Source organism: Neopsephotus bourkii, unplaced genomic scaffold (genome assembly GCF_033783945.1).
Source record: "Neopsephotus bourkii isolate Nb327-2 ecotype Australia unplaced genomic scaffold, CSIRO-AGI_Nbou_v1 NB_678, whole genome shotgun sequence".
Lineage (NCBI taxonomy): Eukaryota > Metazoa > Chordata > Aves > Psittaciformes > Psittacidae > Neopsephotus > Neopsephotus bourkii.
Window position 1 is genome coordinate 1,477,898 of NW_026901177.1, and position 72,089 is coordinate 1,549,986.

Here is a 72,089-nt window from a genome sequence, read left to right on the forward strand (position 1 = left end):
GGGCAGAAAGCAGGAAAAAGGTCTGCAGAAAAAAAAACCCAAACAACAAGACAGTCTACCTAAGCTTTTTTCTACTATATATATCTTAACACATAAATAAATAATGCACTTAGAATTGCTTATGAAATTCTGTGTCTTAGTGTCCCAAGGTGAATATCCAGCAAGCCTTTAACAGCTTGGTATTCAGCCACTGTACATATAGGAATAAGCAACGTAAGACTTGGCCAGCTGTGCATATGACAACATAACCAACACTTACACGTTCAACAGTCTTATATAGGCATTTAACAGGTACACCACAAACCTTCTGGCACAACTATTTCACCTTCTGTCCAGTTTGTGAAAGATACAGTTACAAGAAAGTAAGATACAGTTAAGAAAAAGTACTTCCATATTTCTGCAGAAATTGTCTGTTTTAACGGAAAAGTTAACTTCTATACTACATACCAGCTGCTTTATCCAATAAAATAAAGATTTCAGAAGAAAAGTAATCTTCCATCATAAGGTATTTTAACCCCAGAGCAGAAAACCTGAAGATAGCAGAAGGATAAAACTCTTGACAGAAGAAAGTACAAAAGCATAGTTTGTAAACACTCAATAATTTTGCCTTCCTCCTGATTTCAAAACCAGACATTCTGCAGAAAGGATAAAAAATGTAGTGCAGCTACTTCACTGCAAGTAAACAGCCTACCATATACCACCAAAAGGCTGACTGATAAAAGATGGAGAGGAAAAAGGTGCTATAAAATGAAGTAATCAGGCAAGTAGAACATAATTTCAACTTCTAAATAAATGCAAACTCTGATGGCAAAACAAGCCACTTCCAAATTTTGTGAGGGGAAAAAAATAATTCTGGTTGCAGGAGGTTTTCTGCATTTTCAGTTTTTGTTTGAGTTTTATATTCCTCATGATGCCCAATTCCTGCTTCCTATAAACAGCAGAAGTACCTATTACTTCAGCATGGTGCCCCCACATCTATATAGCCACCAACATGGCCGTAAAGCTCTAGCTGTACTAGCCTGAAAAACAAGGCTTAAAAATCATGAAGCTACCTGTTGTGTCATGAGCACAAGATTAATATTTATGTACAGAACCTGAACAAAATCAACTTTCAGCATTTGGCAAGAATTAAAACACCATTTGCTAAGAGGGGCATCTAGATTATTAGTTTCTGGAGAACTCCACCTATATATAAGTAATAATTCATAAACCTTACAGTTTCATAAATAACATATCACACCTTGGATCCTTCAAGCACTTGTTATTAAAGCTACTCAGATACATAAATGTTTACTGACTTTGTGTGTTGAAATATGAACTGACATGGACTTAAACACAGCTTTTAAACACCCAGTCCCTTTCTGCACTGCATACAGATTTTCTGAGCAGCAGAGGAGGAAAATGGAATAGATTTAGACAAGCATAGAGTGGCTATTTGCAAATTTATGCACAGAAAACTTACTTTAATACTAATACAGATTTGGAAAGCTTAGTGGCCGTGTTTAGGTATGTGCTACAACAGCTGACATCCACCACCCATGCCAAAGTACTCTAGAAACAGTGCTAGGGAAGGGAAAGCAACTGTTTTTCCCCTGTCATGGTTTAAACCCAGCTGGTAACTCAGCACCACGCAGATGCTCCTTCTCCCCACCTCCTTAGGTGGGTTGGAAAGGAGAATCGAAAGAATTTAAAACCCACAGGTTGAAGTAAGAGCAGTTCAGTAACTAAAGTACAATATACTACTATACTAATTCTACTACTAATGATAAGGAAAATAACAAGGGGAGAGAATATAAAACTAAAAAGGGGAAAGGGGAAAAAAAAAAAATAAACATAAGTGATGCACAATACGTGCAAGCGATGCTCACCAGCTGCTGACTGATACCCAGCCCGACCTGAACAGTGATAAGTCCCTTCTGCATAACACCCCACAGTTTATATACTGGGCATGACATGCTGTGGGATGCTTTGGGGTTTTGGTCAGGTGTCCTGTCTCTGATTCCTCCTGGCTTCTTGTGTCCCTCCTCACTGGCAGAGCATGAAAGTCTGAAAAGTCCTTGGACAGAGTAAACACTTCTCAGCAGCACCTAAAAGCATTGGTGTGTTATGAGCATTATTCTCAGATTAAAGTCAAAACACAGCACTGTACCAGCTACTAGGAAGAAAAATAACCATAAACCAGCTGAAACCAGGACATCCCCTCAGCTAGCAGAAGTTAGAAAAATATTTTATATATCATATACTCTCTAGAAACACGTGGTACTTGAAGAAGCAGCCCTGAAAAAAGACCACACTCAAAACACGTTAGAAGTCTCTCAAATATCCTCTTCCTTAACAAGTGTGGCATTTTGTACCTCTGGCTTTGTCTTCTTTATCTAATATAATGTACCCACAGAGACGTCCAAGTTGGAACAGAGCTAGTTCTCCTTTAGTTCTTATAGGGAAGTGCAATAAAACGTGGTAAGACATGAAGTTTGGACTGTCTTATGAAGTAAAAATAGATACAGCATATTTTATAGAAATTGTGATATTTCATCTTGGAATGCTGTATTATAAATTCTTTAATAATAGTAATAAATTTTATTCAATCTCTAGGCTCAACCAACAGTCTTGTCCAATTGCTGGTATCAAATATACCAATAATGCAAATCCCTCTTGCCAGGCCTTCCCACTTGCAGATAAAAGTTACTTTCTCCTCAGTAAACATGAAATCTCTTGCACAAGCAGAAGCCTCCCAAGATCTCCCCTTCTGGCTTTTCTTTAAAGGGTTGTCAGAGGAGAAGGGTTAGGTATGTTATTAACAAGTTCCCAACCCATGTGGAAGTTGGCACATCTCATAAGGTCTGTCCTTTTTCTCTAAAAAATGAGAAATCCCACAACAGAAAGAATCACTAAGTATAAATCTGCAAAATCCCCTTTGCCAGTAGAGCTACTGGTTCTTCTAAATGGGGACTTGGGAAAGCCAGTAAAAAAAAGAAAATAAATTTCCCTTGCAGGTAAGTTTTCTCCTGAAAGCGACCAGGACCTGGATCTAGTGAAGGGTCTGTCAAGATGGAAAAATCAAACCTCATGTAATTAATTACAGGGAAGGAGTCTCTGTCTCTACTGGTTTAGATGATATGAAAAATTAAACATTAGTCAACTCCCATACAGTCATTACCCCCCTTTGATGCACAGCTCTAACCCCCTTTTTGATAGAAAAGGGACAAAATGGAAACCACCTCAAAACCAAATTCTTTTCTACGTATGAAGAAAATCTAATTTGCTACCATTCCTATACATCTCTATGGATGTTTTTCTCCCCCGCCCCCCCCCAAACAAACACCTAGGTGTTTTTCACTAGCTACCTCCCCTATGTTTGAAATTGTCTTGTAGGCTGTCACAGTTTAGTGCTCTACAATGATTTGGTTTGATTCCTTTATCAAATATGAAAGTTTCCTTTTATTTCTATCTCCACTGTACAAAAGTGGAAACATCTTAACCAAGAATCTTTCTTCTACCCATTTTAAAAGGCGGATTATTTTCTTGTAGTGTTATTTAGATGACAGGGAAAGATGACAGAAAACTACCTCCAAATATTACCTTAAATTGGGCACTTGAAATTTTAGTGAAAAAAAACCCAACAAACCCAAAACAAACCAATTCAAACTCAAACTGAAATTATGACATATTCAAAGTGAACTCAGTACTCACAGAAATCATAGAGCACAAAAGAAAAATTCTACCTTCCAATGCAAAAGCCAGCAAAATTACAAGCTGCTTAGCCAAGAATTAGCCCTCATCCAGAACTACTTCTGCCAGTGCTTGTGAGTCTGAGGCCTCAAGCAACCAAAAGGTAGCTGCCTGCAATCACTTGGCTGTCCAGGAGCCCATGAGGACACAGACATGCTCTACAAGCACAGAGGATGACACTACAGCTTTTCATTCCTGCAGACTAAGATTCAGCCAGACACTAGCACACAGTGCTTTGAGCTGTGACCTCAGGCTAAAGGCTTTTACTCCGTTTGCTACACATTACTTCGTTTCCAGAACTGTGATTTCTTACTAGAACTACAGACAGACAGGACATTCAACTGCTGTGCTGCGTACGACACCGTATGATTAACAGATGACACTGTGTTATTAGTAACACTCAAATACACAGGTCTGTAATTCTCCCTCACTTTGTAATAATCTTCAGGAACGAAGTAACTGAGCTTGTCCATCTGGAACCTACACCTGGCAGGATGTGTCTGCAGGCTGCCTGACAGCTGTGCCCTGTGCCAACAGCACCACAGCTCCAGCCATCCACACAGGGTTTCAGAGCCTGGGTCATGAATGCACCAGGCATGGAGAGTAGGAAGCAAGCACACAACTCATGGAAAAATGGGGTGAACAGAGAAAGAACATAATAAAAGAAAAAAATGGCAAAACCTCTACTTAGATGTAACAAAGAAGCCTCCTGTGTGAAGAGGCTCTAGATCACGAAACAAATCGCTCATTTGCATCAAGACGAAGGACTGTACTACCATTTTCATAACGCTGTAACACTGTGCCCTGTCCCTCTTGCAGCAGTTACGGCCCACGCTCAACGGCAGACCTCTCCCGCAGATGAGCCGCTGCATGACACCCGCCGGTGCCATCTCCACGTCGGACCGCGCCCTGCCGCACAGCACCGGATGTTTCCAGCTGTGCCGCGCCCCGAGCTGTAAACGCTCTCTCTCCCCAAGGAGAGGTCCCTGTACTGGCTGTCCCTGCGTTGCCCCCGGGCTGCTCCGCCGTCCTACCACGCCCCGCCGCACCACAAGCAGCAATACCACAAGCAGCAATACCACAAGCGGCAATACCCCATCCAGCCCCGGCCCCGGCCCCTCACACACCGCCCCGCCCCGCCCCGCCCCCGCCTCTCACACACCCAAGGCCCTGCCCCGGCCGCCTGCCCTGAAACGGTGTCCGCAGCTCCCTCCCCGCCCCGCTTTACGACAGCTGGAGGTGGCTTTGCGGCTTGCGCGGGTGCCGTACGGCGAGCGGGGCCCTCCGTGAACTCGTCCCGGCGATCGCCAGTGCGCGGGGCCGGGGTTGGGGCGGCCATGGTGAGTGCGGGCAGGGCCCGGCGGGGCTCGCTGTAGGAACCGGGCGCTGCTTCTTTATGGGCCGGCAGCGCCTAGGCCCTTCCCCTGGCCGAAGGAGCTCAGTTCGTCCTTGGCTCGGCCCGGCCGTAGTACCGACGGGCCTGGGGCAGCGCGGGAGGGTGCTGACCCGCACAGGCCGCGGCGGAGCCATGGGTTCCTGCATCAGTCCCGGTACTCCGGGGTTAAAGTGGAGCCGCCGAGCGAGGCGGTGCTGCTAGGCTGGGATTCTTTCCTTCCCGCAGCTGGGGAGTTCCCACTGCTCCCGCGCGCGCCTGAGCCCCAGCCCCGCTGCCAGCAGCAGCTACGCCAAATGTCGCCGTGCCCCTACGCTCATCTACAGTAGCAGAGAGCTGTTTACTCCTATACAGCTGGAGTAAATAGTATAATGACCAATTTCCCCTAGTCATGGGGGTTTAAATGTATATACTGACCTGCTGTAGAGATTGCCAGGTGGGCTTTTTGGCTTTTCGGCTTTTCCTTTGGTAAACAGGTGCTTTATGTGTTCCCTGTGCAGGCCAGTACAATGGTGGCGGTTGGCCTGACCATAGCGGCAGCTGGATTTGCAGGTTTGTGGATGATGGAAGAACACAGAACACCCAGTTGTACTTAATCATTGCCTGCTTCTGTATGGATGAATGTTAAGGTAGCTCAGTAGCTGATACAGGATACTCTTTTGGGAGAGCCTGTGTTGAAAAAACACGGCTGTGATTAAACAGAAGATCGAAGTAATTTTTTTTATATCCCCCAAAATTCATTCCTGTTCTAATCCACAAGTTACCAGTTGCCCTGAATTGCTAAATTTTCATGAAGCATTACACTTAGCCATGTTCAACACTGATTTCTTTAAGGTCGCTATGCACTAAAAGCTATGAAACAAATGGAGCCACAAGTAAAACAAGCACTTCAGAACCTACCAAAACCTGTAAGTTTTTTGTTTTATCAGAAACATCTTTCTATTTAAAAGTTTACTTGGTGAAATAGCTACAGACTATTGTCTCTGTAGCATTGGTGTGTTTACTAATGCTAAAGATAATTTTGTCAATAATAGTAGAATTAATCTCAGTTCTGGTGGAGGTTGACTAATAAAGAACTTGTTTTGGTGAGTAAGTACTCATATAAATAATGCTCCTCTATTTCAGCTGTATTTATTACAAGCTCAAAAGAAGCCTTGCAGTATTCTCACAGACTAAAAGCTCAGCAGCTACTAGTGTGATAATGAGCTGTTTTAACTGATTAACTTAAAAATTAGTGTTTTGTAAACTAGCATGTTTTCTCTTTCAGGACTTCAGTGGTTATTACAGAGGTGGATTTGAACCCAAAATGACTAAACGAGAAGCAGCTTTAATACTAGGAGTGAGGTAAAAGGAAATTTATTAGAAATCAAAAGGAGGCCGCAGTGTTACCTGGTTGCTGCCCTAGATTGAATAGGATGTAATTCTTGATGCTGAAGGCTGTCCTATGCCTGTCTTCCTCTGGGAGTGTCACTGCAAGTGAGGAGGCATGAAGTGGCCTTTCAGGATTTTCTGTACTTATTTGAGATTCTTGGTGGCATGTTAGCTTGCTTAAAGCTACCTCTAGTTGGACTTCTGTATGTCTGCAAGTCCCTAGCACATTGCAAAGCCACATATGCCATGTTCAAGAAGCCTCAGGGTTTGCTCAGCTTGGGGCATACATTTGGGCTGGTTGGTTATGGGTTGTGTCACTGTAGTGCATTTCAGATAGATGCAGTGTGAAGGTGCTGCAAACCTACTCCTTGTATGTGGAGTAAATTCATCACTTATTCTGGAATATCTTGGATACAAGTATGGTAGCTGGCCCTGCCCGAATTTAAAGAGACTTAAGACCAGATACACAAGTTTATCTAACGAGAGAGAGAACAAGAACCATTTCTGTTTGAAGGCAACTTCTACCTGAAGTTTGTGTACAGACAGTATGTTGTTGTGTTACGGGTTTTGTTTTTTTTTTTTTTAAATCAAGAGCAAATCTTATTTGTTGTCCTCCAGTTGACACAATAAAATGTTAGAGCATAGTTGTGTTTCTTTTCAACTGTGTGAATGACCCGAACCATATTAGATTGCTCTGGCATGTCCTCTTCAGCATGCAGTGCCTGGAAAAAACTTTAGCAGCCCTCCCCACGGCTTAGATGTTACATGGCAGTAACAGCAAAAGAAACGCATACATGTAAGCCAGAGGATTTCTGGATAAGATGGAGTGCTTGCTTGTTCTAAGACACCTTTTAAAGACTGTGAGTGGGGGTGTCGGTGAGGTTCCCTTAAATTAGTTTTTCTCTCTCTTCTAAAGCCCTACAGCAAACAGAAGTAAAATCAGAGAAGCTCATAGACGAATCATGCTTCTGAATCATCCAGATAAAGGTAAGTAAAGTCACATTGATTAATTAATGTTTTTAACACAGAACTGTGTTGGGAAGAAGTGACAGGTGACTACCTCAGCTACTGGAAAACCCCCCAGAAAATTGGAGTGAAAACGTTTTAGGGTGCTTTAATATGGGAGCATATTTTTGTGTTTGAATGCTCTAAAGCAAGCAGGCAGCTTCAGCGGATCAGCTTCTGTCACTTGCTCTATCTTCTGTGTGCATTGGATTAAAGTATGATTTGTTAAAATGAGACTTAAAATTATCTTAATTTTAGGTGAAATCTCAGAGTATGTTTCCGTGCTTTATGTGCTGTATGAGTTTGAGTTCATGGGCAGTTCACTGTAAATAGCAAGTATTGAGCCTTCTGTGTCTGATGAAGACACTAAACTACAAAATATTTGCATTTGTGGTACTTTGAAGGCTCAGAATCTAGTTATGCTTCAAGTTAGTAACTTGAGGCACCTATATCTGTTCTGCATTGTTTAGTTTGTGTGAGTCAGAATCATGCGATAGTGCTTGGCAGTTAACTTCTTAATCCTCACTTAAAAGGCAAAATTTACTGTAGTGACAGGACAAGGGGTAACGGGTTAAAACTTAAACAGGGGAAGTTTAGATTGGATATAAGGAGGAAATTCTTTCCTGTTAGGGTGGTGAGGCACTGGAATAGGTTGCCCAGGGAGGTTGTGAATGCTCCATCCCTGGCAGTGTTCAGGACCAGGTTGGACAAAGCCTTGGGGTGAGATGGTTTAGTGTGAGGTGTCCCTGCCCGTGGCAGGGGGGTTGGAAGTAGATGATCTTAAGGTCCTTTCCAACCATAACTATTCTGATTCTTTAAAATGCTTCCTTTAAATTGACCATGGAACTTCGTTACTTTACTTAACATGCACCAAAATCCAAACTAATCCTTGAGCTGTGCCTTTCACAGAGAATACCTAGCAAAAGTTAACTTCAAAATTAACTTGATTGAATATATGCATGTAGCCAGTAACTGCTAGGAGCATTTCACCTTTTACATGACCTAAGTAAGTTAACTTCAGATAAAGGGAGTAATTCCAGTACTAGTAAATGGCAGGCATAATACAATCATGCTATAAATCTTTGCATCTCAGGGTCAGGTACAACTTCAAAGCATTTGCATAGTGGATTCTCTTTTCAGTATCATCGTAAGCATGTCATGTTTACGAACTGAACCAGTCCGCTGGTACTGCAGCAGTTCACATGTTGGCCTTGAACTGGGGGGAAACATTTATCTGCAGACTTGGTAGCTTGATGCTGCTGTGTTCACAACAAACTTCCCACTAAGTTGCCAGCAACCAGTGTTCATTTATGACTTGGAAAACCAGAGGAAAAACCCACTCCAATTAACCAAAACCAACCCGATGGGAAGGAGCTGCCTGCCCACCTGCCTACTGCAGGTGTGAACTGGTAGGGCTTTAGCTGTAAAAATTTACTGTGAATAATTCACTTTACTGTGAGTAATTTTCAGACTATCTTCTTGCTTCTTGCTTCTTTTCCTATGTACTGTGGCATTAGTAACAATGCAGGAGAAATTTTTTTCACTTGAGGTGATACAAGGTTATCTTTCTTCTAGGTGGCTCTCCGTATGTAGCAGCCAAAATCAATGAAGCTAAAGATTTATTGGAAGACCAGGCTAAAAAATGAGAAAATCAGAGGGTTTGTCCACACAAATGATTATTTTTGATAGATGGCTCAAGAAAAGTTCTAATGTCAGTCTTTGACTTAATATAAATGAAGCTGGAAATATGAATTCAGGGAGATACTTCCCTCTCCACTCACTTCTTGGTCACTTTTTTGGGGAAGTTTGTGAGCAAGCGAGACTTCAGGTTTTTCTTTTTTTCATAGCTGTTCTTTATTAAGCAGCAAAATCTGCCACTCAGAACTGTTTTCAGTGTAAAAGAGTACTAAGTGGTTTGGTCAGTGCATGTTACCAGACTTCCTTGCTGTTACCTAATTTTTGTTAAAGTAGCTATCTTTAAAGTTCATGGTGCTGTTCTTCCACATGCCAAAGGCAGCACAAGGGACGGGTTTGGGGAGGGGGTGGAAAAAAGCAAGAGGATTTATTTGATGGGAAGGACTGGGCAGATGTGGTTGTCTATGGCTGAAGAAATAAAGTATAGGAAATACACACTAAACTGTCTTCGCCTTGTGAATAACAAGGTTGGTTTAGCTTCTTCAGCGTTGCCGATGGGTCTGGAATGTCCCAGATGTTTTAGTAACTTTCAGTTTTTAATGGATTTTATAGCATTTAATAAATTCAAGATTTGTATTAAGTACTGCAGTTCTATACATTATATTACATTACAAAGTTAGAATTCACATAATAAGGTTTGCATTTATAACTGGGGAACAGGAACTGTTTACATCAACCATGAAAGCTGAATCTGTTGTGCAGCACAGTGCCCAAGTATACAAATTACAGCCAGTGGGTTCAGCTGTACTCCACAAATCCTGCCAGCCTTCAGCAATTATGGTAACCCTGCTCTGCTGTACAGCATCTTCAAGGGTTAACACCCCTCTGTTCATAAATATGGTGGGTTTCTGAGCTTTCAGTTGTCTGGCACAGGCATGCCTCTACTTCAGTGTACAGCTCCTAAGGGCTGTCACATCCTCTTTGCCTGCATTGTTGCTCCTTACAGCCCATTTAGCAAGTATTACAAGAGCAACAGGAAGGAGTTCCAGGCCTTCCAAAGAGGATCAAATCAGTGTCATGAGTATGAAATGGAAAACATTGAGAACCAGGATGGAGGGAGCAGTTACTTAACTTTACTACAGGATTTATTTAAAGTGGAGCAAAAAGCACAGCTAGAACACTGCCATGCAGTAGGCTCCAGAGGAGGTTCATCACAAGTCATATGCAGAAGTTTGTTCCTACCAGGGAATCCTACCTTTTTAAACAGCACCTTTTGCTTCCCTGGTTTTCAAATTCTTTCCACTCCTGTGGCTGCTGAGTTACAGCAATTTAGCTCTACTTGTTTTCCTGGAGGGAACATTGTCAGTGAGTGTCAACACTTAATTCATATTGAAAGCACCGCATGTCCTTACATGAAATACCCTGTTCTAACTGGCACAGCGCTTCTGCAGCTGCATCAGGTGCAGCCACTGGAGTCGCCGGTGGCTCAGAATACTTGTGTTCTTCCTTCCTTCCTTCTAACAAAATCAGGTAAGACATCTTTTTTTTTGTCTCTGAAGTCAGCACAACTTCAGTGGTACTTGTTTGCTCTTTTTGTATCATCTCATTGCTACCCAGATGTTTTTTCACACCTGTGTCCTTTGCTTCACTGCTCATATGCCTGAGAAGATGGGTTAGTGTGTCACACTTCCAACTTAATCACAAACAGCATCTGCATTTATTCCAATATATGCTAGTCAGGTTATGTGATTCTCCAAGACACGAAGTCTGATTTTAGACTTCACTGATGTTTTACATCATCACCATAAAGAATGGAAGATTAGCACATTAAAAACTCTTACAAAATTAAGAATTAAAGGTTCAAGCTGCCTTGCAAGTTAAGTTCCAATTGTGGCAATAGCTTGAAATCCTTATAGTAATCTAACTTGAAGTAATTTAAATTTCTGATAGAAACAGTCAACAGATGGAAGATCAAAGTTTATTTTACTACCAGCATACAAAAAAAACATATTGCACATCAAACAACCAAAACAAAAATAAAAATACTCTACTAAGGACTAACATATGTAGTTTATACAGAATAAACTTTCTGGAAATTGATCTTTTCAGTAGTTCAGGTTATGTCTTAATGGACATGACTAATTCAGCTTAGTGTTAACTAAAGCTATGTTTGATTTTTAAATACTGTACAGTTTAATAAATAAACCAAACAAAGCCTCAATGTAGAACAGTCACTGCCAATGTCACCCAGTATCCCTGCAGATTATGAGAATTTAACAAATGTATTCCAGTGGTCTGCAGATTTTTCCTCTACATACAGCATTTAAAAAACATGTATTAAAACAGACCAGTTTCCAGACTAAACTAATGGAGAAATTACATTTCAGTGCAAAATATTTTAGACTGCATTTCTTTCTAGTATTCCTCAGGTGAAGAAGTGGTTGCATATTATTAAAAATGTAACAAAAGCAGCTAATGCTTTCATAAAGAGTATTATGTTAGGGATCCCCCTCACATCTTTGCCATATTTTGAAAACAAAATAACATTTCCTATAGCCAGCAATTTTGTTTATTTAAATGTTACATATACTATCTCAAGGCACATCTGATGATATATTTATAACACAGTAGGTGTCAAAGTATGTTTAACATATGATTTCTTCAGGATCCCTCCCCTTTCTGTATTCCAAAATGGAGGAACTGAAAGTGCGGTGTCAAGACTGGCGATCCATATTCTATCTTTGGCAAGCTTATACAAGCACTATTTTAAATGTAATGTAGAAGAACTGTAAACTAGGGACTTCAGTTTATGAAACACCATTCAGCACGGCTTCTTCCTGATTGTTTCCATCCTCCTGAACAGTAACTTTCTTCTCATCAGGAGCATGCTGTACTTTAGAAGGCTCATCCCCAGAAGTTGTAGCAGGACCATTCACTGCCTTTTCAGAAGGGCTGTTTTCATCAATAGCATCTTTTGCCTTGAAAAAACAAAACCAGGATATTACAAATACACAGTGTCACCTGAGTTTCCCTCTGGCTCCGCAGTTCTACATTAGGAAACACCTCTTGCCAGCCCGTGCTAGTACCCTGCCATTGACAGCACCCTGTTACTCACCTTGCCCTTTATAGGACACTGCTGTACCAACACTTGCAAGGAAACCATGCCAAGGTAACCCTGAGGCAGCACAGTCCCAGCAGACCCAGAACGCTTCACTTCATTTGTCTAACCCAATGAAGAAGCTACCTGACAAGTGGAGTTTCATACCCCTTTCATTGTCTATTTTAAGAGTAGGTTCTATTAATTATACAGCAGTGGATCTTATTTTGCTAACCTCAGACATAACTTGCATCAGCAAGTTCAGTGTCACTTCAGGAGTAAACAAATCCTGATATGGATATTATTTGTTATGATCTTTAACACCACTCTGATACTTTAAGCAGAACAGGTCTCAAATCTACAGTCTTTCTACATTTCTTTCTGAAATGGTTTGTAGCAGTCACTAAACATGCTTTCTAGCATCTTCTATCCATAATGTGTTCTAGGGATTACTTTTCAGGCCTCAATCCATGGGTAATTTTTACATTTTATCATGTAGTGTTACATTATTAAGCGCAATACTTTAAAACGTTGAAGACTTACTTTGAGTATTACCCTAGACTTAGTTTGAGTGTAAAGTCTGCAATGGCAGTCTGTAAGTCAAAAGCAGTTCTGTTTGCTCTGGGCCATTTTTGCTTTTCATGATTTGAACCCAAACACAGTTCTAGTCAAGTGTGAGCAATCTAAATGAAGCATTCCTTTACTGTTCTGTTACAGGAGATGAGGAAATACATATTAAAAAAAAAAAGGAAGAAAAATAAAAGATCTTACCGTTTCTTTCTTGGTTTTGGCTAGTGTCTCCTTTGGAGGGTTTCTCTGTCTACTCTGAGATTCAGCTCGTGATATATAATCAGCTACTGTTACTGTTCAGGGAAAAAAATTACAGTGATGCTCACATCAGAATTCTCATTAAGCTTCACATCTCTTTTCTGTACAAGCTATGCTGTAACTGGGGACATCTCACAAAAGGCCTTCACACTTACAGGTATCAACTACGTAGCAAGGATCAATTTGGTTCTGTTAAATACAGCTTTCAGTAAAATCTGTGGTAAGGTGATGATCTGGAGGTAGAATCTTAAAGTTACTAAATTAATAATTTTGGCCCAATTGTAAATTTTACTGGGGCTTTCTGGATTGGGCTTGAAGAGATCATACTGCAGGCCCTTTAAACTATTGACTGTGTTTGCCACTGGGGTTTTACCATCTTGAGTAACAAAGAATGTCATACTAATGAAATGAAGTTAAAATATGAAAGGAACTGGGGGAGGGTCAGAGTAATCACTTACGATAAAGCAGCATTCAAATCTTTCTTATTTCATGAAGCGACTGGCAAGAGAACTCACCCTCCTCCTGGCATTCAAAACGCAATCCGCAGAGTTAACTCTGGCTGATGGGTGGGTGGCTGGGGTAATTGTGGTGTGTGTACGGACACTTGGCAGCTCTGCATGAGTGAGCCCATACTCAATGGCAGGACAGCCATGCCTGGGCTGTTATGGGTACACTTAATGAATGCTGGCCAGGGCTTTGCTGACCTCTTTTTTGTCTCACCACCCCAGCACACATTCATGCAGCCTGGGGTTTGTGCTATCCCCCACCCTCTTGCAACCACACCAACTGGGAGTCAGCTGTCTTCAGAATATGTCATACTACTAATTTACATACATGCTTGTACCTTCGATGAGATACAGCACATAGAATTGGCAAGCATTGTCTGCTGAACAGCAGAGTCTGTTGCATGTAGTCTGTATATCATGCACTCAGGTGAACTGTTTTTCTGGCTTTAGGAATGACATGCATGAAACCTACATCAGAACAGGAAGCACAACACAGGAATTTCCCCATTACGTTAAGTGGACTTCTTACAACTGGCTCCTTTTATCATGATCAAGACCAAGCAACTTCCTTCACAAGGAGAGCTTTTTCTTTAAAGTGAGGTTCTGTACCCAGCTCCTGTGATGTAAAGGTGCACCTTTACATCACAGTGCACCTTTTATGCACAGACACCAATTCTTAATAGTCATATACATCATAGGACCTCAAAACATGTAATAACAAAAACCAAATAATGCAACCAAAGGACTGGACTACACTGTTAGCAACAGGGGAGTTCATCCTGGCTTGAAGTCCTCTTACTATATACTTACTAAGTATTTATGAACAGATTAACTTTTTAGAGCATTTTTCACAGAAATAGTATAACTGACTACCACTGCTCTTACTGTTGCATTTAAAAATATTTATTATGCAAATGAAAATGGTATCTGGAACAAGACATCAACAAGGAAAAAAAATAAAAGAGAAATTGTCTTTGGGAAATTCTGTTCTTTGAATACTTGGATTTAAAAGATGAATACCTGGATTTAAAAGATGAATACCACAGCTTTCTAGAGGGATGACAGATATCTCATATTTCTGGCTGAAATTAGCTTCCTAAAGGTAAAAGCTGAAATCCATTTTTACTTTTTCCTGCCCCTTTATGAACTCCTATGACTGTTACAAAACCAGATGTTGAAAAGTAAAGGGTTACTTTTGGTTTGGATGGGCTTTTTTAGTGGGTGATGGAGGGTGGTGGGTGTTTGGGGTTTTTTTTTCTTTTCCATTCACCAAGTTTTGGTTAGTGTAATACAACAACTTTTTTTTCTTCTGAAACAGATGTTGTATGAGCACCACAGATAGAAGGAAGACATATATGGGTGCAATTTTGAACCTGTCAATCTAGAAGACCTTCTGTTACTACCTCACGCCATGGGTATGCAAGCATTTTCTATATGGGGCATTACACTGGGTATTAGCTAGTTTATCATTAACATTTCAAGTGTTAGTACACACAAAAGAAATGCAACAAGCCACAACAACGAAAAACTGGAAACATGCAATTTCATTTAAATTCCTCCTCCCCACCCTCAATTTGCAGATGACTTAAAATACGGACAAAAGCTGAGGACTGATAGCAGCAGTTTGATGCAGGCACAGGGCTGGTGGATCCCACGTGAGTTCCCTCACAGTGCTCCGCCAGGACACCTGCATCCTGCTGTTCCAACCTCCTGCTGCTCAGCCAGCGCTGAAAAGGTTGTGTCACGTTCGGTGCAAGCGCACAGATGCACGTGAGCGCAGGCCACTAGCCTTCACATCTGTCTGGGTCCTGGAGCACTGAACTCAACAGCAGCCTGGCTATTGACCTCAGCCAGAACCAGATCAGAAGCATAACTCTCATGTCCAAGCAAAGAGTTAGACATTGTAAATTAGTTTCATTAGACAGATTAAGAATTTTTTTAAGTTCTCCTAGTAGAAGAAATCTTTTATCTTTATCTAGTAGTCTTATTAGTTATTGAGTAACCTTTTGATATTATGCAGCTCTATGTAAAACAGCAGACACAACATTCTCTCATGCTTTCGACCTGAGATTACCCACAGCTCCACTCGAATTACCTGGCTGTCTATCTTCTGCCTGACCCCTGAAGCGACGCCTGCGGCTACGATTGCGTCGCTGGGGTTTTTTGTCACTATCATCTGCAATTGCAAAGTTGACCATGAACTATTTCTGATGATAAAATAAATAAATAAATTCTTCAGTTGCAGCATGGGGCATTTAAAATAGCTTCTGTTACAGACACAGGCTAAACAAGACAGGCTGAAAGAAAAACATTACTTTATACCAAAAGCATACACAATAACACAAAAGCTAGAGTTTACTTTTTGCTCTTGGCTCATTAAAACATATAGGCATATGCTTAATGACCTCAGATTTCATTTATTAAATAAGTAACCATATGTCAAATTGTACCCACATAACCCATGAAGAGGGTTTCATTTTGTTGGGGTTTTTCCCCCCCCTACAGTATTAACAAACAGATTATAGTCTTGTCCCAGTAAGTATCAAAAGAATTTACCAAGGGAAAGTACTTAAGCAGAAGCTGGGTAGAGACAAACTGACTGCTACTTAAGCAGCTTTCTTACACCAAGACTGAGATTACCCAGAACAAAACAGAACACTGATCCAACAGTACTCTTTGCATGAAAAACAACAGTACTAATGGCAAACAAACAGGGTAGCCTTGGGTGTCTTGTCAGACAGTTTTTACAAAAAACAGGCACATGCAAACACTAGTGGAGCTCAGCGAACAGATTTGTTCCACGGCAGAGTCGTGGAAGAAGTCTTTCTTTAATCAGACAGCAAACTTTAACAGAACAATGACTTGTCACTAACAAAAAATGAATGATTGTTTCACTACACTTACATGGACAACCATTTTTGCTCAGCATGTTCTGGGACTATTATACAACTGTTTACATACCTAAACCATTCTCATTAACAGAAGCTGTATCAGACTCTGTCATCCCATCCATAAGAACAGCATCTTCATCAGTCCTTCGCCGACGCGACCTCCTGCGGCGGTTACTACTGTGGTGAGATTCACTAGCATCAGTGTCCACAGTCTGGTCTGACTCTGTGTTATCAAGCAAGCTGTAAGGGTTGCTGTCCGGATCTTTAAGTACTGAACAAACAAAAAGAAGTTTAGGCCTAAGATACTGCCATTGCATCTAATTTAATTTCCAGGCTGACTCACACCTGCATGTGAAAGTTTCAATACAGAGCAACCTTACAACAGGGTCTAATACACAGAACTACAGTATTTATGATTTCATGCTAGTTCCTCTACTCCAAACCCAGCAGTTAAGGCACCACAACAGCCACCTGTACCACTTCAACCACTTCATCACAAATACTTTGAAGGTAACACTTAAAGACCTTTTACTCAAAGCTGTGAAATGTGTAAAACACACCTTTTGCTTCACAGCAGCACAGGACTTCAGACACTATTGAAGTAGTAGGAATTATCACAGTAAATTCTGATAAAGCATAGGAAAACTTCCATCCTGTGATTTCTTCTCTTCTGTATTTAAGCATAAGCTTAACACAGAACAGCCATAGGTAACATGCCCAAGATTTATAAAATGTGGCAATATGTGATTATTATGTGTGTGTAGTAGGGGAAGGAAAAGAAGATCACTGTGAGCAGAAGATAAAAATCTAATAACATAGCATATGACAGAAAACTATTGTACAGCTCTAGTGAAATCCAATACATTAAGATTATAACGCAAAAATGGAGTATTTTAAAATACTAGTTCTACAGGAAATTGCCAGGCACAAGGACTAAGCTCAAGATACACGTGAAACACAGTACCAGAGCTAATGGATGACTTCCCACCACGAGGTCCACCACGCCCACGCCCTCCAGACACACTACGTCCTCGTCCTCCAGGACGTCGTCTGTTGTCACGCTGGTGTCTGCTTTCTCTGTCATCTTCTCCTGCCAAGGACCAGTCACTAAGTTCATCTTTTCTCTCAGATTCTGTTTCAGAGGGATTAGAGAGCTCAGAGTTTGTACCTTGTACAGGAAGGAAAAGAAAATTGGAAATCAGTATGAAATCTGGCACTGTATTCTAGTTTGATATCCTCATAGAAGTCTTCCAACCAGTATGGCTGGTTACATATATCTACAATACATATGAAATGCATAAATACAGAATAGTAATATAAACTTCTAAAAGCATATAAGGGCATATATAATTTTATACCATATATACTCATATATAAAAATATATGCACATATGAACTATATAGAGCAAACGTTACCCAAGTTTCTAAGATCTGTTTGTAACAACATGCAAAATAAGGGCTCAAAGACTACCAGACTGTAACTGCCATACACAGATAAGCCAAGGATGAAATGGTGTTCCCTCTCTTTGTGTCGCACTGCAGGCATTTGGTTGCTATTTCTAGGCAACTGCTCTGAAATTCCCAGGCACAACTTTGCCACCTTAGAGAGGATGGCTGTTGCTTAGCAACCTCTTCTGCCTGTTGGGATGCTGCCTTGAACAACTGAACCATTTGTATTCAACAGCATGTGGAATATCTTGCCCCCTCTCAGGTAACCAAACCCACACAGCCTAACACTACTTGAAAATTCAACATCTACCATTCATATAAAGCACCCAGGAACACCCAAATAACTGTTCTGGAGTAAAGATACATAGACCCAGATGATCCTAACCTGCAATTATTGCCTTTTGTTTTTTTCTTTGGGGGTGGGGAGAGGGATGGGAGAGTTTTTTCCAAATGGAAGTCTGTGTGTACGTAAACAGCTTTCATTGCAGTTTAATCAAACAATTCTTAGGGAAAGAGGAAAAAAAATGACATTGCAAACATCAGCATTATCATCAGACTAAACCTGACCAGCACGGCACAGTCCTGGAAGCTAGAGCCAGTGACAGATTGTAAATTCCAAAAGGTGGTGGTGTCTGATTTTGTAACAGAACAGAGCTACAGTAGATGATCAAGAGTAATTTACTGTATTAAACAGACAGTTTTTCCTCCCCCTTTGTTTACTGGAACACCTATATTTCTTTCTGAAATGTGTCTATACTGAAATGCAGACTGTCACCATTTGGGGAGCTGCTGGTGTCTGAAAAGGGGACATGTACACCTCTAGGGCACTGAACAGCTGTGCCACCTTAATTTAAAAATCCATCGGAAAATCTCTTGAATAAATAAGTTACTTTGGTTTACTTTTCAAAAACGAATCCATGAGATGGCCATGCTCACAGACAAGATTTTTTTCCTCTTCAATCAAAACAGATAATGCTAATTCCAGATTTTTTACGTTGTGTCTCCTGAGGAGTATCTTTCTCTCCAGCTTTGTATAACTACTACTGTTGAAGGACAAGATCTTACCAGAGTCTGGTTTGCTCAGTTTTTCAATTTAAAACGTAACTTCAACAAGAATGTAAATCTAATTAGGTGGTTTGAGCTTTATGAAAAAATAAAATGGCCACTCTGCATTTTCAACCCTACCTTCACTCAACTGTGCTGAGCACAAAATCTAGAGACAGTCCTAGATTCCAAAGTACTGCCAGGACTCGATCAAGGAAACTCACCGTAACCAGATGTGTAATTGGGGCCTCTGCGGCCTCTCCCCCTTCCACTGTAGGATCTGGAGCCTTGCACAGATGAGAGGGTGCTCTCATCGGTCGTATAACCCTTTTCTTTTTCAGGAACTCTAGCAGAAGAGGGTCTGAAACCCATACCAATCTGACGCAACTGCTCATCAATCTGGAGCCTTTCCAGCCTTAGTTGTTCCACCTCCTACAGGAAAGGAAACAAAATCAATTGCTTATAAAGAAACATTCTTCTCCCTAGCAAAATACCAGTCATCCTGAAAGCCCATGTGCCTGTGGGAAAGTTAACACCACTCTGAAGGTGACTACAAATAGTGGAATTGAGGTATGAGCCCTGCAGCCTCTGAGTTTTGGAAGAACCTAAAACCTTTCTGTTAAACCACAACAAGAAAGACTTTTAAAGACTATTATTACCTTCCTTAACTATACTTCACCACATGTTCATAGAACTGTAGAATGGTTTGGGCTGGAAAGGACCTTAAGATCATCTAGTTCCAACCCACCTGCTATGGGCAGGGATGCCTCACCCTAAACTATGTTACCCAAGGCTCTGGCCACGAACACCACCAGGGATGGAGCATTCAGAACTTTGGGCAATTTTTCCTTATATCTAACCTGAACTTCCTTGTTTAAATTTGAACCCATTACTCCTTGTCCTGTCACTACAATCCCTGACAAAGAGTCTCTCTCCAGCATCCTTGTAGGCCCCATTCAGGCTTAACACTTAATTTAATTACAAAAAAAAAAAAAAACGAAAAAAGGCAAACTGTCAAAGTAACACAATTCAAATTCACTGTTAAGTCACTGCCACACCTCCAACACATCTAAATGTGTAACTGTTCTAAATGGTCCCTAGTATGAGCGTGTCACACTAGAAATTCCATCCTACCCCAACAAAGTGTTAACTTCAGAACAACAGAACACTAGCATAAACAAAAAAAATTGCTTATCACTTCCCCAAACCCACTTCCACTGGTGTTCTTTACAATCCAATCCTTTCAACACCAACAATACTATGTAAACACAATAACGTCCTTACAGGCCTATGTAATACCTGTGAGCATGGGGTGGGTTCCAGGCACTGAACCTTAAATTTCAATATACCAATCGTTTTATCAGTTTATCAGTGGCAAATCCCACTAAAGTCAAAACCGCTGACCTAAAATTCTGTTACTCAACTAAAGTTTCCTCTACAGAAAATTTCTTCTGAAATACACTTACCTTTAGATACGCAATGTGGTATTCTAAGAGAACTTGGACATTTCCAATGCTTTCTTTAGTACCAACAAATACAAATGGTACCATTCCCTACACAAACAAAAAGTCAAATCTTATTTTCAGGAAGAAAGTAATCATCAAAACAATGCTTTCTGCCCAAATTACGGGGAGGGGGGGTGGGGGTGGCGTGATGATTCTGTTTAAATTATGAAAGTGAGCTAAATAAGCCCAGTCAGTAATTGAATCTTGGGCTGCCAATATGCACTAGAAATAGCTCAAACTGAGGTGATGGTAAAGGCTCATACATTAAGGACAAGACTGCTCAGCTTTCTCAAGAACCTATTCTGGCAGCTGAGGTAACTTGACATACAGTGTTTATATTCCCCCAGGTAACACAGCTGCTACATGTGTTTATCCCAGGAGCTGTTAAGAGCTCCCAGAGTTTACCAAGAAGTGTAAAGTTGGTTTAAGCAGCCACTGGATGAGATGAAGCACCTGTAGAAGATTTTATCTTATGTTCTCATAGATTTAAAGTATGTGAACACTACTAACATTATCAAACCCAAATTACATGTGCAGCTGAAGTACATACAGGAGAAAAGAGTCAAAAAAAGTCTTTCTTCAGCAGCAAAAAAACCCTTTCCTATTTCATATGAAATTTACAAGATGCTAGTCTGGGGAAAAAAAATAAATCAAAACTGCTTTATCTATATCCACAGAACGGTTAGAAAACTGTTTTTCTTAAAACAATCTGCCCCTAAAAATACCTAAATCCCCGATATCATGTGTTTCTAACATGGACATCACCACCATTAGAGGCTGGCCACCATGTTTTTATTTTTAATAAAAAGATGGCATGGGTCATGAAGGCTGTACTTATAAACTGCATAATGATGCAGAGATGAAACAGTGACCCCTCTATGAAGCCATAAAGAAGCACTTTAAGTAACATGAGTCACATTCCAGAAACTCTTTCTGCATACATTTTGCTACGTGTTCTTTGTTATAACATTCAGTGTGACTGGCTTTGAAAGTAAAAACCTAATCACAGGAAGAAAGAATAAAGTACTTACATCTTCACGGGGCAGTTTATTTTCATTATCTCCTTCAATTCTCACCCTGACGACTCCAGATTTGTCTACAATCTCCTGAATCACTTTTCCATTTTTTCCAATAACTTTTCCTTCAGAGGGCAAGAATGGTTAATTTTGCATCCATAGGCAAAGTATTTTAATGGATTTCTTGATACTTTAAGTTATGTATATGATAACGGTAACAACCACTTGGCTCTCCTTTACCATTCACTCAGTTTCAAATGTTTGTCCTACTTCACACGCACAAAAAAACTAAAAGAAAACCCCACACTGTGCCAGAAGAAACTTCCCAAATGAACTGTGTATATATACAAGTATATATGCACACACAGTTATACACAGTTATATTCTATGCGTGTATATATATAATGCACAGAATGACAATGGTGAAGACCACCACTACACAAGTTTCAAATAGGACCAGACCAAGAGTAAAAATGACAACAAAGTTTCGCAAATGCATACTTTAATTTATGTATCAAAATTATTTGTCACCCCTGACTCCACATGTACCCTCACTCAATCTTTCCTGACATTTTGACAGGCATATACAACATGTTTGTTGGGAGACTCTTTTTTTATTTTTTTTTTTAAGGAGTAAAAAAGTACGCAATTATTTTCTGAAAGTTTCTTTTGTCTTTACAACAAACAAGTACTGCTCATACTTCCCGTATTACCTTTCAAATATTTATTTTGAGATCATGAGTGTGATCTAAACCAAAAGGTTCTTCAGAACTTTATGTTTAAATCTCAAAAAAAGTTACTCCTTTGCTCCCTTACTAGAAGTTTTTAGCTCTTCCTTAAAGTTATGAGGACATATTTTATTTCTTCATTCCAGCTACAGATATCGGGCACTTAAAAAATATTTATGTTTAACTTAAAAGGAGCTACAACTTCTGAAAAAAGGGTCTAACAGCCAAAAGTGTGTGACAGAATTTGCTGTGAAGAATGTTCTTTACAGCAGATATCAACATGATATAAAATGCAAACAGCATTAAAAAAAAAAAAATCACTTCTTTTCCTCAAAAGTTCTAACAGTTCAGCAGTTTTATCTGTTTTTCTTAAAAAAAGACAACCCAACTAATCATTCTGTGGGCCTGCAATACGGTTTAGCACAGCAGTTCTCTTATTACTACTAAAATAAACCACACTCATGTGCTGAACTTATTTCCAAGGATAATGGTTAGCCAGTATTTTGGAAAAAGTCCCAAAAAGCATCAGTAGCTGAAACTGGCAGTTCGGAGGATGGAACTCCTCTGTCTTGGCACAGGAAGAGCTGCCTTGGGCACAGTGTGGTTATCTTCAATTTGAGTCACTAATGATCACTGTACTTCCTTTAAATTGGTTGTGTTCATAAAATGCAGCTAAATATCTGCCTGCTTACATATATGACCATAGGTGAGATGGGCAAAATGTATGCCTTCATCATAAACTGGTAATTGTTTAAAAGTAGTTCTTTTCAATTAAATCCATTACTACAACTAGTGCCATGATTCTTATACAGATATATTCACCAATTAATGGTTCAACTAGGTCTGCTGGATGAGATTACAGAAAACGTGTTCCTATACAAACTAACAATTAATTTGCTGAACATGAAAACAAGCTTTAGCATTAGGCAGATGAGAGAATCAGAGTTGCATCAGATAAATAATTGGCAGAAGTCCTATTAAAAAGACCCAAACCAACAAATCAACAAAACCCTACACCTTAACTTGCTCAAGCTGTAAAACTTTGAAAGTCTAATTTTTAGGAGTTTGCACATGAATTGTTTAAATTACATAGTATATATAGCATACAAGTTCCAAGTCCAAACCCATAGGAGGTTAAAGCACAGGTTTTAATTTCTCCTTTGGATAAGCCAAGCTGTTGAATCAGGTACAACACCTGTGCTCTTAATACTGCCTTCATGCCTGCATTGCCTGGGAGATGGTAACATCAAGCGGCCAGATCCAATGTAACAACCAGACTAGGAGAAGGAAGGAAATGGAAAATGCATACTGGGAAGACTGGACTAGGGGAGGCATATTTTCTCTTCAAGAGGAATAACACGAACCTCACCTTTAGGCAGCTTATGATACAGAAGATACCATAATATGCACTTACAAGTTTTGGGAAGTTACACCTTCATGAAGCTAAAGCATAGAAAAATGCCCATTTCTAGATTCTGGATAAGGCTGGTAAGCACTGCTGCTTGACACGGCAGCTCGACACCATCCAACCACAACCTCTAACCATCTCAGCCCAGAAGAGAGCAATAACGTGAGGGCTGTCTTGTGTCATTCTTGCACCTCAACTGCAGTACATCCCTATTACATTTTGGAATTTAGTTTCAGCACTTCCAAGTAGTCAATTTAGCAACCCCCATTTTTAATTTTTTTTTACTAGAATGTGAACTTCAAATATTACCATTGAAGTCGATAGTACAAGTCTGTAATCAAACCATCTTAAGTGACAAAATCCCAACAAAGTCTTATCCAGTAACAATATATGTAGTTTCTTAGTAATTCCCTGATACATATTGTTTTAAAAGATCAATCACTTTCTATTTAAAGGAGAAACCAATTTTGATTACGCTCCCTTCCCCCAAGTTTTCAAGTGTTAGCAGCATTACATACCAACAAGATTTCTGGGAACTTGAATAAAATCCTCCACAAATTCCAAGTAACTTCTAGCCTTTTTTACTGCATCAGCAGTCTGGAAATGAATTTAAAAAGTTTATTTGTGAATATAATATGTTAAAAATAAAGCCTTGCTGAACAGCTGCAAGGCTTCAAAACATCAAACTTATTTTCAAAAAGAGAGGAATAGAGACAAGATTAATCCAACTTTGACCCGTTAAAAAATGAGTAAAATGCCCAGAGACAAAATTCATTAGCAAAACATCTGTAATACATAGAACATTTTTTCCATATTATTTCAAGATATTTTAAAATATTGTCTGCAATTTCTCATGAATAAACCCCAGATGGAAAATATCTTATGGATGTATCTTGAAGCAGTTTCTCTAGACATTGATGGGGAAAAAACAGCTAATTTTACTCTTTTTCACCAAAATCAAGACAGTTTTCAAATCCGGAATCCATTTATAAAACCCAGTAATTATTACAAAGATTTTGTACTGAAAAGGAAGAAATTTGTAAGTGGTCCTACCAGTGTTCACAGAAAGTTCAGCTTACAAGAATACTATGTCAAAAGAAACTTTAGATCATGTATCTCATTTCACCTGACTTCACAGTGAATTAGTAGTTACATGGCTATGACAGATGGGGGAAGCCAAACAACTCTAGTTTAATCTCTGCATTTTCCTCAAAACTGCTTTGAAAGCACCCAGTTTTTCCTCCACAGAAACTGTGCTACCATCAATACTGTCTGCAATGTAAATTTGTCTCGCAATTTTTTTAATATGCAATATGCTACTATCCAGAACATGCAGAAAAATGGTGGAGAAGACGAATTTTAGGCTCATTTGTCTCTTGACAGTGTCTGAAGATTATGTCACCTGATAAAGACACTTCCAAGGTTGAAGGACAAGCTCTCCACAGAACTTCACAGGCTCACTATAAGCAGTGACTGACTTTACAGCCTTTTCCATAAGCAAAGTGTACTGATTTTTCAGAATACGCTAAATGAACAGCCATTAGAGGCTCTCTCCTCTATGAAGTTTCTGTCCTCTTCTTCAGTATTGAAGAAGAGGACAGAAAGAAACAATAAAAAAAATAAAATCAGTCACAGAGCCTTTCCTATAGCAGACAGATCCATTTTGCATTCAAGTCTTAATACCAAGAGTACTGCTTGTAAATACACATTAATCCTCAATGAATAAACACTGAGAGAGTGACAAAAGCAATTACTTCTCTAAGTTTGCACACACTTACAAGGCTTGCCCACCTCTATCGTCAGGAAAGATAGAGGAAAGCTACAGAAAGGCTAGGAGGCTATGTTCAGAGTACAGAACTCAACAGGAGAACTTGCCAGCAGTCAGGAAACTGGGGATTCAAAGGAGCAACAGCACTGGTGGAAGTACTGGAGTGTACAGATCGGGCACACCAAGACTGCTTAGGGCTGGCTACAGGTAGGAAGTTTTCCATTTTCTCTACAAAATTTTTCTTCTGTTTCTCTCCCATCTTATATCTGACATAGAACTAAGCCTGAATAACCAGCACCTTCACACAAACACTCTCTTCTAACTGCAGGGAAATGACGCTAGCGCAACCTGAACTGCACAAGGGTTGCCAAAATGGTGTACTGCACTTGGAAATCTGTCCTAATCGTATCACCTCTACATTGCAAGTAATATTACAACCAAGGCACTCGCCTCCCAGAATGCTGGTTTCTGGCCACAGTTCATCTACAGTATTTTCGAAGACAGCATCATTCGTCAGTGGGGAGAACTCCTACAGATGTTCTCTAACAGCTTTATTATTAAATGACAGAAATTAACTGACAGTTAATTGATGCTCTACAGATGCTGAAAGAAGAAACAAAGTTTCAAATTAGCAACAGCGGAACTGCAGAATTAAGGAACAAGTATCAGCATCTGGTCACTAATGAAAGATTTGATCACAGTTTCCATTTTACACTAATGCCTCGGCCCTTTCATCTACCGTTTCTTAGGTAATACATGAAATAAAGAGTACCACCAGCTCTGGCATCTTTCAATCAAATTAGGAAAGTTTCAGAAGAACAAAAAATTTATAAACCTCTACTTCTAGCACAGAAGACAAAAATGACAGCAAGAGAAACACAGTCGAATTAGATTTAAAGATAATGATACAAGCAATCATACATGGAAAACAGATGAACAGGAAGTCGCTGCAGGGAGCAGAGGTTATGCTGAAACTCAAAATAACTGCTAAATGCTACACACTACAATACACATTAGCATTTTTTCACCTTCAATGAACTCTACAAATGGGACACAATTAACTCAAGAGTTCACAATGCCCTGCCTCAGAGGCATGTTCATCAATTCTTTCCCAAATAAAGATGAAGGAACAGTGACCGCTTTCACAAAAGCAGAGTGAGGATGACAAAATAAACAACTGCAAGGAATGAGAGTTCTCCAGAGCACCCATACACATATCTGCACTTTGCCACAAGCACTCTGAGTTTTTGTGCAACCTGTAGGGCTCATTCACACACCAGCATGAGAAGACTGCATACAAAGGTGATTTAGACAACATATTCTTAGTTCCTCCCAGTCAATTCAGAAAAGGTAAAGAAAAATAATTTACCTCTCTCTAAAAATTAGTGTGCACATGGATTAAGACCTCAAGGGATTCCAGTTAGTAGTAGCTACTTTTCTAATTTTGTATTACAGTCCACATGCTTATCCATGCTCTGGTTACTTCATATAGTAGCCCATATAGTCAAGCCATGTCCACATTACTATATTAATCTTTAACAGAAGGATTAAATGCAGGGTATTTTTTCAAACTCAGCATTATACCTACCATTTTTTGTAGCAAGACAGTTCTAAATGAGTGTGAAATGAGAACTGTATGGCTGCAAGTTTTAGTGAAAATGTTTTGTAACAGTCACTAGCATAGATCTAGCAGCTACACACTGGTGGAGGACACTGTATTACAAACTGTGGATCTGTCTCAGGAGTTTCACACCAGTTTCAGAGACAAGGTTTCAAGTCTTCAAAGTCTTGGAAGCTCTTTTAGACCTTCCCAAACAGAAAAATAAAACTACCTGTGGGAATCATCTGATAAAGTTTTATCCCCATGCAGATAAAGACAAAGTCCTCCCAAGTCACAGTAGAGAACATGCCGTTTCCATGGTGATAACAAGTCTTTCTTCAAGAAAACACTTACTAGTCTCCTATGAAACTGACCTAATGAAAGCTCAAAAGGGAAAAAAGTTTTCTTGTTTTCTCCAAAGGGAAAATAAAGAAGTAACAACCTCCTGAAAAAGCCAGGATAGATAGGATCTTGTTCTCCTTCTATCCAAAGGGATGGTTATCATACAGTTAAGTACCTTCAGAATGGTGTAAGAAGCACAAAGTTCAAGTGAAGAACTGCACAAGAAGTAAATGCAATTCAATTTTGCCTGTAACAAAGTTCTAAGAGAAACTTTTCTGTTTCTGATATAACTCTCCCATCTCTGAGGAAGGAGAAGATCTCAGACAGCAATTCACAGTCCAAGCTCTGAGTTTGCAGTACTGTGGTATCAAGCAGCAGTTTAGGCAGAACAGAAGGGTCTTGAAACCAAAGTGGTCTTGACCAGACAGGAGAAAAGCATGAGTAGCATCCTGTACAGTTTAGCTTCCTTCTAATCATACAGACTTCCAATGTTCTTAAAAATGTATACCTTTGTTCCTTCCCCTCAAAGATTCTGGCCCTGAGCCTGAACTTTTATTTGTATAAAAAAATATTAGTTACAGAGTTCCTCAGACCCTGATTACAGTGTCAAGGACACTGGATCACTACTCCCACATACGTCAGCCTAAAATTGTCTACCCATGCATGCAGCCATTAGGGCCTGGCTGCTTGCCAACTTGAAGAGGCAAAAAAGAGTGGACAAGTATACCCAGATTCTGAAGCCCTCATCATATGGAATATTTAGGTTGCCTGGCTTTTTTAGAAGCAGCTATCACTTCTAGGAAGGACAAGGCAGGATGTGTCTAAAGGCATTTTTATTTAGGGGCATCTGCTATTTATAATCACTGGTCTGCACTACTGTAAGAGGCTGGTGACAGTCATAACCTTTCCACAAATTTCAGCATCACATCCTTCATATTAAAGAGGTTAAAACTGGAATACACTGGACATTCTACTGCATTTAAACTTGCCTGAATCCTCTTCAAGAACTATGTGTAATACTAGATCAAAGAATCTGTTGTCACCCTGATACCCTGGAAGTGTTTTAAGGTTTCAAAAAAAAACAAAACACCTCCCCCCAAAAAAAAAAACACACCAACACCAAAACAAAAAAACCCCACAAACCAACTCAAACAAAAAAAAACACCAACCCCCCCAAAAAAAAACAAAAAAAACAGAACTTCCTCTGACCCTTGCATCAAAACCAGGATCTACTACTGACATGCACACAGCATAATTCAAGACCACAGATTCCTGAAATAGAAGACAATCAAGGATTTATAAAAGTGTTAACACCAGAGACTCAGGTGTTAGTGACACCTATGGAGTTGGTAACATGGGATAAAAACCCTCAAAACCTGTTCTGACAATGCCCTGGTGACTTCTGCCTCCTACATGGATCACTGTTTTGGTCTAAACACCAGGAACATTTTAAGGCACTTGGGAGATTTAAAGCACATCAGATAAGAGTCATACAAATGGAATTAACTTTGAGCAAAACAGTAGTATATTGCCAAAGCCAGCACTAAACTGCCAAAATGAAAAGGGTTAGAAGCAGCAGATAGAGGCCTTAACACATTTGTCTAGGTCAGAGGAGCAGACAACACACAGCAATACACACATGAACTAGAAAGGGGGATACGAGAAAACCAACAAGAACAGCATACACATCTGAAGGGGGGCAGAAAAAGGGAATGAAAAAAATATCTACAATCAAGTAAAGTAGCAGCAATACTTCCCCCACGTTGACCGAGATGTACAGTCCAGCTGTTACAGAATTTGTGCAAGAGCACATGGAGCAATTAGGACAGTACACGTCATTGCAGTGGTGACCTGTGTTAAGAAGTCTTGTATTTCAAATACACATAGTACAAGCTGCCATACTGTGACGCTCAGACAACTATCAGCTATTTCCAGTTCTTAATTCATAAATACACCTCTCGCTACATAAAGCAGATATAGAGCAAAATGCTCACCAGATTCATATGAAGTTTCCCCCTTACCTCTCCATAGATTCTGAAAGTACCAGTATTCTCCTCAAGTTCAATGGCAGTAACTCCTGGAACCTTCCTGGCTTGTTGGATGTTACTGCCATGTGTTCCTATAGCAAGTCCCATTAAATCTTCTCTGACTACAAACTCCTCATGAAATGCTGCAGCAAGCTGCTTTGTGCACTGAAGGGAAAACAAAGTAAGATTCATCCACATGCACTCTGTATGACATACAGTTGTGTGCTCAGTTTCAAGTAAAAAGAATTACAAGCTATGGCTTACTTCTAAGTGTTTTGTAGCTTCTTCATTTCTCGACATAAGCATAAGTTTGGTGCGAATGCTGCGCAAATGCATGTCACTCAGTATATTCACTCTCTTCACTGTTGCTTCACTGGCAGACTACAGAAGAGAAATAGTGTGAAGTTCCATTTTTAAACTAAGTTCACATTTAGAGGATAAATCAGGACCCAGTTTAAACTAAATCATACATATGATCTAAATTTCCAGCACTTATATGGACATTATTCTTCCTCAAAACAAAGCACAAGAAACTCAGCACCATCTCCACAAACCAACAATTTCCTTTTCTCACAGCATGCTTTAATCTGAAGATTTTGCTGCTGGATATACATGGTGACTCTTTCTCCTTGATGATCCCCCCCAAAATAAATATTCTACCATATATATGTTACTCGCTGTCTGAATGACACAGCTAAAAAGATAACCAAGGAAAATCTTAAGAGCACAAGGTTCAAATGGATAAGATTGAGTAAACAGAACTCTGAAGAGAAATTAATGCTGGAAAAATTCTACATAGTAAGAGAAAACCATCACAGAAGCATCTAAGTGAACAAATCCTTAAAGGCTATGCTAAACTGGTGCAGTTCTTTACAGGGAAACCCAGTTGTACGTGGAAGTGCACAGGATAATACAGCACAGGGGAAAGCTACTGCTCCAGAGCAAAGGAATGTAGAGTTAGCTTTGAGCTACCTCCACAGATCAGTGAAATGTCACTCAGTAGTAGAAACGAGACTGAAAGCTGCTTCTAAGTTTAGACTGTATGCAATGCAGTATTTGTAGCCCTTCCAAAAGGCCTACCCCCAAAGATTAAATGTAGACATAACTACTTATATTAGATTTCTCACTATTTACATAACTTGACAAGCTAAACCTTTTTCCATATGGACGCACAGCTGGCTATATACATCCCATAAATGAAAATTCATGCAACATTTACACATAAATAATAACTTACCAGTATTATTAGTTGAGCAGTTTCAGCATGATAAAAAATTCTACATGCTCCCACAGCTTTCTTGAAATCTTTATGGGCATTTTCATTCGCACACCTAAGGGGACAAAATGATTGCTATTTCGATAAGCTGCATCTAAACAGAAGGTGTACCATTAAAAATGTTTCAGCAGACTTCAGAAACTGGAAAATTCCCATTCTCCTTAGCATGGTTGCAGAGAGTATTTCTCTGTGAACTGTATGCCAGTGTGGTTATTTGGCAAGTGTCAGTATGAGAGGCTCCCTGTGACAGTATCCCCTGTAAAAGCCTGAAGCAAGACCTGAAGCTGTCTCATAACTTGCTTTTTGTCCTCACCCCAAAGGCTCAGATTCCAGTCAGTAGTTTCTAAGCCAGCTACTGCAGTGTCACACCCATCCTCAAGTTTCTCATGGACCTGTACACTGGTCTCAAATATAAGCCAAGCAGGGTTCCTCCTCCGCAAATACAGTAAAAGCCTTATTAAAGGGTGCAGAGCTACTCACGCATCCCGCAGATCTTCAGGAACATCCACTGTGCACTTGAAAAACGTGTTCTTTTTGACAGTTTTATTTTGATTCACAGGTCGGAGTCGTTCGTAAGTGACAATTTCATTGTAAGTGGCATCACAAGCAGCATATTCAATGACATAAAACTGTGGAAGAATATAATTTTTATTTTAACTTAAATAAGGAGCAATGAAGACACAGTAACAATACCAGCATCGCCAAGAAAGTACAAGACAAATACATAGACTAAAACATAAATCTGAGTTGATGTAATCCTACAGTTCTACACAAATGAACCTGGATATACTTCAGTACCCATTTGATACCTCCGTGCAAGCAGGGCACCATATGAATGTAATTTCAGTCCCCAACAAAAGCATCTTTGATTGATTTGCTTCATGCCCATTCCTCTTCAAATTCATAATTTAGTCCAGTTCAAGTTCCAAATTTCAAAGTATTTGCTAGAGTATTAATTCTAAAAAAAATACCTAACAGAAAAGCAAATTTACCTTGTTCTTCACAGAAATATCTGCTCTGCCAACAGTTCAAATAGAACCCCCCCAAAAAAACACAACCCCCCCAAAACAAAACAAAAAAAACAAACCACAACCCCCAAAAGCACCATGAAAAACTCCAATACACTGATACAATGGATACCTGTTAATCATGTAAGATCAAAGAAAAATAAAAACTCAATGTCTTTGATACACACTATCCCAAACTGAGGAAGGCAAGAAAATTAAGATTTAACAGGCACCAATAACCTACTCCTACACTTCCACTTAACATACACAAGCATGAAAAAGCTTGTGTGCACAGTATCCCCAAAGCCCAGCTTTGTATTAGGGATGCAGCCTTGTCCTATTCCCCCTTCCAGCTATATGCAATTTAGGAGTGCAGCAGTACTTTCTTCTCTTTCTCCCTGAAAATTGGGATCTGGTTTTGTTAGCACACTTAATTTACTCAAGTACCAGGAAAAAGTAAATCACTAAGGTCATGACATACCTTCCCACCTGCTATTTTCCAATGTTAAGTTCAAGTTTAGTTTAGGTATAGAATCACAGAACCACAATGGTTTGGATTAGGAAAAGACCTTAAGATCATCCAGTTCTAACACCCCTGCCATGGGAAGGGACACCTCACAGTAGACTATGTCACCCAAATCTCTGTCCATCCTGGCCTTGAACACTGCCAGGGATGAAGCATTTACCACTTACTTCTCTGGACAAGCTGTTCCAGTGAATCATCACCCTCACATTAAAGAACTTATATCTATTCCTTACATCTAATCTGAACTTTTGCTGTTTAAACCCATTACCCCTTGTCCTATCACTACAGTCCCTAATGAAGAGTCCCTCCCCAGCATCCTTATAGGCTCCCTTCAGATACCGGAAGGCTGCTATGAGGTCTCCATGCAGCCTTCTGTTCTCCAGGCTGAAGAGCCCCAGTTATCATCCTAATCATATAAAGCTGCTTTGAAACCTACCACAAAACAAGTAATAATAATGAAAAATAAATATTAAATAGACTAAATTTAAGAGAACTACCAATATATGCTTAAAAAGATTAGCTGCTATAGTTAAAGACAATTCTGATTATCAGAACAATCACAAAGCTAACAATCATTAGATATATGGGTTACTTGTGAATTTCACATTTGAGGGGAAAAATTGAGTATTTTTTCCCAATGAACCATGTTAAAGACTGCACAAAGAAGCAAAAATTGAACTGTGAGAGGTTTTGTGGGGGACAATCCCACAAAACAGATTATTTGGCAATGCTGTATAAAGACATCAGCCATCTAAGAACAATATTCCCCTCCCCCCATCAAAATACTCAAAAATTAAGATACTGATACAGCAGAACTTAAATTCAGAATTTAAAAAAAATTCTCTTCAGGCTTTTCCCTGAAATAAGCAGCACTGAAAGGCAACTGATGGTAATATTCAAAATTCCTCTGACATGCAAGAGAAGAAGATTAGCCCCAAATGTCTCCTTTTCTCTCATTCTCTTAACAAGCTGCTCATCCAAGGATCAAGACACTGATAACTTCACCTTCCCCTACGGAACTCAACAGCAGCTACTATTTGTTGTCAGTTTTTTTAAATCATATCAGAAATAGGACATTTTTTTCCTTAACCCTGTTTACTTTCAATTTAGTAATCTAATACAGAAAAATCATCGAAAAACAGTATCTTTCCTATGATTAAGTTAAATACTCTTGCTGTCCTTTAAAAAAGTAAAGCTTTAATAAGACTATGAGACACTGCCATAGCTCTGTTTAAGTGTATGAATCTACAAGTTACTTTGCAGCTGCAACTAACAGTCAACAGGAAAATTTAAACTTTGACCTATGTATAAAGCAAACCAATTAACCACTGTCTTTCTGCTACACTCAGTAGAAACACACAAAAAAGAACCCACAGCAGCACACATGCTACAGTATGCTTAATTTATGAAGTTTAAAAATACTTCAACCACAGGTGAAGTGCAATGCTTTACTTAATTTTTAGCATCAAGTTCAATTCACAAAGTAGGATTGTTAGAAGCCCTGTTCTGCACACATACAGTCCCCGAAGCAATTAAACTACTAATTACGGAAGCGAGTTGCTCAGCTATAAAAACATAACCCCTCAGCTGTGTAATGTAGCATGGGTCATTGCAAAGCTATCTCAGGTTACAACTCTTGTCACGGTTTTGTACTTGTAGTACTTCCCTCATAGTACTTCCACCACAAAGCCCTTTTGTATTTAGTGTATTTAACACAACAGCATGAAATCAGTAGGTTTTAAAATAATTTACCTCTCCTTTCATCATTCGAACTTTTGCCAGCCACCAGCCACAGGGCTCTTGGTCATTTGCCCGAGAGTAAACCTGAAAATGAAAACAGTAAGAAACACTGAAAGCACATACATAATTCACTTTGCCAGCACATACAATGAAGAATGAACACTGCAACTTGTTCAATTTTCATTAAAATGGCACGGCATTCTCCACAAAAGTAACTTTTGATTAATTACCCAGGCATGTCCTTCTTGTGTAACTTTTTATAATTTTGCACTATGAGGAGGACTGTGACAGATTTCATTTGCATACACTACTGGTAATTCAACAAATTTCTAGAGGAAACCTTGGCTCAACACTTATTCTGGGGTACCTCCTCACTAAATTCAAACACAGTCTTCACACTGAAGGTTCACACATAAAAGTAACTCAACAATTAAGACTTTTGTTTCGTCCTTGGCTTGCCTGATATATCTAGGGCTACTGAAATGAACTAAGTTACCATATGACTACATATTCAATTTTTAACAAACTCTACCAAGATCAGATATAGAACAGATGACTTGAAACTTTCCTCATCTTCTCTAAGTTTCATTTTCTCCTTATAGACTACTAACAGGCCAAAGTAATTAGCATGCAGACTAAATAAGAAACTTTGCAGGAGATAGAAAGTAATCCTTGACATTAAACCTCTCACAAGGGCAACAAATAGCAGGTACTTAAAATAACCAAAAAAACCCAGTACCTGCACTACACTGTTGAAGAAATAACTAGCCAGTACCTATAAAGAAATCCTAAATAAGCCCATTACCTCGATTTTAAGAACAAGTAAAATAAAAAGCAGAACTTACACTAATTACTAAAGATACTACACTGACAGACTAATAAAACCATTACTGAAGACACGCTCCATTTTAAACCTTCACTTTGGTAACGTACTTAAAATTGCCATCACCACTTTAATGGACTATCAATTACCTATCAGGAGAGCTCATTAGGACAAACTCACCTCCACTTCATCTCCTTCACCAATTTCTTTCTTGATATCAGGGGGTGGTGGTAATCTGACTTCATTAAAGGGTACCTGGCGCTCTGGTTGCCAACTGGAAGTTGAAGAAGAGGCGTTACACATTATTTCTTGATGTTTTTGTCATTTTCTCAGTTTTATTTAGAACTCCCAAGTTCTCACTCACGCTATCCATGTAATCAAGTCTGTTTCCTCATACGGAAGCTTTATACACAAAGGAACAATTCTGTCAACAAAAATGATACCTGGGAAGTTATTTACTGACAAATTTTTAAATTAACTGAAAACTCTTAACTTGACTGGGTTCAGTAAATGGCTTTCTTAAAACCTCAGCAAAGATTGTTAGATGATGTATTTACATGTCTACTGTTCAAATCTTAACGCCTTTATACAGACATAAGCTTATATTTGCAAGGCAAAGGGGTTCACCCATTTTACCCAGGTCATAAGGGTATCTTTGCATAGGGTTCATCCAATTCTTCACCTCATACTTAACATTTCAACTACTCACCATGAATGTTTTAAGTGTATCATGAAAATATGACTCTGATTGTTAACAAAATTTTACATTTCTACCCACTAACTCGTATTTTTTGTATGGATGCATCTGGATGCAGTTAAAAACTTACCTTGATATCTGCTTATCAGTAACAATTATTACTAGGCATATAAAACTTATACTTTACCTTCCTACACCTAAAGGCTATTTCTTTTACTGTAGCTAGCTCTACAAAGCATTTTACTTGTAGAAGGGTGTATTTTAGGCACATTTTACAAAGACTACTGGAGCAATTCACATCCTCTGTGTTCTCCTGTAAATCCTTTTCCTTCTGTAAATGTCGAAGGACACCATCAGCTGTTCCTCACTTCTTAAGTCAGAAACCCATCAAAGACTCTACACAGGTTAAAATAAAACCAGGGAAAAAACACCCCTCAAAGAAACATATTTATTTAGAGTATCTAAGGGACTTTGACAATATCTATTAAAGCATTTCGATGTCCACCATTTATGCCCATCTTGAAGTTCACATCAGGTACAGACAGCATCCAGAACCAACTTGAAATAAGGATTACTGCAAGTAATTGGTCTTGCTTTCTTTCAATACATGCTGACACAGCAGCATACACCAGTGGAACAAGTCTCAGCATTAAGAGTAAAGGGTGTTTCTCTACTAGACGGATACATTTGTGTTTCCTCTGAAAAGACAGCTTATGCTCAAGTACCTCACTTAATAAATAAATAAATTTGTTTTTTCTGTTTGTTGGGTTTTGGGGTGGAGGTATGAAAACCTAAGAGACAGAAATAACAAACTTCCATAATAACCTCAGTTAAGTGTTAGCACAGATTATGGTTGCCAACTCATCCTCTAACTGTTCTTCATTAAAGAAGAGCTAGAAAACACAGGTTAGAAAGAAACAAAGGCTGGATTTACAGGGTAAACCCTAGGATTACTTCCCCCCTCCTGGGACTTATTTTTATACATATATACATACACACACACACACACACATATATATACACACCCCCCCCCCCCGGATTATATAGTCAAGATTATAAAATACTATTTATAAACACACACACACTCCCTAGTATTACCTTTATTACCCAGCAATCCCTCTTGAAGAAGGGCTCAAAGACTAACCTACAGGTTGGCACTAGCAGAGTTTTGTAACAATTTTCACATCAAAAGCTGACACATTTTTAGGATCTCCACCTAGCAACTGGAAGGGAAACAGGAAAGAGGATGCAGCTCCCAAAATAATCTTCCAGGTAATCCATGGTGTTATCAGTCTGAACACTGAACAACAGGTATTCATTTATACTTTACCAGCCCATAGATTATCCTTGGCTTGCCACTACAAATTCCTAGCAGGACTTCTGTGATTATGTATTAAATGAAGAGGGCCTCATGGATAACTCTTCCTCCAGATTTCCACTCACTTCCCACCAAAAAAAATAAAAATAAAAATAAAATCTGATCTTTAGACTAGACATGCATGTTTTAGTTAAAAAGAAAAGCAATCACTGTCAGGATGCTTCTATTTCTCTCTGGTTGAGAACACTGATCAGTATTCCTCAGATCAGACATGTAGAGAACTGTTCATTTAACAGAAGTATTTTGGTACGTTTGGTACGTTCAGTATGTTTTTCTGCTTTAGTACAAGAGTATCAGGTCTCTGCCACCTATTATTTTAATTAAATTTCACTGTCACATATACAGGCATCAGTAATAATACCAGAAAATGTAAAGGATTAAGTAACTGATGAGCTGCATTCTTAGTGATTCCAGAAGAGGGTTCACGGAGACTGTGAGCTATAACAGTTAATAGTGTCTGTACAACTGTACCTGTCTTATGAAATCTACTTCCTGTTGATATCAAAACAAAAAAAAAACACATCAAAACCAGAAACCCAAAATAAAAACCTAACACTAAAATGATTTTTCTTAATACTTACTTGTTTTCAAATACCACTGTGAGTGAGTCCTCATGAACATCTTTGATAAATCCCTAAAACAAAAAAAGTTTTATTGTAAGAATTCATGCACATTTAAGACAAGGCAGCAATTTCAATACAGCCTGAAACTAAGCCAAACAGCAGACCACCATTAATGTTATGGTTCCAATCCAGCAAAGTTCCAAGACACAAAGCCACTGTTCACATAAGGATGCCGATATTCTTCGTTGGCTATTCAAAGAAATACACAGGGATGCTGTGCATTTCTTAGCGCACAAGGATTTTTCCAATGACTGCTCAAATCAAGCCAGCACATTTACAACTGAAAAAAATCACTATCAGAAGTTACAATTTTATCTACAGGTGTGCACAACTGTTTTATAGGAACAAAATGAGAGATCTAGACCCAGGACCATTAGTACAACTCACCATACAATGAGAAATAGCTGTGCATAGCACTACTTGTTTTATAGGTGTTCTTAACACAAAACTTAATCCCAAAAAACTCTGGTTCCTTTAGAGGAGTATGACAGCTCTGGATAAAATATAGCAATACAGGCTGTCACAGAGCCAATTATGGTATCTGAAGTATCAAACTGGGGACTGCATGAGGACAAATACCTGTAGGACCTCACAGGAAAACAAGGAGAATACAGTATTTCATGGGGGTTTTTGTGTCACATTATTATGATCTCAGGAACAATTGATGGGAAATCCCACTTTTCTCTCTTTCTCTTGAAAAACAAAGGTCTTCTTTGGGGGCTCTGCTTGGTGTCAAAAAACTAAGGATAAATAACCTAACAGATATAGTTGTACTTAAGTGCCAATACAGAAATTAACTTCCTGCATCTCTTGGTTAAAGAAAGCAGGCATGTGTCAAAAAAATGCAGATAAAGAGACATGAAATATCTCTCAAACTACTCTCTCCCACTTTTGCTACTGCCTGGTCTTTGCCCAAGCAAAAGTCAAGGAAGACCCTGCAGTTTTAAAGGAGTAAGAGTTGCATAGGTGTGTTAAGAGAAGTTGCAAGAAATCTGCTGAAGGGTTTATATCCACTTAAGAAACTGACAGCTGAGGAGGACAAAGACTGTATCTACTGTGTAAGGAGCAGCCAGCCCACAGAGGTATTATATGTTAACTCAGAGATAAATTTTGACACAAGAGATCCCTCGATGTAACTATGGTCAGTAAAGCACCCCATACTGACAGCTGGTTGCAAAAGGCCTACAAGACAAATCTCCTTCTACCTCAACTTGTACTCAGGAAATGCTGTGAAAGCATTTGCTCAAACCCCCCTTTTCTCCTCCCTGAGGTTCACTGAAAGCCATCTGCCAGCAACACAGAAGACTGGAGAAGAGAAGGCCGCATGGAGTGCTCATAGCAGCCTTCTGGTGTCTGAAGGGGTGCTATAGCAGTGCTGGGGAGGGACTATTCATTAGTGACTGTAGTGGTAGGACAAGGGGTAACGGGTTCAAACTTAAACAGGGGAAGTTTAGATCGGATATAAGGAAGAAATTCTTTACCATTAGGGTGGCGAGGCACTGGAACGGGTTGCCCAAGGAATTTGTGAATGCTCCATCCCTGGGGGTGTTTAAGGCCAGGTTGGACAGAGCCTTGGGTGACATGGTCTAATGGAAGGCGTCCCTGCCCATGGCAAGGGGGTCAGAACTAGATGATCTTAAGGTCCTTTCCAACCCTAACTATTCTATGATTCTGTGGTTCTAGCAGAAAGCATACTGGCAACCCTGAACAAAGCAGGTCACAGCAAATCTCTTTCTTCGAAAGGTAAAAAACTGAAACAGCAATAAAATACACCTGTCATCAGGAAATTTTCAATTTCAAGGAAGTTTCTGGACAGGTAAACTGGACAGGAATACTGAAGTTACGTTAGTACTTACTTACAAAATGCTACTGCTTGAATCGTGTGTTAGCTATCATCAGCAATAAAACAGAATTCTTACTAAATTTAGGATACTAATGTCCTCTTTAAAGATGCTCCAACATGGGGATGAATTAACATGGCATAAAGTGCAGATAGTAAGCATTACTCTATTGAAATTCATTCAAACTCTGTTCAGGGACAAAACACCCAAGTCACAGCACTGCGCAACAAGTTCACACAGTACAACATTTCACCAAATGACAACTTACCAACAGAAAGCAGTACTTACAGAAGGAGATCTAGCTACTTACTATGGACAACCATTTACCTGCATTCCAAGAGTCTGTGATTCAGTATTAGTCTTTGCCTCTTTATGCTGCTTTATTTCATCACTGAACCCTACCTCTTATTTACGTTATTATATGCTCCCACAGTACTCAACACGGCGGGGCGCAGAATACTTATTTCTAAGGTCAGCCTACAGTAGCTAAAAACTTATTCTGCAGATCTGAATCATTATCTTTGTAAAAAAAAAACAGAACTTCAGAATCAAGAGATACTCAAAATAGGGTACCATAAACCATCTGAAAAACATTCAGAACATAATGCTCTGCAGAGTTTAGAAAATCCTAAATACACCGAGTAGCTGCCAGTTTCATTAGTAAGCCAAAATAAGTGAAAAAAAACGGAATCTCAACCACACTGACTTTCCAAGATTTCAGACAACTGGTCCACTACTACAAAAAGTCTCGTTTTCAGTGTAACGGTACAAACAGGTTCAATATTTACAGCTGATTGCAAGCTAACTTCCTGCTGAAGAGTGGGAAAGCTGAAATGGAATACTAATGCAGAGATACGACTAGCAGCAGACTAACAGCAGACATTGCACATCGTCAGCTGCACAAACAGAAACACTGAACACTTTTTAATAAAATCAAAAGTACAAATTCTGATAGCCTGTACATTTTAAACTATCATGTGGGTTTCAGGAACTGCTTCACACAAGAAGTCTTTTAGCATGCATGCTGCTCTTCCCGTATGAGAATATAATGCAGACTCATGGCTGGCAGACCTGTATGCAGTAACTTGCTTGAAATTATCTGAATAGTGTTTTCAGCTAGCATTCTCAAACTCTCTCACTCCACAGTATTTATGTATGAGAAACACTCCAGTGTTTATCAGGTATGCACTCTGGGTCACAAATGGACATATGTAAAGCATTAAATAAAATTACATAATTCAAATAATTATATTGTTGTGAGCCCTGAAAAAAGTCTGATCACATTTTAATTGTACAAAGAAAAGATTAACAGTGAAGGAGCAACATAAAAGTAAAAAATCCCAAGTATAATTCTTCCTTCTATCACTGATTTCTCTACAGGTGTGGGTAAGAAATCTTATTTCCTGTAACTGAAGCGCAGGAGTCTATAAAGTATTACAGATTATATGGTTCATCTGTAAGACAGCTAAAAATAATCAGAATTCAATATAACTTGAAATAGTTTTATAAGAAACTGTTCATTATTACCAAGAAATATGCCCAAAGTATCATCAAAACATTTGTCAAAAGTGAAAATTCCTACATACTACTTCTCTGCTTACAACCCTGATCTTTACTATACACATTATCATCTGTTACAACTAACTCCAAGATAAAAACAGAGAAATAGATGTCATGCATGTCAGGATGAGATTTACTGTAATTCTGAAAGTATTCCAAGAGCCTAGGGGTTGGGGTTTTTTTGTGGTTGGGGTTTTTTTGTTTGTTTTGGTTTGGCTTTTTTTGTGGTTTTGGATTTTTGTGGGGTTTTTGTTTGTTTGTTTTTGTTTTCTTAAGCCTTTACAAAACCCTGCGACATTAAGATATCTCGCAATACCAAGCAGACTTACAATACTTATAACATACCCTTACTATCCCAGTTTTCAGCTAGGAGTTTTGAAGGAGTTCTTTACCTGTGAGGTAACCTATATGAATAGATTTGTACTCAAAGCTAGCCGTGTTTGATACTGTATCGAAACATTTTCTACTAAATTAAGCAATGATGCATCATCTTAATTTCTGCTCGAATGAACAAGGTACGCCATTACTGAAATTTAATTTATCTATGTTGCCTAAGATAGATAATGCAAATATCTAAGTTTGAAATATTCTATGTTCCTTACACATCATTCCATGTACCCTAAATTCCAAAGAGAGGTGATGAGGCAGAGCTAACAAACCACCAAACACATCATCAGTACACTGGCATCAAAACCGCAGTGATGAATTGTGTTACCAGGAAGCAAGCTTACACAAAACCTGTGTTTTTACTCATACAAAACTGTTGAGGGCATGAAGAGAAGAAAAACTGCCATGACTTCACCCTGCCAGACCTCCAGTTTGCACTGTCCAGATATCAGTGTCAGTCATTTGGTTTATGCTGTGAGCTGTATCTCTGCAAGTCCATGTATGCCCTGCTTGCTGCAGCCAAGCTCATGAGGCAAACAAGACACTACACTGTACTACAGGCTATTAATGTCATGCTGGCTCACAGACACTTTGGTTCAGACCTGTCTCTGCCACTCACTTGGCAGAAGCCAGGCCTCCAACACCAGCACCTGTAAAATGAGGGCTTATCACTAGGACTCTTGCCTATCTTTGGAATCAGAGATTTTGCAAACCTAACACAGGGCCACACCGTTTTAAGTATAAACAAAAGGACATGAAACTATGAATGGACCAAAATGACTACAGTTGAGACTTCATCTCACTCTTTCCTTTTTACCTGGATTTTGCTTATGGATTTACGATCTGCTGATAAACGGATCAAGACATACTGACATGCCCTTAGAGTGAACTGTATGTCTCTGTGCGCAGGGAGACACACGCTTTTTTTCCTCTCTAAATCCAGTTCCAGGCAAAGTCACAAAATCCATATAATAGGCAAAAGCAATCCAAGGTCCCTTTTCATCCTGCTTTCTTGAGTTTATCTGACCCCAAAGTAGGATGGCCGAGTAAAAAAAATGACGTTAGTTTAATGGCAAACATTCTTCCCAGGAGAGCCGCTGAGTCCCAAACACCTGCATGCTAAAAACTATATTAAGATCACCTTACCTAAAACTAAGCAAGTTTCAAACAGTAAATGCTTTGGCATCTGGTACGATGGACTGTTTCTGAATCAGTGATACAAAGTTCAAGAAACCCATATCCAATTACCAATCCTTTCACTCCTTTCACAAGTAAGAAAGGTTAGTATTTTTAATTAACAGTCATATAACTGCTTCATGTAACAAACACATGAAATAATTATTGTTAAGGGATGTATCACATGCTGATTCCCCTAGGAAATAATAATAACAATAATAATAAGAAAAGCAAATACAGGAAACTTGTAAATAATCACATCACTGGAAAAAAGACAACTTCATAAAGTACTATTTTCATTAGCTGCACCTGCTTGTACAAGGAATTGATAAAAGAAAGCAGGTTTAGCTTGCCACAAAACATATTACAAGTATCAGGTAACAAAGAAATCCTGAACTATTGTATCAAATTTAGCAACCACAGTTAAATTTATGACATTACTGCTTACTTCCACACACAGCCGTAATTATAATCTGCAAATTCAAGGGTCCTTATGACAGACGGTTATGCAAGAGCTTCAGTGCTGAATCCCCTGGTTTAGGCTTAGTCATGAAAGCCTGAATGACTCGCATTACTTATACTGCTTTCTTCATATGCATATTCCCAAAGGGCAAAACTTCTGAAAGACACCCTCCACTGATGATGTACATCAGCAGTCAATAATCACAGCCTGTGGCATCTCTCTTTTATCAGCCTAAAAGGGGCAAGCAAACAGCTTATCAACAGTAGTAATGACTACACATACTTTCTGCACTAGTCTATAGAACTTTCAGGAGATCAGGCACAACTTCAAAATATCTGAAATCTCCCACCCATTAGGTCTAGATATAATAAATAAGTGGTGACCGGTGTAAGAGAGATCTTTGAAGAAAAAAAAAAAAAAAAAAAGAAAAAGAAAAAGAAGTCATTCAAGCTACCATGTTTCCTGGTACAGTAACTGGGTATAAACAGCTGTGTAAACTACACTCTTAATGACAGTTTCCCACCTTAACCACCAAGCTAAAAAACATTCAGGAGAATTCAAAGTTGTTTTCAGAGTCACTAATGAAAACACATAATAAAAAATAAAACACCATTGTACAGAATCATAGAATAGTTAGGGTTGGAAAGGACCTTAAGATCAAGTTCCAACCCCCCTGCCACGGGCAGGGACATCTCGCTCTAAAGCATCTCACCCAAGGCCTTGTCCAACCTGGCCCTGAACCACCAGGGATGGAGCATTCACAGCCTCCCTGGACAACCTAGTCCTGTTTTCGTAGGGATGCATAAACTTTTTCTTACACCAAATAGCTCATCACGTTTTGACACTGTACACATGGAGAAATGCTGTGTGCTTCTCTTTCATCATTTTTCCCTTAGTAATATTTTGGCTAGTTTCTACCTTGAGACTGATGCCAACTCCTACTACCAGCACTTCAGTTAGTGCTGTTATCAGAACAACTGTACCTCTTGAAAGAGGAACATACCAAGAAGGAAACACTTCAGAACCTGTGAACTGAAACATTCACATTTTTATCTATTTTATGCTCTGGCATAATCTACACAGCTACCATTCTAGAACAGAGAGAACGCAAGTGCATGCAACACACAAGTTTTCAGCACCTCTGAGTCCCTACACTGGATTTTTCAGAGGACATTATATGGTGTTCAGTGTCCATACCTTGGTATCACTTTATTGGAAGGCCCAACCTGCTTCATGTAAGCTGACATCTGAACTAATGAATAATGTGCAGAACAGGGTTCTAATCTGCATACAAGTGGGAATATGCAGGCTGAGATACTGGACAGAACAGAAACGTTTGTCTTATTCTTGCCCAGAGCTGCACAGACATCCTTCACAACTGGCAGGACCAGACGCAATGGGCACAAATTGAAACACAGGAGGTCCTGTATGAATTTGCCTAGAGCTGCAGGCACTCTTCACAACTGGTAGGACCAGAGGCAATGGACACAAATATACAGGAGATCCTGTATGAATGTCAGGAAACACTATTTATTTATTTTTACTGAGAGAGTGACTGAGCACAGGTTGTCCAAAGGGGCTGCAGTCTCCATCCTCAGATATTCAAAAGCCATCTGGGCATGGTCCTAGGCAACCGGTTGTAGGTGGCCCTGCCTGAGTACAGTGTGGACAGAATGACCTCCCACAGTCTCTGCCAACCTCAACCATCTGTGATTCTGTGAATTACTTAATGATCTTAATGACACAGAGAACCCTCATCCTGAAAACACTGCAGTCATGCCAAGATAAGGCTGGGAGTATTCAACTTTCACTTTCTCCAACCCACTTAGGGGCCAAACAAATCTGGATATTTTTAGCCATTTCACATTAACAAGAAATAATAATAAAAAAAAAAAAATTCTAAAGATAAAAAAAAAAAAAACACCAAAAAAACAAAACACCAAACCTTCAATCTACCACTTGCCTAGAAAGCATCAACCATTCTGCCCTCAGGAAGTCCTAACCACACTTTTAATATATACAAATCCTTAACTACTAGGGTTCGTCAACCCTGTCCATTCTCCTCCCTGTTCCACAACACAAACCTCACCTTTTTTTTTTCAAAAGACCATAACCACTCTGAACCACATCAGTGCCACCTGTTCTCTAAAGGCAGTGGGTGCTCAACATGATATATGCAAAGTCTTCTGAGCTTCAGGGAGTGGCTAAACACAGGTTCTCCTGTATACTGGTTGCAAACCTGAGATAAAATACAAGGTAAATGCTGTCCTGTTCTCTGGATTATATTCCTTAAAGAAAAAAAAAAAAAACAAAACCAAAACCCAAAACACACAAGCCTTAAAACAAACAAAAAATAACCCAAAAACCAAACATACCCCCCCCCCCCAAAAAAAAAGAAAAAAACACCCTAAAACGACAAACCAACCAACCCTTAAACTGGTTTGGAGATTTATAAATAAAAGATTAAATTTAGATCCTAGTATTTTTTGTACAGGACAGAGCATAAAAAGGTTAACTTGGGGTGTCTGCCACAACAACAGTTACTGTCTGCCAGTTTACGCATCATGAAAAATATATTTAGACTTTTCCTGTATTTTAACAAAGAACATAATTTTCCTTACTAATTTATAACAACTACTGTTTATACATATAAATATACATACAAAGAATTCCCTGTTAAAATTGAATTTTACTAAAATATAGAATTCTTATAGGAACAACAGAACCTATAAAGAACAGAATTTATGATGGTCCTATCTCTAATAACTGAAGACCCCACTATAATGTTCCAACAGATTTAATAACTACATTTATTATACCACAGCTAAATTGCAGATCATATTAATAACTCATTAAAAAAAATCTGACACGTAATTGTTTACACAATTATCTGGGGTTTATCTCTGTTGGCATAGCAGGATCCTTCTCATCTAATTTACTGGGAGGTATGCTGTGCTAATGAATCTGAATTCAGGCTGTTCTGAGGACAAACCTCAAATTTCATCCTATCATACAAATTCTGCTTTTCAGAAAATTTCTGCCACCTTCTTCCTATACAGTGACATGGGGCTTAGATATGAACCAAATCCCATTATCTTACAAATACTATTATCAGTGCAATGCTATCCCTCCTTTGCCTCAGAAACTTTAAACAGAAAGTTACTAGTGGTGTCATGTAGTTCCAAGAAGTGCATATATCCTCTGCCTACCTCAACAGTAAGACTCACAAAATGGAGTCACTCATTGTATGTAGCTCACAAGAATAACCTTCTAAAATTGTGTTTGGCTTATTATGTTTTCATTTTTGGGGGGTTCTGTGGGTTTTCCCTACCCCTTCACATTAACAGTGGATTACTGAGTTGGGGCTTTGGTCACTAGGGGTCCGATCACTATAAACTCACTTTATTCATCAGGAAGATGCCATCACTGGACTTAATCCCCATTTCACTGATCTGAAAGCCATTAATGCAACCTTTTAAGTAAAATCTTTGCTTTTGTTAGTCACTGCTCACAGGGCTAAAGCCACGTGATAGTCTTGATCAAAGCCTGACAATTTTCACTCACTTTGACGGAGACACCATCCGTGCAGATTTTAAGTCTGGCTTATTGTGATAAATTCTCTGCACACAGATCCCTGCAGTCCAAGAATTCAGTACACCTCCTGAAAATCCCATTAGTCTCATGTTCCTCTTAAGCAGAAGAGGCAAATAATCCACAGTTTATAAAGTTATCCAAGATCGCAAGGTAAAAAATGGAAAGCTAGGAAGTGCCTCCAAAATCTGGGCTTTCTAATGGGCAGACAAAAGAAAAAAAAAATAATTATTTTTGGAGTATCCCAGTCTAAATAGGAAAGATTCTGACATTGGTTTCTGTGTGGTATTTCAAGTCCAATTAAAAATGCATCCAATTTACAAAATTTTAAATCTACTGATTTTGGTAAAAACTTAAGAGGTTTACTTCTTAAGGGGATATAGCTTACCCCATTACATTCTTTCCTCATAACAGGATCTCCTATTGGTCTCTTTTAATAGACAGACAGTTGAAAGAACTAACTCCTGAAGTCAGCTGGTTACAATCCCTTAAACACCAACTGCCTTTACATACTGTACAATTACCACATGACTTCCAAGCCAAATCCACAGCTGCACACAGGAAATTCAGGCAGAGAAAGAGCGAAAACAGAACAAAACAACAAAAAAAGACACCCCCCCCCCCCCCAGCATAATACTGCATGTGCAATAGCACACTGTGTATGCGGTTAGGCACAATACCTAAAGAGTCCTGAGATTAATACTCCCAGATCATAGCTACACTGCATGCATACACAATACTGTCTGGAATCAGCCCTCCTGGAAAGGAAGACAGAAGGCTATTGCCATAAAAAGAGCTGGGATTCTTAAATATCTGAAGCCAGGCTTAGGGCAAAATGACTGACGGGCAACAGCTGACAGTATATTGCATTGATCCTGTAACATCCTGACATTCCAGGGAGGGTGATGGCGAAGGAAGCTTTCTGATGACATAAATACACTCGAAATCTTTAAGAATTATTTAAAATATTTTAGAATTATTATTACTGTCGGCTCAGTTCAGCCCATCCCACCCAGAGCCCGTACTTCGTCCAAAAATACCCTCCCCACGCCCACCAGCACTTTCCAAAATGAAGTCTGAGCGAATCCCGGTGCCATGCATCTGCTCTCCCCCGGCCTAGCCAGCGCTCTCTCTCCGACACACGAACCTCCCCTGAGGAGCCCTTATCAGCCCTCCTCGTCCCCACCTTCCCCAGCCACCGCCGCCCCTCTCCATCCTCACCACCCCTCGGCCCCCTCCACTCACGCCGAACCCCCCCCCCCCGTCTTCCGTAGCCCCCTCCCCTATCGCCTCCACCAAACCCAGATACCTTCCCCCAACGCCCTTCCCCCCTCACCTTCCCCTCCTCCGCGGCCCGGCACAGGGGCCTCCCCCCCGGCCGCTGCCGGCCACCCGCCTGCGGCCAGGTGCTGAAGCCGCCGGGCAGCCGCCCCCCGCGCTACCCGAACCGCACCCGGCCCGCCGCCACACCCTCCCCAAGCCGATACCTTGTAGAAGGCCCCGTTAGAGCCGCGCACTTCCACCGTCAGCTCCTCCATGTTCAGAGCGCAAAGGACGTCGGGACGTGCTTCTAGAAACTGTCACCACGGGGGGGAGCGCTGCCGGACTCCCCCTCCCCCTCCAACCGCTCCCTGTGGGGTTGGGGCCGCTCCGGCACCGCCCCGCCCCGCCCCTCCTTCCCCCGCGGCGCGCGGTGGGTCTGCCCACGCTGCGGCCAGGAAGGGGGGAGCTCACTGCAGGCGAAGCGGGGCGTTCCCTGCAGGTAGTGCTGCCGGCCGCCACCGTCTCCCCCCACCGCGGCCGGCGGGAGTGGGAGCTGCCGGCTGTCGCGCGCACTCCGCTGGTGGCCGGGTCGGTGGTTGGGGGGGGGGGGGGGGCAGTTCTCCGCTTGCAATGAGGAGCAGGTGGTTCGGCAGGGCGGCCTGGGCCCCGTGGGAGCTGCCAGTTTGTGCTAATGGAGGAAGTAGCGGCGCTGGCGCTGCAGGGAAAACGCAGTGTTTTGTTTGTTTTGTCTTTGTTTTGTGTTGGGTTTTTTTAAATGATTCAAAAGGCCGGGCCTTAGGAGACACCTTCCGTTCCCGAACCGCCTCGGGCGGCCTGGCGCGTCGCCCGGTGCAATCAAGATGGTGCCCGTCATTCACCCGTGCACCCTGCTTTCACGTTGGCGTTATTCTGCCTTTGTCCCTCTCGTGCTCCGGCCTGCCTTGTGGGGCGGGAGCTCCCCCTTTCTGCGCTCGATGACACGCCAGCGGCTCCTTATGGGCCCGGCGCCGTCGCGAATTGCTCATCTGGAGGCTGCCCTTTCTTCCTGCATGTACTGCTGCAAAGAGGAGAAGACAAAACGTTAGAGAATGACTTTGCTATTCGATGACCCTCACAACACAACAGTTCCCGGTTTCGCTATGAGGTCAATGTTCACATAAGCTTAGTCATGCAGAGCTTGATGAAAGGCCTGTATCTTTGCCAAATTGCATATATATTTTTTTTTCGGTAGCGTCAAATATCAATAACAGTGCTTTCAAATGCCCTCTGTACTGATCTTTCCAGTTAAACGTCAGTCCCAAATGAAGAGGAGTACATCATTTTATTTTACCCATCAAATGTTCTCATTTTTAAGTTTTTCCATGCTAATCTCCCATTGTAGCTTTTTTTTTTTTTTGCCAGTGTTAGCTGTGTCTGTCAGAGGGATTTTGGATAATGCAAGCCTGAAAGTTTTGGGAAAGCTGGATAGTGAGCAAATGTGTCACAGCTGAGAGAAAGATGGGTTCAACATTGCTGGTTTTGCATGCTGCTGGCCAACCCCACATGTGCCAGGTGGCAAGCAGGCAACTCTTTGACCTTTTATACGCTGTGCTCGTATTATCCAATGAGTAATCTGAGGGTGTCGGGGTGAGCTGTGAGGGTTCTTTTGGGGAAGAACTGCAGGCCGTAGGTGGTGCTGAAGTTACAGGCTTTGTGGACAGTAGAGCCTTGTGCCATAGTGGTGAAGCATGAAGGAAAATGAGAAATCAATTGGGGAAAAAACCCAATAGGCTCTGCTTGTTCCAAAGATCATGTTTTTCCACTCAATAACTCATGTTTTTGTTTGGCTGTGAGGTGGCATTTATAAAAAAAAAGCGATTATGTGATCTGTTTTCCTATGCTGTGCGAATGAATATTCTCGTTCTTGCATAGTATTTATTCCACAGGAATGTTGGAGGGTATCATTTATTGTGTATATTGTTTAAACCTTTAGAAATTACCCACAGTTTATTCTTTTAATGGTGCCTAGGCCATGTATAGGTAAGAGAGACCCTGTTGCAGAATGGTAGATTCCCCCTTTCCTATTGGCTCAGAGCTTTCCAAGATAAAATATGAAACCTTACAGTATGAAGCAGACAGTTGTGCTACAAAAAATCTATGCCAAAAAATTTTCACTGCCTCAAGATGGGCTAGTCATAGGGTCATTTATTCAGCTTCCAAGACACAGACTCAATATCAACTGGTTAAAAGGGGTGTTCAGGGTTGGGGTTTTTTTTTTTTTTTAAACCAACAAACAGAACACAAACCCAAGCTCTGTAGGAGCTGCTGTCCCCAGGGGTAAAACCAGAACACATTAACAAAAAGACTCCAGAACTGTGTGAGGTGCCTGGGTGTCCACATCTGCAAAATGGGGCACAGCTCTGGTCAGTAATGATAACAAGAACTGGCTTGAGCCAACGCAATCTGCATCTGAATTTGCCTGATAAAATTTGTTTTTCTGAAAGTGTGCACATGATGGTAGTTAAAAGGGCAGGGTTGTTTACAGATTAATATTGAGGCAGATTGCTATAGCTAGGTGAAAACAGGTAGAAGAGGGTTATTATTAGGTTGGGGGCCATAATTGTAGCACACCTGTGAGACTGGTGAGGATGAATCTCTTTTATATTTCACTTAATGTAAAATTAGAAGTAACTACTAAATTTAACTAAGTATTTACTGAGATAAGAAATGGGAGGTTCCTTTCTCTACTCAGCTTCAGGAGCTCAGAAGTCTTCCTCTGATAGTAGCTAGTTACAACTTCTTTCATAAGACTGCATAAGGTGGTTATTTTCTAGTTTTCATTTGCAACACCCACAGTGAAACTGCCACCTACATTTCATAGAGCAGTTCTGGTCAGGGAGATGCTATGAGTAAGTCTAGTTGAACCACTCTCTATCCTCTTGAAACTATTCAGCAATGCAGGAGGAGAGCAAGCTTCATCATGCCAGAAGAACAGTAAACAAGAAATAGTAGGATTCTGTATCCTTGGGACCATTGATTGGAATGAGTAGGAAAAGGGTTTGCTTATTCAAGTAAGCAAAAAAGAAGGGTAAAGGTTTAAACACTGTAGAATTAGAATTGTTGTCTTCAAATACAACAAGGCACACAGAAAGGATAATTACCAATGAGAGACTAAGGCTAGAAAAGACAGAAAACAGGACTAGCAAAAAAGATATATAACAGCAAATATTAATATTTGCTATATAAAGATACAATTTGCCATATAAATTTGCTATATAAATATAATTTGCTATAAAAATGTGCTATATAAATAATATAAAAACTACATGCTATATAAATATATTTTGCTATAAAAAGTTATATAATAGCAAATATATAATAGCAAAAATATCTATACCAAATAGGTATAGGCTGACCATTAATAAATTTAGTCTTGAAATGTAGAGGTTAAAATGGAAGGTTGAGGAACCTTTGGGAGCAGACTTTCAAAATGAAATAATGATAGTTAATAAAGCCTGCATACTTTTAGGATGAAAAAAGCATTTATGATGGTGATACATCATGAGCAATATAAACCATATTTTCAAGTAGGAGACTTTGAAAGTATTGATTCCAACAAATAAACAATCAACCCCCACCCCTATCCTTCCAGATGCCATTGTCTAAAATTCAGGAAGTTATGTGGACAAACTGGAGAGGGTTCAGAATAAAGCCACAAACACAGGGATTGAAAATGTAGCTTACAGTGAAGCAATATCATAGCAGAGTTTTAATATTTTCCAAGAATGATTTTTGGCCACAATTTGCAAGTACCAAGTTAAGAGAAAAAAATATAAATGTCTCTTTAGATTTCTGTCACCTGCAGTTTTAAAATTAAGATTCAATATTCCTTGGTTCATACAAAAATGAATTCATGGAAATATCTGTGTAACTGTAGATCAGTATGGAGTTGTCCTACTGGGACCTTCTGACATCAGACTCTCCTAATACTCATCCATAAACACACAAATTTTAGCCATTTTAAGGGACTTGAGCAGGAGCAAGACAACTACAGAATCAACAACGTAACTCCTCAAAATAGCAATGAATGATGAAGCTGTGCAAAAATTGATAGCCCTGTTAAAATGCTGATAGGTTGGGAGCTTTTTCGGGGGGGGGAAGGGGGAGGAAAAAAAAAGTAGTTTTAAACTAATCAGTCACTTGCCAATTAACTCAGTATCTTTGCTGATACCAAACCAAGGAGTATCACTGTGTTTTACTGAACATATTGCCCACATTTCAGAAAAATAAAACCCCAGAAGTATACTTTCTTAGCACATTTGGTAAAAAGTAGTCAAAAATCAAGGCCAGTTAAATTAAAACTTGTGCATTTACTCACAGACGCAGAGTATGATAACCTGGGTCTTGCATTCCATTCAGCAAAGGGAGATGCTGACACTTAGAAACTTGTGCCATAAAAAAAAATAAAAATTAATCTAGCTTCACCTTTAAGTGGGTAAAAACCTCTTCCATTCAGTTTCTCATTCTGAAATCTTGGCAGGAGGCTCATAGCTGTGAGATGTCCGTCCAGACACTTCAGCCTTAGCAGAAGCTTCAGCAACTGGCAGCACTTACACCCTCTGTATATTACTGCACATCCTTAATCCTCAGTGCAGACAAGCAACACAGATGAATATTAGAATGATATTACTAGATAAGTTCGTACTGGCCTCATGTCTTACCAAATGATGAAACTGCATTACAATTCAGGAAAAGTCATTTGATAATCGTTTTGAAAAAATTCCTGCTTCTGAGTGTGGGGTTTACTCATTTACATGCATGTTTCCTTTGCTCCACATGTTGTACTTGGGTAGAGGAAGTTCGTGAGACTTATAAAATCAGTTCAAATAGACTTGTGCAAGTAGAGCAAGGGATCGAATAGTTTGTAGCACAACACTGGTGTTAAGGCATATGGTCTCAATAGAGATTGTCCTCATGGGTTGCCACTGTATAAAGGGCTAATGGTTTGTTGTTAAAATTGAAAGAAAACCCCAAAAGAAAAACCCGTGTTTTTTTTTATTTTGTTCTTCACTGTGCTTTTTTTACTACTTGAATCCTGAGCTGAAGAAGAATCTGTACCAATTTTCGGCAGCCTTTTACAAATGCATTCCTGACCTTTACAAATGAATGAATATTTGTCTGGAGGTTAGCTGAACTGAGTGTGCCATACCCAGATACATGTGCATGCACTGTAAGCAGATACCACTTCTGAAAATAGGATCCACAAAAGGTGTTGCTAAGTGAGTGTATGTAAAAACATTTTTGTGCAGTGCAGCTTAAAACCTTCTGTCTGGTATAGAAATCAGAGAAAGAAAAAAAATTGCAAGTGTTCCTATTATTGTAAATTAACTTTTGTAGTTATTTACACATTCCTTGAAAGGGAAAATATTTGGAGCTAATTAATTTTTTTGTATTATGGCTGATAACACATTTAGTTTTGTGTCCAGAATTTAAAAGGTTTCACAGTTACGGGGTTAAAAACCTGCTATGTTTAGAAGGATGAAGTGTTAATAATCCACAATAGGTGTTTAATAGTATATTCTATTTCCTGTTAATACAGATTAAAAAAGAAAGTCACTGAGCTAATTAAATTAAGGAAGACGTCAACAACCAATATTAAAGGAAAATTCAGTTTGACTATAGTCTGTGTTTATGCTGAAGTAATGATAGAATCATATAATAGTTAGGGTTGGAAATGATTTTAAGATAGAATCATAGAATAGAATCATAGAATAGTTAGTGTTGGAAAGGACCTTAAGATCATCAAGTTCCAGGCCCCCTGCCATGGGCAGGGACACCTCGCTCTAAACCATATCACCCAAGGCCTCGTCCAACCTGGCCTTGAACACTGCCAGCGATGGAGCATTCACAACCTCCTTGGGCAACCTATTCCACTGCCTCACCACCCTAACAGGAAAGAATTTCCTCCTTATATCCAATCTAAACTTCCCCTGTTTAAGTTTTAACCCATTACCCCTTGTCCTGTCACTACAGTCCCTAATGAAGAGTCCATCCCCAGCATCCTTATAGGCCCCCTTCAGATACTGGAAGGCTGCTATGAGGTCTCCACGCAGCCTTCTCTTCTCCAGGCTGAACAGCCCCAACTTTCTCAGCCGATCTTCATATAGGAGGTGCTCCAGTCCCCTGATCATTCTCGTGGCCCTCCTCTGGACTTGTTCCAACAGTTCCATGTCCTTTTTATGTTGAGGACACCAGAAGTGTACACAATACTCCAAGTGAGGTCTCACAAGAGCAGAGTAAAGGGGCAAGATCACCTCCTTCAACCTGCTGGTCACGCTCCTTTTGATGCAGCCCAGGATACGGTTGGCTTTCTGGGCTGCGAGCGCACACTAAAGCCGGCTCATGTTCATTTTCTCATCGACCAGCACCCCCAAGTCCTTCTCCGCAGGGCTGCTCTGAATCTCTTCTCTAATCATCTAGTTACAATTCCTGTGCCATGGGCAGGGACACCTCACACTAAACCATGTCACCCAAGGCTCTGTCCAATCTGGCCTTGAACACTGCCAGGGATGGAGCATTCACAACTTCCCCGGGCAACCCATTCCAGTGCCTCACCACCCTTACAGTAAAGAACTTCTTCCTTATATCCAGTCTAAACTTCCCCTGTTTAAGTTTTAACCCGTTACCCCTTGTCCTATCACTACAGTCCCTAATAAATAGTCCATCCTCAGCATCCTTACAGGTCTCCTTCAGATACTGGAAGGCTGCTAGGAGGTCTCCACGCAGCCTTCTCTTCTCCAGGCTGAACAGCCCCAACTTTCTCAGTCTGTCTTCATACTCCAGTCCCCTGATCATCCTCGTGGCCCTCCTCTGGACTTTCCAACAGTTCCATGTCCTTTTTATGTTGAGGACACCAGAACTGCGCACAGTACTCCAGGTGAGGTCTCACAAGAGCAGAGTAGAGGGGCAGGATCCTTCGAGCTGCTGGTCACACTCTTTTTGATGCAGCCCAGGATACGGTTGGCTTTCTGGGCTCTGAGCACACACTGCTGGCTTATGTTAAGTTTCTCATCCACCAACACCCCCAAGTCCTTCTCCACAGGGCTGCTCTGAATCTCTTCTCTGCCCAACCTGTAGCTGTGCCTGGGATTGCTCTGACCCAGGTGTAGGACCTTGCATTTGGCATGGTTAAAATTCATAAGGTTGGTATCATCACACCTCATAAGTGTGTCAAGGTCCCTCTGGATGGCATTCCTTCTCTGCAGCATACCAACTGAACCACGCAGCTTGGTGTCATCGGCAAACTTGCTGAGGGCGCACTCAATCCCGCTGTCCATGTCAGCAACAAAGGCATTGAACAAGACCAGTCCCAACACGGATCCCTGAGGGACACCACTTGTTACTGGTCTCCAGCTGGACATTGAGCCATTGGCCACAACTCTTTGCATGCACCCATCCAGCCTGCTCTTTATCCACCAAGTGATCCACCTATCAAATTGATGTCTCTCCAATTTAGAGACAAGGATGTCATATGGGACGATGTCAAACTCTTTGCACAGTTCCAGGTAGATGACGTCAACTGCCTTACCCCTGTCTGTCAGTTCCATAGCACCATCATAGAAGGCCACCAAATTGGTCAGACTGGTCAAATTAATAATGAGCAATATGATTCAGGTTTCATTTGTTCAAAGTCCACAAGCTAATATACATGGTCAGGAAAAGTAAAATATACATCCAGGCAACAGACTGCTGTGTGCAAACAATTTCACACTGAATGACAACAAATGAACCCTATTTTTTCATGCTGGATTACCTGGCTTATGATTACTTGGCTGGTGTTCCTCTTTCTCAGTAGCAGCACAGGAAAGTAAGCAAAATAAAAGTTTGATGTCATTCTAAAAGCAAAGAGAAGCACTAGGCAATGCCTGCTGTAAGTGCAATGTTCAATCTGGCACAATGCAAAGAAACGCCAAAATCATTTCACTGAAATTTTAATGAACTAAACTGAGAACACTGCTGTTTAATGGACTTTATGCAATGGTCTGAAGCTCATCCAGTTACAACACAACTTTTCATGGGGTTGGGTTGGGTTGGTAATTTTCATTTTCACTTTGCATCTACGTCTTTTGAATTCATATGGATGCAGCTGACCAAAAATAACCTGTGCTTGACTTAGTTCCAAGCCAGGAAGTGAAATGTGCTGAGAGCATCAGAGAGGAACCTGATAGTGTGAAGTCATGGTGAAGTTATTGTGTGGGAAGGCCTGTCATAGTATTAGCTTTAGGTATCCAAGCCTAGAATTTATCATCTCCAAGAGTTATATCCTTCCTATCACTGTTGTCACTCACACAAACTCAGATAGTGTCTTCTGAATACTTTTAATGGGAACTAGTAAAGGATAGTATTTTTTCTCTGTTGCTGAGCCAGTTTTCATACTTGTTTGATCCTCAGAGAAGCTAGACTACCTTTGTTTTGACTTGACACCTGAATCAACTTTTAGTGTGTCATGTAAAGGGATATCTGGATTTCTAGTGCTGAACTGAACCAGAACGGGGTTTCAGGTAATGTAGATTTCTGTGATGCAAATGACTAGCTATTTCTTGCAAACATTAAATGAACCCATTTAATTGTTGGATCTGAGTATTACTATGTAATTCTTAAACTTGGAGCCTGCTGGTGAGAGACAGTGGACAGTGGGCAGGCATGTTGCTGTCATAAATACATGATCTCAGGCATAGGAATTTAGTGCCACAAAACATCAACAAAAAAAGCACTTAAAGGTATAGCTGAAATAGAACAGGGGTGCACATGCAACATGGAAGAGCAAGGGGGTACTCACAGGTAGGAAGATGTTAGCAATGCATGTGTGTGAAACTGTAGGTAAACAAACTGAAAAGCTTATTTCTGATGCTATAGGATTACCTGGTATAATCTAAAGCACAGTATAATTCATTTCAAGAAGAGATGGGTTGTGAGCTGAGGGTACCTTGCTGTCAAGACTTTCAAAAGCAGGTCTCTGTCTTGCCACACTTTACATTTTCAAGGCCCTGGTAAAGCAAAGTACTTAGGCAGGTATTTTATTTAGTATCTCAGTGGAAGGGAATGACTTTAAATAGTTGGCTTAATCTGCACTCTTCAACAAAGGACAGAGTTGAGAAGAAAGTTTTCTGCTAATTTGTTGACAGAACAGTAATATAAAACATTCTGTATACACATATTTTCAGGTTCCTCTGAAAAGTCCCACCTATATATATATATTTTATATATATATATGGGGGTTTTGTGTATATGGCTCTTATACAAATATATAAAGAAACTGCAGATAAATAGAGTCTCAATGTCCTAGGGTCAAAGATAAGCATTTCACAGATGAAGTACTAAGAATATTTTATGTCAGTGTCAGGATCTCAACATCAGTTGTTTTCCTCAAATGGATTGTATTCAACTTTATCAAAAGATCAGGGAACCTTTCCTATGACTTTAGTAATAGGCACTGTCTTTAAGAGGTTAAATACTAAAAATAAGGGATTAAACATGCACATTGTGATGTTTGCAAGACAGCTAGTAATTGACAGCACATAAATACACACTACATGAAGCCCTGCTTTACTGTTAGATACAATGAGGAAGTACGGAACAGATAGCATTTTAGTTAAATGGTTTATCAAGAAGTTAAAATATTAAAAAGCTTTCTGTGGCTTTTGTGATTGCTCTTTTAACTGAGATGACCTTCCTCTGGTTCGTGTGTACCAGTCGTACCACAAATGCCACTGAAGAGGGTGGGATAAAATCTGGACTCTTGCCTTTTTCTTTTTTTCCCATCTTTCTAAAAATACTGTTCCATTAATAGCATAGTATTTTCCCAGACTGCTTATCTGCTGAGATGAGAAAGGAAACATACGAAGCTACTTTAGTGATAAAGTGGACAGTTCTGATAAATATGACAAAACTGATCATCCTTTTGATCTAATCAATGATATAATTGCACATGTGTTCAGGACATCATGTCTTCAGCATAATGCTGCTTCCTTTTTTTCAGTTGTTTGATACCCTCATACAAAATGCTGCAGGCTGTCTGGCATATTAGACACTGCAGTTCCTGTTTTCACCAGTGATTCCTTGCCCCAAGACATAATCTGAGCACTAAACCCAGGGTATTTTAACCTGCTGTTTCTGCAACTGTACATGCTAAGTTATTGTCTCCTGTCCCAGTGGAGTTAAGCCTCCAGCCTGGGACTTTTCCTGCTGGGCTGAGTCAGTGCCTTGGAAAGGAGCTCTTCTGTTCACCATTTAGAATGCTAGTTTAGATGGTGGCAAAGAGATGGCTAATCATCAGAAGTGGAAATCATCATGGAAATTCAAGTTCAAATCTGTTGCTGATTTGGAGCAGGAATTTAATCAGTTCTTTGACTGTCTGAACTGTGTGAGCATGTCTGTACCACACAGTCAGTGTCTAATCCAGATACTGGACTAAGCTCTGAATGAAGTAGTATTTCCATGGGAAGCAGCATAGCCGCACAACTTAGCTTTGAATTCATGCTAAGATACCCTGCCTTTCAGCAAGGTACTTAGCCTCTCTGGAATGCCAAAGCAGCATGGGCAAGGTATTTCCAATGCCCAAGGGAGCTTGTTCTGACATCTTTGTATGTTAGCACATGGTGAAGTATAGGGATAATTCCGTCTTTTCCTGTTAAAGCTGTTTCATTTCCCAGGAGTGTTCACAAAGCTACAGAGCGTGTGATAATCATAGTTTAGATTTTCATCCAGTGAATCCTTGCATACTGGTAACAATCACAAATACAATGGCTTTTTCTGTATAAAATAAAAGCAGGCTTTTCCAAATAAGCTTGCAGGACTGGAAACTGAAAACAATCTCAAGTTCCACTTTATTTAACCATTTTGAAAAACCTTTACTTCATATGATACATGTTTTAAGAATTGAATGTTTTCATAACATGAAATGACATTTTATTTTAAAATAAATGTTTTCTAAATGCATGACGGTAAAGGCTGATGCCTTAGCTACCCATACGTGTTCCTCTGAGAAAATAAAGACTCAAATACCCTAAATTCCACACTCTAGAGCAATTTAGGTCTCCTTAGATATCACAGTTTGAACTACAAATGCAATAAGGGCTGCATCCTGCTGTAACTGAAATCCTTCCTAAGTCTACTTCTGCTTTTCAATCTCTCTAATTTTTCATTAGATCAAGAGTCACACATTTTTGTTGGCAGTAAAGCAATTCCAATTTGAACTGCCTTCTGTCTTCAATAGGAATTTTCCCAAAGTGCAGAAATAAAAATGTAAAACTTTGCTATGTTTCATTACTTTCATTCTTTTGAACATTGCTTCTCTGAAAGCTCTGTGTGAAATTATTAGAAGACAGGTTTTGAAATGCCTGTGAAAGTAGATGCATATATGGGACTCAAAGGGCCCTATTTAAAAAAGAAATTTGCCAGTTACCGAGATCTCTGGTTGGTTGTGCCCATTCAAGGATACAGAATCCATCATTCGTATGATTATTTTTACATCTGAACTTTTTTTTATACTAGATAGACTTGAAACTTTCAGGGTCATTTGCCCAGCATGTAGTTGAATGTCCTGTGCTATAGATTCCAATTAGCAAGACCATGTTCAATGGTCCTACACCACCAATGCTGTCTAACTGCTTTCCACTTGGCTTTATATGTTTCTTCTTTGTTGCAGCTGCAACCAGGTCTATCTACCCTTTGATAGAAAAATTTCAATTACCCCAGGGAGAAGCTTTTAGCTTTATTAAGCATTGAAGTCTACACATTTGTTCTTCTGTTGAAGAGCAGTTCAAAAGGAGAGTTTCTGAGGAAGTAATCTGATAAATTAGGATAAATCTTGTGGACTTTCAGTGCTAATGTTTTTCCTGTAATCGGAGCCTAAGAATCTGCCAACTCAATGCACTGTTAAGGATTTCTTTAACACTTTTAGTCCCTGACAGATGTTTCCTATGCTTTACAAGTAAATGGCTCTTCAGTGTTTTTTGAGACTGCTGTGCTCTCAGCATAAAATTGATGTCACAGAAGGCTGGATAGCTGTGCTCTAGCCTTGATAGATAGTCACAGAAAACTGTTCCCATCTGGTAGCTTTGTATTGGCCTCTGAGTAAACTAATGGTTTCTTTTCTTAGATGATAGGTGTCAGCTCGTCACCTCCTTGTTGCCAAGAGTAACCTTGGTTATCCAAGAAAAAGCAAGGACTGCATAGACCAGATCTCTAATCTGCCCTCACTCTGTTGTGACTGGCCTTGCGGGGGACTGGGGTGGCCAAGCGACGTGGAAGAAAGCAAGCAATAGCACTGTTGTAAGTCACATCTCTTTGTAGAATAAAAAAAGGAGCTACTCTTCCTAATGCTGTCAGTCGTGTATTTTACTTAATTGGTGGGCTCATTTACACCAGTACATAATGCTGTCATTTATGCTTTTTAATGTTTGAAAATTCCAGAGAAGTTTCACGTCACTGGTTTGAAATCAAATCTTTCATTATTGTCTCTATCTTGCCAATTAATTTATTGCTGTATTTGAAGTCCTAAATGCCTCTTGAGAGAGCTGAACATACAGTCTAACAAGCTATCCATAAAGAGCAAACATGAGTTACATATTTAAAGAAGATAATCCTTCAGTTGTGTGGAAATCCTGTCACTCTTGCTTTTCTGTTTAAGCTTCATATGATAAAGCCTTTCTTTCATTTTTTGGAAAAGTTTTGGTTCTTCCTCACTCATCCCTGTTGTGTGGCAGAGGAAGATGGCATATTAAATTGAGTCTGTGAAAACAGTGCACAAATAAATTAATATCACCAAATTAAAAGAACACTAGAGTTTGTGGATGAAATATATTTTTCTAGGAATCCTCAAGAGAGAATGAGGAGAAAATAAGTAACCATAGAGACAGTCCTCCAAACTCATAGTCCCACCTAAGTCTGAAGCTGGGCATGCCTTATTTTTGAGCGCTGTTGAGTAACAGCCACTATCAGTTTCAAACACAGGTAGCAGAATTTACATAAGCAAATCTCATCTGGCTAAATACTGACCTACAAATATACATATTATAGTCTGTTATTAACACACAAGATTATATTGTCATAATAAACCAAATATTACAACCATGGATTTTGAATGCATTATTACTTGTCATTTCTGTGCATCCATCATAAGGCCAATATGCCACCTCCATCTCTCTTAAGACACATACATCCTCTACTGTCCCTCCGGATTGAAGCATTTAGCTTTTTTCTTAGCAACTCAACTAACACTACTCCCACTAGAACCAAAACAAAACTGAAAACTAAGGAAGAAAGTCCCCTGTTTGCTGTATTTTAGGAAAACAGTGCAGTAAAAATATTAAGACAGAGAAAAAATAATTAAGATTACAGAAAGTCTGTATCAAAGTCCACAGAAGGAATCCTGTTGGCATCAAAGATAATGAAATTACACATCATGCTTGATTTTCTACGTATTCTTCACTGCAGAGTCCACTTCCTGTCAATGATTATGCACGAAATTCAAGCAGTTTAAAAGCAAAGGATGTGTTTCTCATACCACTGTATTTGAAAAAGCTGCAAACCCAGACCTGACACCATAACCTAGGTATGAAATTGTACTTAGACCTTGTGTTTCCAGCGTTTGTGTTGTGCATACGTAATGTTATAGGCTTTCACTTCCAGTCAGTTGGGACCTCTGCATTACAAATTTCAACTTGCATCATCTATCCAGCTTCATTCAGTACGTGTGTCATTTGTGATTACGTGAAACTTGGTAAACAATAAACAATTCTGTTGACAGGACAAAAAAGTGGAAAAATCACTGTTGCACTCTTTCACCAGGTTGGGTCTGGATAAATTAACTAAGGTAAAATGCAGTTCGCAGGTAGTAGGTAAGGCTGAACATAAAGAAAGGGTTGACTTGTTTGTGAAAGAAAAAAACCCATTTCTCTGCCTCTCCCTTCCTGGAATAGAAATCATATGGTAAATCAAATACTCACTATTAATTTGATACTCTCCATTTTCTGAAGAGTCTGGCAATATTGTCTGGTAACATTTTCACATGTAACCTTTCAAGAGAAAACTTGATAAGCTGAAAAGGGAGTACAGTCCTTTTGAAGCTGCATTGGTCTCAGGTGCCAAGTCACTGTTCCAAAGTTCAAGGTGTATGTTGCTGAATCAGTCATTGCTAATACTGATATTTACAACACTAAGAGAGAGAAAGTACTGGAGGAATGTCTTGAAGGTGCCAGACAAAGAGATGTCTATATTAAAACTTATGCTGAATCATTAGCTTTTAGTTATTAACAAAACCAAACTAAGAATCTGCGTACTCAGCTGAGAATGTCATTGGTGGAGCTTTTCAGGCGTCAGAGATAACAGATGCCTGAAGTATGAAATGCTGAGATTTTTTTTCTGCTACATTTGAGCTCTTCAGTTCAAAACATACTCATAGGTGGTTACTAAATAAGGCATGGAATTTTTGATGTATCCATCAGTGTAAGATCTACTGGAATTTCTGGGATTTGGGGTGACTCAGTGCTGCCTGTGTGCATTGAGAGGAGAGGGTTGTTTTTTATTTTTTTAAAAAGATTTTAAAATCCACTAAGCAGAAACCATAATGTTCATTAATGCTGAACCCAAGCTGTGAAGTTCATCAGAATATGGACTGAAGAAGATCACCACCTTAGTCATGGTACATCTGACCTGTAGCTGGAGAAGGCCAACTTCATTCTCCTTATGTGAAAGTGAACACTACATTCCATTGTGGTCTGGCAGACAAATCTTCTGATGAAATTGGTCTATAAGGTATTACCATCCTAGCTCCAGCCTTTCCCCTTCCCTGACCAGACATTCTGCCTACTTCTGCAGCAGCCTTCTGGAGAAAATTAGGTCTAGCAGCAAGGATTTTCAGGGGAAATGAAAGTTGACTGACTGGCAAAGAGAAGTATTGCTGCTTATGTGGTGGAGGTGATTTTAAAGTGTTCATGAGATGATCAGCATGCTGCTACCTTTGCCAGTATCTGGAGGCTGAAGGCTGATTGGACAGGTTAGGGCAGGAGAGCTGCTGGCTGGTGAGAGCGGATTTGACTGCTGTATGAAAGAGACAGCTGCCTCCTGGGAGAGGGGACATGGACTGCAGCTGCAGGCAGGAGAAGGGGGTATAGGTTACAGGGCTTTGTAAAGCAGAGATCCAACTCATATCTACCAAGTCTGCATATCTCTGCTTTGTATGATCACACAATGGCAAAAAAACAGCTGAAGAAGACTTCAAATGAGTGGAACAGCTCTATCTGAAACTTTATGCTGATCAATACAACACATTATTTGTTTCAGCACAGTGATTTCACCCAGATTTCACTTCCTCTTCCTGCTACAATGATTTATAATTTTTTTATAATGCTTGAGTAACTCTTATTTCATGGATTTCTAATAAAAGATCCTGTCATAATCATCTATACCTGGGGACAGTTTAGATTACTTCCAGAAAAGTCCTCCTTCACATGCTGTTAAACAAAGATTTCTTTTTAAAAATCAAATATTAGTTATTGATCACCCTGCTCTTAGTGATATTTCCAAGGCACTAACATTAGAGAATGTCTACAAGAGGCAGATCAAGGTGCTGGGGAATCACTTTCTTTAGGATTCTGGTTACCCAGTGTAGCCTACAGTGTAGACTGAAGGGAGAGGGTGGGGCTGTGTGTTAGAAATCATAGGAATTGTCTACTGTGTCCTGGGTTCAGCAGTAGCAGTCATTCTTCCTCTTTTTTAGTAGCTGGTACAGCTCTGTGTGTTTTACTTTCGGCCTGGGAACAGCGCTGATAACACTGATGTTTTTAGTTACTGCTCAAATGTTTAGTCTGACCAAGGACTTTCTGAGTCTCATGCACTGTCAGGGAGGAGGAGAAGCCAGAAGGAAGCAGAGACAGGACACCCAAACTGACCAAAGAGGTATTCCATACCACAGCACGTCATGCCCAGGATGTAGAACTGGGAGCAGTTACCCGGAAGGGCTAGATCACTTCTGGGTGGGGCAAGGTATTGGTTGGCAGATGGCGAGTGGTTGCATTCTCTCCCCTTGTTACTTCCCTTATCATTATTATTATTGGTAGTAGCAGTAGTGATTTGTGTTATACCTTAGTTACTGGACTGTTCTTATCTCAACCCATGGGAGTTACATTCTTCTGATTCTCTTCCCCATCCCTCTGGGAGAGGGGGGAGGGAAGAAAGGTGGGGGGGAGTAGACTGCATGGTTCTGATTTACAGCCTGGGCTTAAACCACGACATTGAAAAAGCATTTAAAAAAAGAAAAAAAAAAAAAAAAAGAAGTGCTGGAGAACACTTCAAAGAAGACCAGTTTCTGCATCAGTCTCAGGCAGTGCTTTTCAGCATCTTCAGTCATTGTCTCATTTCAGTAAATTTAAGACACCTCTATGGTTAATCATTATAGTAGTTCACAAAGCAAGGAGTAATTTATGTCTCTGGCTAACGATGGTATCTCACAGGCTAAGAGGACCACTTCAATGAAGTGGCATTGTATCAACAAGCCGGGCACTGATTGCACAGGCAGAAAATGTTTGTGTCTTAGTGCATTTTTTCCTCTCTGAAGAAAAACATACATTCTGTCACCTTCTTGTGTCATTCCTCTTCCTGTATTACTCCACTTAAAGATATTCTTTCTAGAACATGTCTTCAGTCCTTTCTCTGTACAACTAAACAGTAGTTTTAGTTAACCTACTGTGTAACTAAACAGTAGGTTAGACAGTAGGTAAGTATATTGTAGTTTCAGGCACAGGAACTCTCTTCTAAAGAAATATTCAGAGCCACTGCAATAAAGAGGAAATAAAAAGATGAACCCTGCTGATTAGTCTCTTGCAGTATATAGCTGCTATTTAGCTGACAAATTAAATGGTGGACAGAAAATAGCACTACTACTATTACTATATATATTAATATTACTATGGAGAAGGCAGCAGCAGTTGTTGTCCTCATCTGAGCAGCAGCATTAGCTGGCACCAGCTAATGGGATCTCTACTGTCAAGAGTTGTCCGAGCCTTGAAAGAATCTATTCAGAGCAGAGAAGGAACAGAGGGATGTTACCCAGGTGAAGGATACAACGCCCTTACTTTCGCTGTGCTTTTTCATCCCACCAGTAGAACAGCTTTGTCTGTGAATCTAGCTACAGCATGGAGGGAGTAAAAGAGAGAATGTGCACATACACATCTTGCAAAATTAATGCCACAGTGTTAGGTTCAACAGGAATCTAATTTTAATAGGAAAAAATACTATTTCCATGGAATCACTGTGTCTCTGGAACAAACTCCCCAGCAGGTACTTGTACCTACAGGACAAATGGCTAAGCTATGCCTAATCCTCAGAAAACTCTGATCCTATACATACCACTGGCTGCAACCATGAAGTTACGTAGGACTGCCAAAGATATAAAGCTTGTAGCATGCTTCATAGTCCGCGTGGTATTCACCAGAAAATAGCAACCTCAGAACATCTAATTGCAGAGCTTTAGCGCGGACTGCTATTTTCTGATGAATACCAGAGTCACTGGGTTCTGAGGAAAGCCTGTAGTGAGCAGCACAGTACCCACACCAACACTTGGTTCTGAGATTACTTCACTTCTTCTTCCAAGAGACTGTAAGAATAGAGAACAGAAGAGTTGCAGATTTTTTGCAATCTTCAATATCTGCTTTTTCCTTTATCTACTTTTATTGCTGTTTTTCATTGATGAAAAACATACAAAATATTTTTAATTTAATTTAGGATTTGAAAAGGCAGTTTGGCCTGTTCGTTATAAGCAACTGAAGTTTACCTGGGAAAAGTGCCAGAAAACTTTCAAACAGTTTTAAGTAGTCTGAAACAACAGTTGGATAAGCTTACTTCTGAGAAAAGGACAGTATTAGCCACCATAGAGGAACTGGAAGGTCACCTTCATATCTTTCTCAGAAAGTTTTGTACAGATGCTGAAGTTTTTTGTTTGGTTGGGTTTTGTTTGTTTGTTTTCCTCTATCAGAATATTAATCCTGAATTACAGATTTCAGCAGATGGAATTCGTTAGGGCTTCAAATCAAATAGCTCATAATGAATTAGTGTTTACTGTTAGTCTTTGGAAGTGTTCTGATTATTTAATTCCAATCTGATATATCAATTGATAACAAATACCTATTTAGATAACAAAATCTTTTAGTTGTTATTCCCTCAGTAAGTGGACTCAACTTTCTCTTCAGCTTAATACCGGTAATACCAGCTCAGTTTTAGTTTCCTGCTTTCTTTTTTTTTTTTCCTAGAAAGATTGAACAATTTCTAAAATAAAATACCAAAATAGTTAATTTATTTTTTTTTTCTCAGTAAGCAGTACAGACCGTCTTGAGTGTGTATTAAATGATCAAGGAGAAACCTTGTAATTAGTATTTGGGTCTCTCACATGGTCCTGCTCATAGATCATATTAACAGATCACTGTCATCCCCCTCAGCATACAGATTTATACCTGTTGAACAAGGCACATTCTGAGAATATATCAAAGAAATCACCTCCATAGTTTGACTCTACCATGGCATTGGGCAACAATCTGTGTAACTTCACCTGGCAGGTAATGATTTCAATATGAAGGTATTACTGGACTGCTTGAGCTTTTAACCCAGTTGGGACCTTGTCTCTAACAGTAGAGGAAGAAGTAGGGGAACTGAGATTATGTGGTTCCACCTTCAGTCCCTCTTGTACCTCCAGAGTGGCCTTCTGCTGAGCTGGCACCTAGGATGCTTTCTATGCAAACAGTATTCAAAATAGGTTTTACTATAACTTTGTATAGAAGAACTCTCACAGTCAAGCAATTCTTTTCAGCTCAAAGTCCTCTGACCCAGACTTATGTATGAAGTCCTTGTGAACTGATATACGCAAAACCTTGGTACTTCCAAGACTGCATACATTACTGTTACTGCCTTCTCTTGCAAAAGTCGTATGTTCTCCTAACAGACAAAAGCAAGATCCATGACAGGTAAGCACAGGCACAGATTTTTAAGGATCAGTATTCTGCTCCCAGCTGGAGACGTGCTGTGATTTATGTTTCATGCACATCAGTTCTCCATTAGTAAAACATGGACTGTTGTAAACCTGGTAAAATGTAGGCTTAGTTCAGAAGTGATTTACCTCTAATTGTATGTGATATTTAACCATCATTGTTGGGTTTTTTCTTCTTTTGTGGTGGAAAAGTGCGTACAGGAAATTGCATTTCCACCTCTCCAACTTTAACCTCTAAAAACTTGAAGGGGCTAGACACAGCGTGAATAAAATGAATCTTATTTTTCTGTATTTTGTGATGATGCTGCCATCTAGAGTATAAAAGTAATACTGTGTCAAGAAACACCATCAGCAGTATTTAATTAATGGATTTTGTAATAACAGCAAGTATAATCATAATCATAATAATACATTTTCTCTATTTTGTTCTACTGCCGCCACCTAGAGTTATAAAACAAGTATATTATTTTTCTAACTAAAGCTATTTAATTAGTAGCTCTTTATATTTGTGGGTGATACCTTACTTTTCCACCATTTTCTCATTGCTTTGGCTTGTCTCTTTGTCCTGAATGTCAGTATAAGCCAAGTATTGCATTTAATGTTCTGTTTTTAAAACTTAATGAAGAGGTTAAGCCAAATAATTAACCTGTTGTGATTTATGCTTTTAATAAGCATAAATCTTCTTTAAATAAGAAAATATCTTAGGTGAGCCTGACATTTTTTTTGCTGGTTGCAGGACACCATTCATAATAAAAATTGGACTTAATATTCATGTGAGACCCCCTAATCAGAGTTAATAGGAAAAAAAAAAAAAAAAGGCTGCCATTGTCATTAACAATGACAGAGCCACTGACACTCCTGTAAAAAAAAACCCAAGATTTTACAGAATCTTTTTTTTTTTTTTTTTTTTTTGTGGCACAGAAAGCAATACACATGTCTTGGGGACTGTAAAACAATCAATAAAAGAAAATAATGAATAATAGGTTACCAAACCTGCAGTCACTGGTGCATGTGACCTCCTTGTATATTTGAAGGTTCAAAAGAAGTCTCCTTTGATGCCTAGTAGGTAACTACAGAAGTTCCTGGAAGAAATCCTAGGCATTCTTGTTCTTTTAGCCTATTTAATTTTTAGACAGCTTTGGATGACTGCACTGGAGGTAACAGCAACCCTCCAAGATCAAACATCCACCAACTCTTTACCTGGATTGTTCCTTCTTCTTTGCTGATGTAATCACTTTCATTATCCCTCTTCAGGTGGCCTCGACAGCTTACTTTGTTGGGAATCCTTAGCTTGTCATGTCTAGTGGAAACAGTAGCACTTTCTATATCTTTGTTTGACAGCTCTATTACAGTGCCTCAAAACTCAGGAATTTAATACATAGGCCTCCTCAATATCTCTAATGGCAAAATTCATGAAAAAAAAACACCAAACCCTTTTCTTGGACTTTGATCACACAACTTTCTCTAGCTGGCTGTTCTTGGTTCCTAGTTCCTCTAGCTGTGCCCCTTGCCTTCTTTCACCTACCTATGAAGTAAAGCCAATGTCCTGGTTTTGTCTTTTCAAACTATCTTTATGAAAACTAGTCATAGCTCTTGTCACAATGGCTTCACCTTAATAGCAACATGAAAGTCACACATGCTTCTGTATATCCTCCAAATAGCTCACCCCAGGAAAACTGCTGCAGATAACACAGGTAGCCAAATCAAGCAAGGTTTTATTCTCAGGTTGGTGTCATTTGTCTTTATGATTGTAACATGGAAAATTTTGAATAATACATCCAATCTGTTCCACAATTTCTCAAAGAATGTCCTAGACATAAATGCATAGGTATTTACAGATTTAAGCAGAATCAAATGAGAAAGAAAGCTAAACAGGGGATATATGAAGCTCAGATACAGAGCTGGCAGAACAGAAACTACAATTTGATCTGTTATTGTCTACCAATCAAAGCTATTAACAGCATGTAGCATAACAACAAAATATCTCACCTCTGCTTGTCTTCTCATTGTAGAAATAAAAGAATTAATAATGGCATGAAAGAGATGTCTGGAGGAAAGAGCCACAAGAGTCCAACATGTATAAAGGATGAAGAGGGAATGGTATGGGGATAGAAAGTGCCCCTGTGAAGCTGGAAGGAAGGACTCACAATTGGCAATGTCTGAGCATTGGGAGAGTACCCACAGTGTCTGACACAATGAAGGAAAGGGGTGCTTCAGGGCATTCCTGAAAATTTAATGGAATGGGAAAGTGGTGGATAGGACTTTGGCAAGCTAGATGGACAGATAGCAATTGCTTAGTGTAAGGAAAGGCCTAAAAAGCAGTCTCTTGAAGTATTCATTGCCATGAATAGTGATTACTGGGGTTTTTTTTCAACAGTGAGCTTATTATTACTCGAGTAGATGTCTGAATTTATTCAATAACTATTATTTTAACCACTTAGCTTTCTTTTGATGTTAACAGTTCAGTACAATAGATTTTATATCAATGTGTTACCTTTTGCTAAAAGCATACAAAGAACAAAGTGCTTAAGAGATTTAAGAAAAGCGTTAACATCCCGATCGGCAGACAAGGTCTACCCAATACACGATAGTTTGATTCTGCAGCCTGCCCTTCAATCCAAATTCACATGGGATCCCTGTTGCATTGTTTCAAGTGCTATTTTCATCTCATAATGTGATTCAGAATGGTTTAAACTTAAGAGTTCCCATTCTGTTTACATTATTAAACAAGCACCGCTTTTTCTTTTGACAGTAAGTGGTCAGGCTCATAATGCCTCTAGTAATTATCTTCACTGAATACCAATATTTATTTTGAAATTTACATCCAGAAACTAATCAGGTACAAAATCCTGCTTTGAAAACATATTTAGAGTCTGAGAGAGAACTGCTCCCATGTGATCACAGCTTTGTCCTCGAGCTGTTTGGTCATATATGCGTGTTTGCTCTTATACTGTAACATTTTTTCCTGAGTGGTAGACATTTGCATTATATAAGCAAGTCATACAAAGTGGAGAAAGGTAGTACAATTTATTAGAACAAATGCTATAAATGGGATAATGACAAGCTTTTCAGTGCATATCCCTGTCTTTGGGTTTGAAATAGACACAGCAAAATTTAAGCTGGGGTTTAATACAGTTATACTATCAGCTACTTCTTAGCTACACATGCTTCTTCCGTGGAGCCATTTTGAAATATTTTACAAATATCCTACATTTATGAGAACCAATTTATCACACCTTTTAAGCTTTTGCTAACTCTGTTTTCTCTAGTTGTGCCAAGATATGTATTTCTAATGAATACAGTTCAAGTCTGTATCTGTTTGCTAACACTATAATTTGAAAGAAGAATTTCTCAGTAGCTCTCAAAATATTCAGTCAGTTTACTGCAACAATTTCTTTGGCCCCTTTATTTTTTTACCATAAACATTTGATCAGATCAACCTCACATTATAGAGATTCATTAGCTGTGGTCTGAACCATAATGGTTGATGATCCAATCCAATCGTTTAGTATAAAGAAAAAGTATTTTTGCCAAGTTACATTGTGGATCAAAGGAGCCTTTAAAAACCACTGTACAGCAACGAAAAAAAACCCAACAAACCCCCCCCCCCCCCCCCCCCGGGATTACTTCGGTACTTTATTCCATGACTGACTGTTGAAAAAGACACTGTTGACTGGAATGTGCTGAAATGTAGCCACTGAACTAAAGAATCACAATCATCCATCCTTTCTCCAGATCCATAAATTTTAAACTGCAGCAGCCTCCAGAGAATGAACCAGTGCATGTGCTCCACTTGTCTTACCTGTGAGGCAGTGTAATATGTAGGCTGAGCTTTAGACAGAATGTTAGGCACCTGAAGAACTTCAAAGTATGTACAGCTATGGGATACACATCTCCAGTATTAGACAGCAACCACATGGAGCATCTGAGGAAATTCTGGTAATTAAGTCCCATTTTAAAAACAAATCCCTCTGTAAGTATCTTTCCACAATAAATAGATTATAAATTCCACCTAAGAATTTCATCAAAGCAACAAGTCACAGTCTGTACCCAAGAGTTTACCAGAATTGCACATCTTTGGTCTTTACTGTTGATATTGTTTCACAAAGAGCAAATTTTAACAGCAGGCAGAATGTGTGTGTGGGGTCAGTATCCAAATTCACTTTGAATAAATAGCTAGTCTCCAAAAGAAGGCCTTTCCTGATTTATTGCAGCATTCAAAACTTTGGATTTTGAATTAAATGTCTCAGTTTTACTGTATAGGGTCTTAGTGTGTAGGGGACGACTTCCAATTCCTATGTTCCAGCTACCCTGAGGTTTAAAAGGAGTAAAAAAAAAAAAAAAAAAAAAAAAACCAAAAAAACCCAACCCCAAAACAGAATTCAGTTTTGCCTATCTAGCAAAAAATAGTCAACTCCAACTCCAGGCATAGGTAAACACTTTTAATTTATTCCTAAAGCCAGTCTAAAACATCTAAAACATTAGCTGTAGAACTGTATCATGCTGGTCTCCCTTAATAGTTCTGGCAAGATGAAAGCAGAATTTTGTACACCACTTTCAGCAAGCCCATAATTTACCCTCATATTGCAGGACTAAACTACAGAGACCAGGAAATCCATATATTTATCAAATAGCATTAATGTTAACTTTTATTGTTTGGCCACTGCTTTATTTCTAAAGCAGGCCACTAACAGACTTGTGGTTGGTCCAAGCATTATTACGTATTCCAGCAATAACCAGGAATGAAAAGTATCAGTCTGGAAAGCCAACTGCCATCTAAAAAGCAGTGGTTGGCAGATATAGTACAATCCTCAAATTTCTTCCTCTATTAAATTAAATAAAAAGATAGTGCTACTTTTCCCTATTGCCCATTTCTTTTTCATCAACACGAAGCTGAATTTGCAAAATCACAGCAATTTCCATGGCAACAGATAGTGATGTTATGATGTCCACTGTGGGAGCAAACAAAACAATTGAACAAACTGTCAGGATAAGGAAGAAGTAGGAGCACTTTATAACCATAAGGATGCATTTCTAAAATCACTGCTGTTTGATACTATATCCATTTCATAGCCCTCCATGACCACTTTTCTCCCCCCAGCCATAATTCTTCACAGAAATTAAGACAATGAGTTAAAGGGATGATCTAATACACAGTAAAGTCAATGGTGGTCTGGATGATCGGGTAGTGAGGTGGACTGTGAACTGGCTGAAGGAGAGAAGCCAGAGAGTTGTAGTCTATGGGGCGGAGTCTAGTTGGAGGCCTGTATCTAGTGGAGTGCCTCAAGGGTCGGTACTGGGACCAGTATTATTTAATATATTCATCAACGATTTAGATGAGGGAATTGAGTGTACTATCAGCAAGTTTGCTGATG

The 72,089-nt window shown here is 39.6% G+C and overlaps 2 protein-coding genes across 4 annotated transcripts; one reads left to right on the forward strand and one right to left on the reverse strand.

Moving 5' to 3' along the window:
• The first annotated feature begins 4,930 nt into the window (after nt 1-4,930).
• DNAJC19 (DnaJ heat shock protein family (Hsp40) member C19) lies at nt 4,931-9,776 on the forward strand. Of its 2 annotated transcripts, XM_061353508.1 has the most exons (6): nt 4,931-5,072; nt 5,626-5,677; nt 5,960-6,033; nt 6,393-6,469; nt 7,413-7,483; nt 9,077-9,776. In XM_061353508.1, the coding sequence occupies exons 1-6, from the start codon at nt 5,070-5,072 to the stop codon at nt 9,145-9,147; spliced, it is 348 nt and encodes a 115-aa protein (XP_061209492.1). In that variant the 5' UTR covers nt 4,931-5,069; the 3' UTR covers nt 9,148-9,776. The 2 variants fall into 2 exon arrangements, with proteins under 2 accessions (XP_061209492.1, XP_061209493.1); XM_061353509.1 differs by lacking the exon at nt 5,626-5,677 and having other exon boundaries at nt 4,979-5,072.
• A 1,324-nt stretch (nt 9,777-11,100) lies between these two features.
• On the reverse strand, nt 11,101-48,119 carry FXR1 (FMR1 autosomal homolog 1). 2 transcript variants are annotated; one of them, XM_061353506.1, is made up of 17 exons: nt 47,921-48,119; nt 37,374-37,426; nt 34,898-34,991; nt 33,907-33,978; nt 31,102-31,250; nt 30,583-30,676; nt 29,610-29,726; nt 29,340-29,510; nt 24,127-24,205; nt 21,488-21,597; nt 20,418-20,504; nt 19,176-19,383; nt 17,423-17,626; nt 16,529-16,729; nt 15,663-15,743; nt 13,005-13,096; nt 11,101-12,114 (listed from the first exon to the last, which is right to left on the reverse strand). In XM_061353506.1, the coding sequence occupies exons 1-17, from the start codon at nt 47,969-47,971 to the stop codon at nt 11,944-11,946; spliced, it is 2,034 nt and encodes a 677-aa protein (XP_061209490.1). In that variant the 5' UTR covers nt 47,972-48,119; the 3' UTR covers nt 11,101-11,943. The 2 variants fall into 2 exon arrangements, with proteins under 2 accessions (XP_061209490.1, XP_061209491.1); XM_061353507.1 differs by lacking the exon at nt 15,663-15,743 and having other exon boundaries at nt 47,921-48,109.
• Nucleotides 48,120-72,089: the final 23,970 nt, after the last annotated feature.

Bases quoted from the DNA above. Each gene is read 5' to 3' on its own strand.
- DNAJC19 (XM_061353508.1), top strand. The intron at 5,678-5,959 runs GTTTGTGGATGA...GATTTCTTTAAG, and splicing joins AGCGGCAGCTGGATTTGCAG to GTCGCTATGCACTAAAAGCT. The intron at 7,484-9,076 runs GTAAGTAAAGTC...TCTTTCTTCTAG, and splicing joins TCTGAATCATCCAGATAAAG to GTGGCTCTCCGTATGTAGCA.
- FXR1 (XM_061353506.1), bottom strand. From the start codon at position 47,971: ATGGAGGAGCTGACGGTGGAAGTGCGCGGCTCTAACGGGGCCTTCTAC. The intron at 17,627-19,175 runs GTGAGTTTCCTT...TTCCTGTACAAG, and splicing joins CAATTACACATCTGGTTACG to GTACAAACTCTGAGCTCTCT. The intron at 13,097-15,662 runs GTAATTCGAGTG...TTCCCTGAACAG, and splicing joins GGCAGAAGATAGACAGCCAG to TAACAGTAGCTGATTATATA.